The following is a 72,089-nucleotide window of genomic DNA, read 5'->3' as shown; positions in this document are numbered from 1 at the left end:
TCTCTAGGCCCCTCTGCCTGGTCCTCAGGCCACTTCTCAGGCCACTTAGCTGGCTCTGCTCTATGACTTATTTGAGCTAGCTAGAATGTGTGCTTGATCTGTGCCTTTTGCTTCTCTGAAAGGAGAGAAAGGCAGGTGCACCAACTCTAGCGGGCAACACGCGATGAGAATGACATCACATTTATGTGTGCGCAACATGCAATACCTTTGCCCTCAATCTTGGGGGCAACCCAGCAACTCTGAAGCAAGGTATGTGAGGGAAGTGTAAAAACTTATGGCTTTCCCATGGCTAGAATGTCACCTACTGTGCACAAAGGTGAAGGTCTCATCTGTTCCTCCAACCATATTTGCCTCTGGCCACACCCACCACTAGCACAGGCCCCTCCCCCAACGGATGCGCATGAGGGAACAAAAAGGAGTTCTGCAACCTTGTTTTAAATTATGAAGTTTGCACTACTTGAATATAAGAGGACGACTACTCACCTTCTTATATATTTCTAACGCTAGGAAAGTTGTTCTCCATTCCGCATCAACACCTATTGGATCCTATGAATAGCAATGACATGTACTTCTAAATAAAATGTTCAGTAGCAAATTAATCACCAGCAAATTCCTTTAACCAGCTGTTCAGCTACGTATGTGCAAACGCTTCCTCCTATGCCACTGACTGTCATCATAGGACTGGGGTTGTGCTACGAAAACAGCTGTTTTCCCCAAAGTGGTGGTGTGTGTGTGGTTTTTTTTTGTTTTTTTTTTAAAAAGCTGTCTTGGAAGCTATAGTTAGGAGCAGCTAGAGCAGTAGGAAGGGCAGCTTAATCTTTTCTCTTCCTGCCATTTTCTCCAATCAAAATTCCCTTTTCCACCTGCTTCTTTATCCACTGGGGAAGGATATGAAACCCCTCGATGATGGCAGGGGTGGTTGAAATTTGACAGAGAAACAACAGGAAGGGACAGGATTAAAAAGGCACCCTCCTGCAGCTCCACCAAATTGTAGACCTAAGGCTACTTTGCATTTTTAAAAACCTCCTAAATGCTCAGGAGAGAAAATTATGCAACTAAGTATTACAAGCAGGTTGAGCCTGATTTAGCCAAATTATTTATACTGCAGTCTTCTCTGCTCTGACAAAAGACCAAACAGGGAAGATAAATTGCTTCTTAAAGAAAGCAACTCCCATGCACTGCAGAAAAAAAAACCTTGCAATTAACCCATACCAGGTTTCCAACCTTTATTTGCCAAAATTACCCATCTCTCCTTATCTATTCTTACTTTGCACAGAAAATGTCACATTTTTTTGGCTTCACAGAAGGATTTCTTAATTTGAATTTTGTGGGTACCTGGAGTCTTTGCAGCTTCCTCTAACTGCAGATCTTTTACCTATATGTTGCTTCTCCTCTCACTACTTGAGTAATCCCGATCCAGTATCAGGAGAATCCAGTGATACACTATCCATAATGTACATGGGAATTTATATTTTGAGAAAACTTCTTCCCAGTGGTTAAAAAGTTCACTTTTTATGCTGGAGACAGGGACCCAGCTGCAGAAATACTAATGGGTATTTGAGCCCCCATGACCTTGGGCCACTACAACTCTGCCTGCTCTACTCTTTCAAATACAATCAATTAAGAACCTTCATTATCCGTCACTTAGTATATTACAATCCAGAACCCTGAACTCAATTTTTTCTATCTGCCTGTGTTAAATATTTGAATTTGATCCTTCTTCACCTCTGCAGCACCTCCCATGTGCACCTTTTCTCTTTGTCCCTTCGTCTCTCAAACGTCTGCTGGTGATAACCTTCTCTTCATCTGATTTGTTTAGATCAGCTCCTCTTTCAAACTTCCTTTCTCACTTGTCTGCTTCTGATTCCATTCCTTTCCTGTGATCTTCTTCCTGCCTTGCACCATTTTGGGTCACAGTAGCTCAGCAATGAAAAACACAGATTGTCATAGGTCGTTTTCAATTAAATAATTGTGTGAGCAGAATGGCCGCTCCCCGCATAAAATCGGGGGCAACCTTTGCGTGGACGCGCGTGGCCCCTGGATCTGGAGCAGCTCCATCAGCATAGGCTTGGCTTTGCCTTCCCTCAGGTGGGATACCTGGAGGTCTCTGTCTACCCCAGTCAGTTGTCCAATCCCACCTAGGGGAAGCGTTGCCAAGGAGATCAGGCCAGGTAGGGGAGGGATTACCTGCCCACACAATAGAGGGAGGATCTTACCTGGGAATCCTCACTTGGCTCCAGAGCTTCTCCCAGCCTACCCACCCCCAGTTAATGCCTTGTTTTGCAGGTTAACTTTTCATCACAGGTTATGCAGGTTAACTTTTCTTCACAGGTATGCGGGCGCTGCTACGTTAAGGTCACTGTCAAAGGGCCGGAAAGGAATTTCCCTGCATTGGCAGGTTTCGCCTTTCCCGTAGCAAAACGTCACAACTTTGGCGGTATCAGGTCTTGGGCGGAATCCTTTGTCCATCTTCCTCTGTGCAGCAGCGATACCAGGGTTCCCTGTTAAAGGGGTTTCTGAAGGGAGGCTTTGAGCATACGCCAAAAGGTCATCATTGCTCTCCCCTGCGGCGGCGGCGTAATGGGGGCAGCTATTTCTGCTTGAACATATGTTCTCCAGAGCCGGCCCATCCCCCACACAAACACTGGATAACCCTGATGCTCCCTAGGTCCCCGGCTGGGGACTGGAGAGGGAGAACGCCCAATGCCTGAGCCAAGGTCTACCCACATTTGAAATTTAATGAAGTTGTGGCTAATTTAATCCCATAGCACGTTGTCTGGAGTCGTTATTCCATATGGCGGGGGGGACCACTCGGGATCTGGGGATCCATTGCGTGGATCTGTCCACGCAATGACTTCCACTTGCACAATGAGATTTTCCCTTCCCAATCCTCTCCTTGCCATGTGCAACCTACACCATACCCAAATCTGCTCTGGAGGTTTGGAAGAACTCCCAGAACAGATTTAGAGGGTGCATAGGGTGAGAAGAAGGAGGGAAAGTCGAACTGTGCACATTCCACTTTTGCATTTATTTAGGTAGATAATGTTCTGTGACCACAACAGTTAGAGGAACTCAACCAATGGCAGCATGATGGTGCCCTGACTGCTAAGACCCATCTGTGATGATAGCCAGGCAGCTGAACAAAATGCTCTCTGAAGTATCATCACCACAAAATATTTTAGCATTAGCACATTGCAATATTTATCAAAGATTCTCTCTCTCATTCCAGAGCACTATGGCTGTAGCTGTAGCACTTAAAATATACTATGCTCATACTTAAAAGTATCCATTCCCGTTTATTAGATCCATTGGTGAGTTTAAAGGTTTATAACATATATAAAACAAAAGTAGTAACTATGCAGTGTTTTATGCAAGTAGCTGTTGAGTATGAGCTCCATAGTCATTCTGTGAATCATGATAATAGTATTAGAAAACATAAACCAAAGGCAACATTGTGAACAATATGGTGCCAACTATGGAAGCGGCTGCAGATCCTGTTTCAGATCTCGGTTAAGAGAGATACCTCATTCAGGTTGGTAGCAAAAGGAGCCACAAAACAGCTCCATCCATGGGAATTTCACCATGCTTTTCTCTCTCATAATTTCTTTTCTTATGATTTATGGAGAGTGGTCTGGGAAAATGCAAGATAAATCTTTGGCACAGCACTAATCTATTCTGACTGGCAGTTGGGTTCATAGAATCATAGAATCATAGAGTTGGAAGAGACCACAAGGGCCATCGAGTCCAACCCCCTGCCAAGCAGGAAACACCATCAGAGCACTCCTGACATATGGTTGTCAAGCCTCTGCTTAAAGACCTCCAAAGAAGGAGACTCCACCACACTCCTTGGCAGCAAATTCCACTGTCGAACAGCTCTTACTGTCAGGAAGTTCTTCCTAATGTTTAGGTGGAATCTTCTTTCTTGTAGTTTGGATCCATTGCTCCGTGTCCGCTTCTCTGGAGCAGCAGAAAACAACCTTTCTCCCTCCTCTATGTGACATCCTTTTATATATTTGAACATGGCTATCATATCACCCCTTAACCTCCTCTTCTCCAGGCTAAACATGCCCAGCTCCCTTAGCCGTTCCTCATAAGGCATCGTTTCCAGGCCTTTGACCATTTTGGTTGCCCTCCTCTGGACACGTTCCAGTTTGTCAATGTCCTTCTTGAACTGTGGTGCCCAGAACTGGACACAGTACTCCAGGTGAGGTCTGACCAGAGCAGAATACAGTGGCACTATTACTTCCCTTGATCTAGATGCTATACTCCTATTGATGAGGCCCAGAATTGCATTGGCTTTTTTAGCTGCCGCGTCACACTGTTGGCTCATGTCAAGTTTGTGGTCAACCAAGACTCCTAGATCCTTTTCACATGTACTGCTCTCAAGCCAGGTGTCACCCATCTTGTATTTGTGCCTCTCATTTTTTTTGCCCAAGTGGAATACTTTACATTTCTCCCTGTTAAAATTCATCTTGTTTGTTTTGGCCCAGTTCTCTAATCTGTCAAGGTCGTTTTGAAGTGTGATCCTGTCCTCTGGGGTGTTAGCCACCCCTCCCAGTTTGGTGTCATCTGCAAATTTGATCAGGATGCCCTTGAGTCCATCATCCAAGTCGTTGATAAAGATGTTGAATAAGACTGGGCCCAAGACAGAACCCTGTGGCACCCCACTAGTCACTCTTCTCCAGGATGAAGAGGAACCATTGATGAGCACCCTTTGGGTTTGGTCAGTCAGCCAGTTACAAATCCACTGAGTGGTAGCATAGTCAAGACCGCATTTTACCAGCTTCTTTACAAGAATATCATGGGGCACCTTGTCAAATGCCTTGCTGAAATCAAGGTAAGCTACATCCACTGCGTTCCCTTCATCTACCAGGCTTGTAATTCTGTCAAAAGACGAGATCAGGTTAGTCTGACATGACTTATTTTTCAGAAATCCATGCTGACTATTGGTGATCACAGCATTCCTTTCTAGGTGCTCACAGACTGTTTGCTTAATGATCTGCTCCAGAATCTTCCCTGGTATTGATGTCAGACTGACTGGGCGGTAATTATTTGGGTCCTCTCTTTTCCCCTTTTTGAAAATAGGGACAACATTTGCCCTCCTCCAGTCTGCCGGGACTTCGCCTGTTCTCCAGGAATTCTCAAAGATGACTGCCAGTGGTTCTGAGATCACATCTGCCAGTTCTTTTAATACTCTTGGATGCAGTTCATCTGGCCCTGGAGACTTGAATACATCTAAACTAGCCAAGTATTCTTGTACTATCTCCTTAGTTATTCTGGGCTGTGTTTCCTCTGCTGAATCATTTGCTCCAAATTCTTCAGGTCGGGCATTGTTTTCTTTATCGGAGAAGACTGAGGCAAAGAAGGCATTGAGGAGTTCAGCCCTTTCTGTGTCCCCTGTTTGCATTTCACCATCTTCTCCTCTGAGTGACCCCACTGTTTCTTTGTTCTTCCTTTTGCTACGAACATACCCATAAAAGCCTATTTTGTTGCTTTTAACCTCTCTAGCAAGCCTGAGTTCATTCTGTGCTTTAGCTTTTCTGACTTTGTGTCTACACGTGCTGGCTATTTGTTTGAATTCCTCTTTGGTGGTTTCCCCCCTTTTCCATTTTTTGTACACATCCTTTTTTATTCTTAACTCAGTTAAAAGTTCTTTAGCTAGCCACCCTGGCTTCTTTAGGCACCTTCCATGTTTCCGTCTCATTGGTATTGCCTGAAGTTGTGCTTTTACTATCTCCCTCTTAACAAACTCCCAGCCATTATGAACTCCCTTTCCTTTTAGTATTACTGTCTATGGGATCTCACCCAGCACTTCCCCAAGTTTTATGAAGTTGGCTTTCTTAAAGTCAAGAAATTGAGTCCTAGGATGCTTGGCTGCTCCTTTCCGTTGTATAGTAAACTTCAGAAGAGCATGATCACTCGCGCCTAATGATCCTTCCACTTCTATCCCACTAACCAGGTCATCAACATTGGTTAGGACCAGATCTAAAATGGCTGTTCCTCTTGTTGCTTCCCCCACTTTCTGGACAATGAAGTTGTCTGCAAGGCCAGTGAGGAATCTGTTTGACCTTATGCTCTTGGCTGAGTTTGACATCCAACAAATATCCAGGTAATTGAAGTCCCCCATTACTACTATCTCCCTTCCTTTTGCATGCTTGGCCACCTGTTCCAGGAAGGCATCATCTATGTCCTCCGTTTGGCTTGGGGATCTATAGTAAACTCCCACAATGAGGTCACTGTTATTCTTCTCTCCCTTAATTTTGACTCAAATGCTCTCACTTTGGCTTTGAGGTTCTAAATCTTGGATCTCTTCACAGGTATACACATCCCTGACATATAACGCCACTCCTCCTCCTTTCTTGTCTGGTCTGTTTCTCTGAAATAGATTGTATCCCTCCATTATTACATTCCAATCGTGGGACTTATCCCACCAGGTTTCAGTGATGCCTATTATGTCATATTTAGTTTGCTGTACCAAGAGCTCAAGCTCATCTTGTTTATTTCCCATGCTTTGCGCATTAGTGTACAGACATTGAAGTCCATTAATCATTCCCCCGTGTCTCTTATTTAAGGATTTTTTCCTCCCACCACTAGGTCTGTGTGCTGTTTGCTCCATTTGGTCTATGACATTTGGATGATCATCTTCATCAATTGATAGACTCCTACCTTCAGGAGCACTGTCTCCCTCCCCCACATTAGTCAGTTTAAAGCCCTCCTGATGAGGTTTCTGAGATTTTTGGCAAAAACATTCCTCCCAACCGTTGTGAGGTGCAGCCCATCGCTTGCCAGAAGTCCATCTTCAAGAAACTGCAGTCCGTGATCTAAGAATCCAAACCGTTCCTGTTTACACCATTTGTGAAGCCAGCTGTTCACTTCCACTATTTTTCCCTCTCTCCCTGGGCCACGTCGATCAACTGGGAGGACAGATGAGATGACAATTTGTGCATTTAATTGCTTCAATTTCCTGCCCAGAGCCTTGTAGTCTCTTTTGATCTTCTGGAGGCTATTGCTTGCAGTGTCATTGGTTCCCACATGAACCAAGAGGAAGGGGTATTTGTCAGTGGGTTTTATGATTCCTTGCAGTCGTTCAGTTACATCTTGGATCTTAGCCCCGGGGAGACAGCAGACTTCCCGAGACATCTTGTCAGGCCCACAGATCACTGCTTCTGTTCCCCTCAGTAGGGAATCCCCTATCACCACTACACGCCTCCTCTTAGGTTTGGTCGGGGTTCTTCCGTGAGCTGTCCATTCCAAGGTCGCCTTCACATTCCCTGAGGACTGACTTTGCTGCTCATCTTCATATACCTGATCGACTGTAATGAGGGAGAGATCCTCAAATGGAGTCTGCTCTTCGTCTTCCATGCTAGGGGAGAGGACCTCAAAGCGATTGTGTATTTCTAAACAATCAGAGCGAACCCTGGGCCTCCTACTTCTTTGAGTCACGTTTCTCCATATATCTGGCTCCTGTGTTGGGGAACTAGCCTCCTTCTCAGGGGAGTCCCCTGTCTCCTCCTTGGTGGAGACGGTGTGCTCTGTTGCTTCCAAGAAGAGCTCCAGCTCTCTAATTCTTTGGAGCGTAGCTACACGTTCCTCCAGTTGCTGGACTTTGTCTTCTAAGAGGGCAATCAACATGCAATTGCTGCAGGTAAAGCTGCCTGCAACCTTTGGCAAGATGGCAAACATTGCGCAGGAACCGCAGGTGACTGCAGCTGTTCCCTCCCCCCTCCATCTTGAGAACGTGTCGTTGGGGGTGGCTACAGCGATTCTCCATCATAAAAAGTGTGAAGACAGGACAAATAACTCCCCCCCAAAAAAACCCTAGGTCTCCCCCAAGAAACGTTTGAGACTAGCTCCCCTAAATCTAAAAGATGGATCAAACTGCGTGCGCCGCTAGGCCGCTGCCCTGCAAGCTCTGATAAGCTCCTCCCACAGCTAATCACCTGCCTCAACAGAAACCCTGCCCCCTCTGACCTTTGCACAGGGAGAGCAGCTAATCAGCCACAAAGAAACACACACACAAGAAAACCCTTTTTGCTCCTTCTTCAGCTGCTGCCCTGCAAGCTCTGACAGTGGTCTTTCACATCAGTTATTACCAAATCCTTTTTTTAAAAAAACACAACCCTGGGAACGCCATAGATTGAATCTGTGATGTTATAAAGGCAAAGCATGTGCTCTACCATTGATATGCTGTCCATCCTGGAACCACAGCTCAGCTTTGGATATAGCACCATTCAAATGCCTTTTTCTCTATTTCCTATTTGCCCCTTCTTTGGAGCTTCTATAATGTCATGCAACTACTTGGCTGCTTAATTTTGTAAGCAGATAGTCAGGCCAAGTGAGTTCAGAAGACATTTTACCTGCTAAATCTGCCGTGCAATTCAAGAATACAAATATGATGGGTAAAAGACCATCTAGAGAGCACTGCTTGCTTCTCTAGAAAACATACTTTGATGACTCATTAATATAGTGACTTAGATAATTACAGGTTCTGCTGAACTATGAAGATGGGCTTACAAGTGTGGTTCAAACCTCTTTTTAAAATAATAATCATAATATTGCTGAATATTTCCTTAAGATAAAACCCAAACACACCATTGCCACACTGCAGCCTGCCTTTCCTCCCAGTTTATAACATTAGTTATGCTAAATGTACTTGCCACCCCCATTTAACATGCTGAAAAAGTGAAAAATGTCATTTCTGGAAGGGGACTTCAAGCAGAGAGGCTTGAAAATGGGATCTGCATTCATCATCAGCTTAAAAGGAGAGAGATGAATGGATGGAGCACTTATACATAGTTCCTGAATAGGTGAGTTCACTCCATTTGTCTATTGTATCCATTTAGATTACAAATGATTCACTCTCTGCCAGGTTCAGATTTGCATTGCGTTATTATATACAGTCATAGAACCCATTGGCCACTCTTCAGGGATTTGGTTACGGGAGGAGGGATGGGTTGGGAGGAGGTTGGAATCAACTCCAGGCAAAGCAAAGGAGCCTTGTAAAATATACTGTGAAATCACTGCCTCTTTTTCAATAAGCCCAGGCGGCCGGCAGCATGAACCTAATAAAAAGTTAGAAGATCACAAATAAGCCATTAATTAATTTTTGCAAAATGTCAGAAGCCAGATGCTTCATTACAAATACTTCAAGTGTAATTTACCCATCTCACAGCAGCCACTCAAGGTTTCATCAGAATAGTGACATTTTATAGTCCAATGGCCTAAGGGTAGGACTTGCTCAGAAATACTCTTGCACAACCTCACTGAAATAAATATGAGGCAAGCAAGAGCTTTACTGTACATTTCTGCTGTACCCTTTCCTTAGAACTGATAGGTGTAGCTTAGTTTGTCATTCCCCCCCCCCCCCCGGAGGTATAATTTAGAGCCTCATTGCCCTGAGGCTTACCATTTCAGGGGCTGGTGTGTGGTTGTTACCGAGACCCAAAACTTGCTATAGCACTGACCCAATGCTTGCATCCAGGGAAGAGTCACCCATCCAAGGTGACTGCTAGAAACAGTGGTTCTAACCCATCCCCTTGGTAGCAGATTCATCCCACAGTGAGGTTAGCTTTAACTCAGTACAGTGGTACCTCGGGTTACATACACTTCAGGTTACATACGCTTCAGGTTACAGACTCTGCTAACCCAGAAATAGTACCTCGGGTTAAGAACTTTGCTTCAGGATGAGAACAGAAATCATGCTCTGGGGGTGCGGCGGCAGCAGGAGGCCCCATTAGCTAAAGTGGTGCTTCAGGTTAAGAACAGTTTCAGGTTAAGAACGGACCTCCGGAACGAATTACCGTATTTTTTGCACCATAGGGCGCACCTGACCATAGGGCGCACCTAGTTTTCAGAGGGGGAAATCAAGGGGAAAAAATATGATTCCCCCCCCCCCCCAGCTCTGGGAGCAGCGGACAGGCTGCAGGCAGCCTGTGCGATTCTCCCAGACCTTCGTCCTGCTTTTGCGGGAGGTGGGGGAATTCCCCCACCTCCCGCAGAATCTGCGCAACCCCTTTAAAGAGTGCACGGCTTCTCCTGGCTTTTCTGGGAGGTGGGGGAATTCCCTCACCTCCCGCAAAACCGACAGAAGCCGCGCAACCCCTTTAAAGAGTGTGCGGCTTTTCCTGGCTTTTCTGGGAGGTGGGGGAATTCCCTCACCTCTCTCAAAACCTGGCAGAAGCCGTGCACTCTTTAAAGGGTGCATGGCTCCTGTGGGCTTTTCTACGAGGTGGGAGAAGGGACTGATGCGGCCAGTCAGTCCCTTCTCCCTCCTGTGGAAAAGCCCACAAGAGCGCACGGAGCTTGTGTGCGGCTCTTGGGGGCTTTTCCCGCCTGCCTCCCCCCTGCATTCGCTCCATAGGACGCACACACATTTTCCCTTGCTTTTTAGGAGGGAAAAAGTGTGTCCTATGGTGCGAAAAATACGGTAAGTAATTAACCTGAGGTACCACTGTACTTAGGTGGAGTGGGCTTGAGTTCAATTTGCTCTTATACGCATTTCACTTTGAGTATTTTAGGTTGTTTTTATTATTTTATAACTGTTTTTATTTGTTTTTTTCCATGGGTTGCTTTGAGTTCTTCCTCTTTTTAAAGTGACACAACAATAAGTCAGTTTTCATTTACTGCATGCAGAGATGCACACAGATGTACCAGAGGAAGGGGGAGAGAAAGACAATACAGCACACAGGACTTAAACCCTTTCACGGTTTAGCAGTGGTGTGTGGCATGGGATGCCATGATAAACAAGAGAGGTACAGTGTTGTATTCCACAGTGTGCCCTCTGAGTGGCAATAGTGGTTGCAAAATATACCAGTACAGCAATGGCTCATGAATGAAAGGGTTCACTATGGATAACACATTGGTCTAGTACGGCATGGATGTATGGATTTCTTCCATCTGCCCGACCTATACATTTATTTTGTAAACAGTTCATTACAAAGGCCATTGTATTATGTCTCCAGTATTCTTTCTGAGCAAAGAAACTGACTCTGCAAAAGGGCGCCCTGAAACTTCCTACTGTTGGGACAGTGGGGAGAATAAAATATGTTCACCTGCCCTGAGAGCCATTGTTTGACAAAAAGGTCAAATCTGGAGAGAAATGGAGCATCTGCTTCTGTTAAACTGGTGCCAATAGACATTGCTAGTATTGCAGAATTATAGAATTTGTTCTTGAAAAGACACTGAAAATACCAAAACCATATCCATAGTGCAAGTAAAACACAATGACAATGAGAGCCTTTCTGGACTTACCACTTATAGCAGCAAAGCTGCTGGGATGGTTGTTTGTTTTTGGCATGCTGCCACATAACATCATCATTATTCAGCTAGTATTCTGAAATAATGTACTAGAAATGCATTTTCTTCTAGTTTTCTTTTGGTTTGGGAAATATCCAGAATGAAACCTAGATATTTTCATTTGAGAGGCATGTGAAAAGCATCATGTGGGGGGTGGGGGTGGGCATGTCTTGGGAGACATGTGTTTTGTGTCATTTCCCTCTGAATGGTGACAGATATCAGATTGCTAGCTCAATTCAGAGGAGAGATATGGCAGAATTGCACAGGGTCAAAATACTGCCCATGACCCTAATCTGTAGCTGAAGACAAATTTTCATCACACTAACCAGATTTGCCACAGCTCCTCTTCTAATGTCTTATACTCCCACAAGATCTGAATTCCAGAATACTAGGATAATAATAATAATAATAATAATAATAATAATAATAATAATAAATGTGGTACCTCGGGTTACAGGCGCTTCAGGTTACAGACACTTCAGGTTACAGACTCCGCTAACCCAGAAATAGTACCTTGGGTTAAGAACTTTGCTTCAGGATGAGAATAGAAATCGTGCAGTGGGAGGCCCCATTAGCTAAAGTGGTACCTCAGGTTAAGAACAGTTTTAGGTTAAGAACGAACCTCCAGAATGAATTAAGTTCTTAACCCGAGGTACCACTTTAATAAGCCACAAAATAGTTATCTCCCATGCTCACAACTGGCTGGAAGATCATAAGGGTACATAAGGGATATGACTACAGTCATAGATTTTTTTCACAATTCAGGCACAGCTGGCCATTAGTGTGGAAAGGGAAACCTCACATTCACTCTGTAATGACAGTGACATGTGACCAAAGGTGCTGACAATCAGCTATAAATTCACTCTTAACAATGTTAGATCAAACAGCAGCTATACTGCTTTAAGTGGAAAGTGTTGAAAGGCCCTAAGTTCCTTGAAGATTGAGAAATTAGGCATTCCTATTCAGCTGCGCATATTCAGGACACCACATTACACTGTGAGCATAATCACATCGTGACCCACAAATCTTCATTCAAAGAGGGGGAAATGGAAAGTATTCTAATGAAACAACTGAAGTGCAGGCTCTCAAACATTATTCTTATTGGTTTGGGGGTTGATTGTCTTTTTGAGAGGCAAGCAAATCCCATGCAGTCTTCTTGAGCTGTCTTGTATCAGTGGCACACTTACAGCTTGTGACAAGGCAGCGGGATAAAAAGCATGCATAAGATTTGCTTTACTCCTGAAGAAGACAATCAATATAAATCCTGGTCAGGTCCAAGACATTTTGCTGCCTGAGGCATAGGAACAAATGATTATCTATCCATACTAAAATCAAGGTGCAAAGTACCCAAGGCTAGTCCAGCTATTTTGGTACCTAAGGCAGAAAAATCCACAAGTGCTTCTCTCCCTTCTTGGCAGTAAATGTATGAGAATATTATATGAAATAAGCAACAATTTTTCATCTTTCCATGACAGCCAAGTCAGCTTCCTGGATTAGCCTAATTGTAGGGCCAGCCTTGATACTGGACATATCCAGATCCTCAAGTTTCCTAGGACCAATGTGAAGTGTTTCTTCTGTTGGAGTTTTGTGACTTATTACAGGCATTCTTGTATGAATTCCCTCTTCCTCACAACAGACTAGTACCATTTGTACAGCATCTTCCCTACCATTTGCTGATGCACTATTTGGTAAGGAAATGGCTTCATTCCCAACTAACTTGTTCCACTTCTAAGCATAATTAAATGGTGTTAAATGGCACACAATAAGCCCATCATCTGAATTATGCAGATTAACATTTTAAAAATGGGTCTGTAATATCATCAGACCAGTTCTGTTAACAACACTCCCTGAAGTCTGGTCATCTCTCATTCTTATGAAATATAACAGTGCAGTGACAGGTTCAGTATGTACTATAGCTAACCCTCTGACCCAGTTCTGGTCACAAAAATAACTCTGACGAAACCTTTGTGGGCATGTGTTAATTACGTCCGTCCATCCCCGCTTATTAACTCACCTGATGTGCACCTCTACAGCTGGAAATGAATGCAAAATACAGAAGGGGAAAAGATTATGGGTGACAAGGATGAAATTATTATTTTAAAAGCTAATCATTCATCACAATTTAGCTGAATACAACAGAACAGTTAAATGTCTCTCATCACGGTAATACTTGTTCCTGCCATTGTTCTAAATTGTGATTGACAGAGATATTTAGTTTTCGCTACCAAATGAATAAAGCTAATTATATCACAATGAATTAGAATTTCAGTTATTGCATTCCCTCCTCTTTTTGTTTCCAGATAAGAGGTCACAAATTTGATACTTTTCACTAGAATCCAAATAAATGAAGAATGCAAACATAGGAATTGATCCAAACTCAGTGCAAAATGTTATTTAGAATGCTCTGCAGTCATACTTTGAATTCACAGTTCAAGCCTATTTGTCTATGGAGAAGCAGGCCCCACTGAATTCAGTGGGGTTTACTACAAGATTGCAGTTTCAGAATATTATGTTAGCAGGTTGTTTGAAGCAAACAACGAAGGCATTTGCTTTTTTGTTTTATTGCTTTGATCTAATTTTCAGCTGGGGGAGGAGTGGGGAGGGGTACAGGGGGCCTGTGTGAGGTCATGTGGAATTGTTTCAAGAGGTCTAATAGAAAGTGATACATAAATGGAATCAAATAAATGTATAAAACTTTCCTTGAGTGCATCAGGCATCATTTTGTGATCAAGACATCCAGAGGAAGCAGGAATGAGGAAGATACCTTTTTGTCTCCTCTCAAGGGCCCCGAACCCTCAGGTCATATATCAGCCAGATGCGACTTCACCCAGAGCCAAAAGTGACTCTCCCCTCTTCGCTCTCTGATTTTCACTTCCTGTCCAGTAACCTGGATCATTTGCCAAAGACTTGTGAGATTAGTGCAAGGGCTGCATTAGTGGTGGCTGGCCCTAGGACTGGATTTAGGTTTGATGAAGCCTTCAGCTACTGAATGTAATGGGGCCCTTTATATGTCCAGCTGTCCTTTGTCAAAAACAAATTGTCACTGTTTTTTGTGTTGAATATATGCTATACGGTAATTTATGGACCTAATAGGTATCTAAAGCCATTTGCACATAACAAAATATGTATTTTATCAAAGTAATTGTTAAACTGAAATGCAATTAAGAAGAAATATATTAATAGTCAATTTATTTGGGGGGGGGCAAGAGAGTGGGGCCCTAAGCTAGTTTATATGTAAATCCAGCACTGGCTGGCCTTGTTAGGATATTTCCGTTCCACCTTAAAAAGGGAGCAGGTTGTTGTGTCACAGCCTGCATATTTCCTGTTCACAGGAAGTTTATGTTTTGTATATGCTTTCGTTTTCTCTCTGTGCCTGAGACATTGAAGCAGGCAGTCATGTTTTTTTCTTTGTTCTGACCAACGCTGAATAAACTTGTAAATATGCTCTCCTGAGTGCATCTTTCGCTGTGCGAACTCTCCTGATAGAGCGTGCACGAGCTCTGGAATGTGGAAAGCTATTTCCGAGGCTTCGTGTCGCTAATTGACTGATACTGTATCTACGGGAGATCGATGGATCATCCGGCATCGGCGTGGGGGCATGATGGACTTTGTCTCCCTGGCAGTATCCCAACAACAGGTTTTGGGCCCAGATTCACGGCACTTACAGGAGAGTAAGACTGCAAAAGACTGCTGTGAGGTATGTGTGGGAAAAAGCGAAAGTAAGGCTTTTCTATTGCCGCAGCACAGAGCCTTTGATGTCCGGCTGGCTTAATTGGCCTGGGAGCCGTGCCAGAGGCTTCGTGATTAATGAGCTGCCGAGATAAGGAGTTTTTGAAGGCAGAAGAGGCTCATGGCTCAAGTGAACAGCTGAGATGGATCTTTTACAATCCTCAGAAGCTGCTCCGTGTCCACCAAAGCTAAATGGCCACAACTATCAGACCTGGGCAAGGTACTGTGAGGGCCAGATGAGAAGGCTCGGAGTGTGGAATACCATTTCTGAGGACCCCCCAGCCCCTGTGACAGATGAATGGAAGGCACAGGATTCAAGAGCCATGGGGATAATTTTGCTCTCAGTAGCTCATGAAGAGTTAATCACCCTGGCTGGCAAGGCCAGTGCCCGTGAGATGTGGGATGGGCTTAAAGCCTGTCATCTACGACAAGAGGCTGGGTCTGTGTTGCTTTACTTCAGAAAGCTGCACAGGAAGCGTTTGGAGCCAGGGGAAGACCTTAGAGCCCACGTTTTACATTTGCAGCATCTCAGACAGGAATTGACTCAGAGAGGTTTCAATACGCCTGAGTCACTGTTTGCAATTCTTATCCTGGACTCCCTAGATGAAAGCTACCAAGCTACCATGCCGTGGCAAGTCAGCTGGCGACTCTACCTGCACAAGACCTCACTGCTACAAAGGTCTTGGCGACCTTGCAAAACAAATACGATAGAAGGAATGCAGCTGAGTCGGCTTGTGTGCTTCAGGGGGAGCAATGTGGGACAGCATTCCAGCCTCCAGGGGGAGCCAAAGCGTTGGCAGCTGTGAAGTGCTGGAACTGTGGGGAACTTTGCAGATGCTAGTTTTGGAAATGATACCACGGATGGTACAAGCACTTCTGGAGTATGCTACATGTACAACCACTGTCTGTTTGACTGGCTGTGCAAAAAGCAGACGACAGTAAGCCTAAGTTCCTGTGAAGCAGAACTCAATGCTCTGTCATTTTCACTCATGGATTGTGAATGGTTGATGCAACTGTTTAAGGACATCAGAGTTTCTGTGAAATGTCCTATACAAGTGTATCAAGACAATAGATCTTGTTTGGCTTTGCTGAACTCAGAGAGTTGCAAGCAAAGAACCAAGTACTTGCAGATTAAGCTACATCGTGCAAGAGAGTGTATTCAGAAAGGACTCATTCAGGTGTCCTACATGGCAGGAAATGAAATTCGTGCTGATCTGTTGTCTAAGGTTGTTAACAGAGAACAACTTAAGGTTTATGTACAGAGGTTGCAATTGGGTTGAACCACAGGTACTACAGATTACACGGAAAGGGGGAGGATGTTAGGATATTTCCGTTCCACCTTAAAAAGGGAGCAGGTTGTTGTGTCACAGCCTGCGTATTTCCTGTTCACAGGAAGTTTATGTTTTGTATATGCTTTCGTTTTTTCTCTGTGCCTGAGACATCGAAGCAGGCAGTCATGTTTTTTACTTTGTTCTGACCAACGCTGAATAAACTTGTAAATATGCTCTCCTGAGTGCATCTTTCGCTGTGCGAACTCTGCTGATAGAGCGTGCACGAGCTCTGGAATGTGGAAAGCTATTTCCGAGGCTTCGTGTCGCTAATTGACTGATACTGTATCTACGGGAGATCGATGGGTCGTCCAGCATCGGCGTGGGGGCATGATGGACTTTATCTCCCTGGCAGTATCCCAACAGGCCCATTTGGGTAAATGTGGAACTGCCCCACTAATCTCAGTTTGTCCTCAAACAGCCTCCCACCTGCCTAGATCCTTACAACATGTCTAGAGAGATGGTGCTGGTTATAAGCTTCTTCTTCCTTAGTCTCAGTGTATATCTCAGAGGGAGAAGGATGGGCAGAAACTATAATTAGTAGGCTCTGCTTATCATTAGCTCTAGCATCACCTACTGTTGGACTCCCTCACTTCTATCCTACCAGTTCCAAAGGGCACCAGCCTCCACTGGGCTGCATACGGCTCATGGCTTGCCCACTATTGGTACCAGGCATGCCATTCATGAAGAGAAAGGGGAAGGCCTCACAAAGTGCTGCAGAGTTTTATGAATTGTCACCAGCATAGCAGCACTACTGGCACTGGAGCCAGGATTCAGTTCCAGCTCCTGCATGATTGTGTCAGTTGCACTCTGGCTTTAGCAATGAGATACAACTGTGAGCTGTTCTTATGTGGTTGTTCAGTGGCTCATGGGATACATAAATGACAATGCCACATTTATGGACAACATGCTCAGTTCTGAATTGAAAGAAATTTTTAGACCAAGCACTTTAAAAATTACAAATACTATGGTAACCTTGGAAGCAGAAAGCACAGTTTATGATGGGTGAAATAATAGTAACTAAATGATGCTGCACAAGTGCTTTTTACTACCTTAATGAAAAGCGAAATAACTGGAGATCTGCAGTCCAAAGGCAAAAGGGGTAGTATCAAATGCATTTATGAGGGGTGTATAAAAATAGGAATCAGTTTCCTATTATACAAATACTAAGGTACAAGAGTAGATATATAGAGTGTTGTAGATATGGCTAGGATTAATTGAATACTGTAGATATGGATAGGATTCCTTCTTGTTGCTAAATTCCTACATGGAAAATGCATCCATTCACAAAGTAGTGTATGACTTGCGCATAACCATCACATGTGAAAATTGCAGATGTGGGTTTTCTCTGCATGTGCACACATTTGTGCTGGGAATCTTTATACAAGTCTGCTTAGAGAAGCATGCTTTAAGAAGGGATCTGAAGATGGAGAGGGAGGAAGCCTGAAGAACAGAGAGATAGAAAACAAAAAATATTGCACATGAGAGAAGGCCATGGATCTTGGAATGAGACAAGATGGTGAGGGTGCTCTTCTCTCGGGTCCTTCTTGTGGGCTTCTTATAGGCATCTAGCTAGTTAATGTGAGAACAGGATGCTGGACTAGATAAGCCTTTGGCCTAATCCAGAAGAGCTCCTCTTTTTTTAAAAAAAAAAAAAGTAGGAAGAGAAGGAAGAAGGATGTAAAACAGATATGAGGGGAAAGAAAAAGCCTGTTCAGCTAACACATCAGAAATAATGAACCCATTGTTACGCTCTCTGGCCTAGTGCTTGAATTGTTTTCCTATAGCCTTCAAAAGAGAATCTTCACCCTTACCAGCTTTTCCAGGTTCCCCTGTCTAATGAAGTGAGAGATACAAAGCTTTCCCAGTGGTGGTGTCCCACTTATGGAGTGGCCTCCCCAGTGTGATGTTGTGCTGTGGTTGTTGTGGAAGAAGGAGCATCTTTGCATATTTTTTGGCAGCATCAAAATCCCCACCTTCAGGGGGTTTTTTATTGGCAATATCTGTGAATATTTGTGTATTAATTTATGTCACACAATATTGTTGTTTCTCTCAAATGGCTTTGGATGTCATCAATGATGTCATTTTCTTGTTAAAGTGTATCAGTCTTGTAATATCATGATGTTACCCATTCACTATGTGATCCCTGATTGGCTGGGTTCACCCATATGCTTGAGATGGAAAGCATTGTCTTCACTCCTGATTGAGTTTGCCACCGTTATCATGCAGCCAGATCTGTTTGACTAAAAAGTGGCTGTTCATTACACAAATCCCTAACTGGCTAATCTTAATCACCCATGTGGTTAAGAGAGACAGAAGCTAGAAGAAGAAAAAGAAGAAAACATATTGTCAAAGCAGCAGCAGACAGGAGGAGCAATGACAAAAATACTGAAAAAAAAGATAATGTTCAAACAATTAAACAGATCTGGGAGGGAGGAAAGCACTATTTTGAGTCTGAAAATTGAAAGAGAATAGTATTTCACACAACTCTAATATATACACAAGAATAATAAAATCCAGCTATTTTCATTTCAAGGTAATGTGTTTTTCTTGACCAGCTCTAATGCTATATGAGGAATTCTATTTTTAAGAAGAAAAATGATGAAGGGGCTGAGCAATGACTGCAACATATGCAGAGAACTAAGCAAGGGAAATAAATAAGGAAATACCTAAAGGATAGAAGGAATCCTGAGCGCTAATATATTTCATGACAATTACTGAAATAACATGCCTGCAGAGCCTGGATTCTAACTTCAATCATGATTATTGCTATCCAAGTGACTGGTTCATTTCCCCTGCTGCAGGACAAAACCTGACTGAGCATCACAGAGGAGACAAAGCAAACTCTGTAACACAAAACATATTTTGATTCAAAAATCAGTCTGTGGAACATCATGGATGGATTTAAAGCCATAAAGCTTCTACATTTTATCTCTGTTGGTTTTTATTTTTTATCTTTATGCGATTTCCACCGATTCCTAACTCCACATAATAGAGAATACTAAATACTAAAAAATCTCTTTACCCCCACTTTACTCTCATATGAGCAGCAGGGATGCTGGAGCCCTTTGATCGTTGCTAATGCAAAATGTTCTGATCCACACTTCTTGACTAGTAGGTTGATAGTAACTACTACTAGCTATGATACAAAACTAGCTCCTTTAAAATAAAATAAAAATAACTTTACAGGCACTGAAGTGGACATTCTAGTTGATAGTATATATGGAGGCAATACTAGAACACTACATTTGAAGAATTTTGAGATGCTTCCCTGTGACTGAACATACATTTATATAAATTTTCTGCTCATGCCACTATATAGGCAATATGATTGGCTACTTCCAATGAAAAGAAACGAATTATTATTTTTGAAGCTGGAGGTGATATGGAGACATGGCAGTAAGCTTTCATTTTTATAGATGAAAATGATGGAATTGTTTTTCCAGATACCATCATATACTGGTGAATTTTGGTAGGATGCTTTCACTGGCCAAAGGTGGAAGGGACGTAATAAGAAATGAACACTTAAGAAATGATTTGCCACACATTTTATTAATGTATTGTTATATAAGAGAATAGGAAAGCTTCATTGTAAAATGACTGTGACAGAAATTTGAGAACATTTGAAGGCATAAATGCATGCTATTTCTTAGAGAACAGCTTTGACTAGACCAAACATAGACAAACTCTGCCCTCCAGATGTTTTGGGACTACAACTCCCACCATCCCTGACCATTGGTCCTGTTAGCTAGGGATGATGGGAGTTGTAGTCCTAAAACATCTGGCGGGCCGAGATTGCCTATGCCTGGCCTAGACCATAATCTTGAATTTGAAAATGAGAGTGGCCTTTGATTTTTTTTCAACACACAAGCCAGTTCATCTGCAACAGTGTAACCAGAAATTAATTGGTTAATAACTAGTGTTACTTTGCAATCTGTCCCAGTAATTCAGATCATAGCCCCTTTCTAATTGTTATTCCTTGTAGACAATAGTTGGAAAGGAAACATTATTGAGATATCATCACAGCAACTCAGAACGGCTTACACATGTACAAGCACAAAGGTTATAATCCACAAAGCCGCTTCTCAACATTGTACAGAGATCACACAAATATCTGTGAAAATCACTTATTTACTGCTGTGGATATGAATCCTTAATAGGCTGTAGGAGTGCAGACTTTCTCAGATTTGCAAGCAAAGGAAGTCAAATGCATATGTAATGTGCAATAATGACTGAGATCTGCATTATATCACTTTTTGAACCAGGAAGATGGTGCACAACACAGCACTTTAGGAAGCTGAATAGGCTAAGAAGAAATCATTTGAAACTTTGTTTATCAGAATAACTTCTCATCATTGAATGAAAACTTGTCTCTGGTTGACTGGCCCTGTGGAAAAGGTGCTGTTTACTTTCTGAAATAAGGCTCAACAAGTGCTGGTGGATAGTCAAAAAATAATTGATTGACCTCACTTGTTCTTTGGTGTGAACTACAAACCTCAGTAATGAAATCTGGGCCATAGAAGAACTCCTTATGGGTCCACAGCAGATTTGGCAACTCAGAGAAGACCCTTAAATCTTCATTTGATGCCCATCTCTGTGTCCCTTCTTTAAGGAGACTTGAAAGATCACAGAGAGGGCCTTTTCAGTTGCAGCTCTGTATTTATGGAATACTACACCCAGTAAGAGTCACCTAGTGCATTTACTGTCATCTTTTTGGCACCAAGTAATACTTGATGACATTGTGCTGCTAATTATGTTACCAAAGCTTTCCACTATTGTTATTGGTGGTGGCTTTGTGCATTTTTTTAATGAATTAGGTGTGTTTTTGTGTAAACGCGTTTTGTGAAAATGCATTTCATATCATAACGTGACTGATTTGTGTCACAAGTGACTAACAAGTTCAGTACATCCATCCATCAGCCAGTAATTAGTTCAACTTTCTGCAGAAGCCTCAGACAGGATGGATCACAATTTGCCTAGGCAAACATACACACACACATATTAAACCACCTTGCATATTCCATGCAAGCTCTGATGTTCACAGTAAAGTTTAACTGACAGGTCTCTCAAGGGAAACTGACTATTGGAACATCTCTGTCAAGTGCCAAAAGACATTTCCAGGTTTGGTGTGGAACAAAAATGATAAGCCAGCAGATGTTCAGTGGAAGGACAGTGGAAAGCAAAAATGAACTTTTGTAAGGGGTCATTTTGTGTGTGGTTAATGAACTTTCATAATTACACTTTACTTTTCATGGAGTTAGGGATGGATGAACCTATCCATTTCAGGTTCTCTCAAATTCTCATTTTTCTAGTTTTAAGCCCAGCTTGCTACATCTCTGCAACACGTTTTGATTCATTTCTAAATGTGATCATGAAAATTCATCAGTGTGCATTTATCCCAATACTTGCATGTTGCAAGCAATTTCCTTTAACACAATGGATTTTGGTATGTTATTGTCACTAATATATGCATCTCCATGCACACTTTCCCTAATATATGAATTTTTTTGTATATTTTTTGTTGGAGGACAGCATTGCAAAGTTCACGAAAACGTGAATTTTGAAGGATTCCTATGTTTTGGTCTGTGTCTTGTTTTGGTAAGTGCAATATAGCTAGTGAATTTCTCTCCCATCACTAGCTGAATCCTATAGTAAGCTCCTCCTCCACAGCCTTCAGTTCTTTCCAGGTTATGGGATGTGGAGAGGGAGTCAGTTCCATTTTGCTCCTACAGCATCTCACTATCACTCATCCTACCCTAATGAATGAATGACACAAAAGTGCTGGTTTTTTTAATCTTTCAGAGCAAAAGAAAATAATAATAATCTCATTTCAAATGCTCAAAGTAAATTAACATCCTGGCTCATAAGATACAGATACAAGATAGATTTTGCCTTATTATTACTGGAGTTGAATTATTCAGTGCTTCCCATTAGCAAAATGATAGCATGACAATTTTATATTTAGACTTCCTTGTACACTGCATCAGCAGCTTACCTCCAAGACATTTTTAAGTGCACCTGACAAGAAATATCCACACTGACTCAGAAAATTATACTTCAATTAGTGTCTTATTTGATATTCACAACATCCTTTTTCATTTTTAAAAAATGTGGGGTTTTTTTAAGCTTGCCCCTTTTCCTGCCCTTTCTCAGAAAAACAAAACAAATCTATTCTTCACTAGATTTGCTATTGTTCACTTCATAATTGGCCATGTAACATTAACTGTAATCAGCCAGTTTAGGGTGGTGACTTTTGCTTCATTTGCCTCATCATTAAATCAACATATTTCACCTGAGAAGCCCATTTGCCCAGATTAGTCACTGTTGTTTCTTTTAAAAGAAGAAATGTATTTTTTCTTAGGCTACCTGTGCAGTAATTCATAAACTGCCAGGCAAATCCTTCCCCACTTTGTTAAAAAGCTGTTGACTGCTTGAACTATTTTATTGCACTGGTTCCAAAATGAATCTTGCGGATCTGAAGCAATTTCTGACAGAGAAATCCACTTCTTCCAGAACTTTCATCTGGAATAAATATTTTAACTTTCATCATTTGTTAGGAACACAGACACAGAAAAGCAGCCATGTCTAATACAAAGAAAGAAGGAAGCAAAGCTATCCCTAGCTTGAATCTTTTAGGCTGCAATTCCATAAACAAAGGATGTGGAGTCATTTTCAGCCTGAGAGTTGCATTTCCAAGTTTGCAATTTTTGTGGGAGTGTCGCATGCCAGCTGAAGGCAGGACTAGAAGCAAAAGTGGGTAGAGCAATGGATGGACCACCTACTTTTTCACAGTAAGCTATATTCCAGGTATGCAATAATCAAATGTCTCTCCATGTAATTTCCCTGCCTGGAAACAGGATGGCAATTTTTCGAGAGGCCATTTTTGCACAGCCCTGCACTTACTTCTAATTGATAAAGCAATATGTATTCTAGGTTACCCTGGAAGTAAAGGTCAAATATTGCTATCATTTCCACCAGACTTCACCGATGAAGAAATATACAAAGAGCCTAACTCTATAGAAGCTCCTATTCAGTCTGCCTGGAAATGCATTAGAGCAGGCTTCCACAACCTTGGCCCTCTAGATGTTTTTGGCCTACAACTCCCATGATCCCTAGCTAGCAGGACCGGTGGTCAGGGATGCTGGGAATTGTAGTCTCAAAACATCTGGAGGGCTGAGGATGAGGAAGCCTGGTGTAGAGAGATGCTGATGCCGATACATGCCCTATCTCCAATGTCCCTGCATGTAAAGGTTCCTTTCAAACTTTCACACACTGCATGGAGCTTCTGTGCATATTCAACTGAATACAGTGGTACCTCGGGTTACATATGCTTCAGGTTACATACGCTTCAGGTTATGGACTCCGCTAACCCAGAAATAGTACCTCGGGTTAAGAACTTTGCTTCCGGATGAGAACAGAAATCCTGCTCCAGCGGCGCGGCAGCAGCAGGAGGCCCCATCAGCTAAAGTGATGCTTCAGGTTAAGAACGGACCTCCAGAACTAATTAAGTACTTAACCCGAGGTACCACTGTACACTTAAAAGTCCCCAAGTGTTTGGGAATCAAATGGTCCCCAACTGTGTAGAGACCATGTAGAGAAGCTCCATTCAGCATGAAGGTCTGAGAGAAGCTCCTGTGTACAGGTATGTTATGGATGGGACTTGTGTGCATGCCTCTGCTCCCTACCCATTTTAACCCTTGTGTAGCCAGGTGAATTCATTACAATTCTGGAAATAGGGCAAATAACAAACATCGGCAATTTTTTCTCTCATTTTAGTTGAAATTCTCTACCGTCCCTACTGTCTACTCTGAAGTATACATTGTACACCTTTAGGCGCCAGGAAAAAATGTTCCTTTTTAACCAAGCCTTTGACTGACCTAATCAATGTCCTATACCCTTTAAAATGTGGCTCTTTCGTGGGGTGTGTGTGTTATTGGATTGTTGTTTTTATTTTGTTTTTATATATTGTGATTTTTTGTGTGAACTGCCCTGAGACCTCCAGATATAGGGCAGTATATAAATTCAATACATGAAATGGAGTAGGCTCCATCTTGGCTTTGAGTCCTAGAGGACCTGCTCCCTGCCTTGCTGCCCTTTTCATCCTGGCCTTGGAATCCCGACTGACTCTAGTTCTGGACCCCTGCTCCTCTTGGCTGATAAAAACTAGCAGGGAGTGGGTGGCTGGCTGGTCCAGGGAAATGATTAATACCTCTTTGTGAGGGGGTGATCCCTGCCTACTTGAAGCAAACAGTGGTAAAACCACTCCTCAAGAAACCCTCCCTGTATTTGGGAAATCTAAGTAACTACCAGCCAGTTGCCAATCTCTCCTTCTGGGGCATGGTTATTGAGTGGGTGGTCATGGATCAGATCCAGGTGCTCTTGGAGTAAACTGTTTTTTCTAGATCAGGGTTTAGGCCCAGTATTGGCATAGAAATTGCTTTGGTCACCCTGTATGATGACCTCCCTTGGAAGGGAAACAGGGGAAATGTGTCCCTGTTCATTATCTTTGACTTCTTGGTAGCTTTTGATACCATCAACCATGCCATCCTTCTGGAGCAGTTGTCCGAGTGGGAGATGGTCACACCACTTTGTGGCAGTTCTGGTCCTACTTGGATGGTTGTTTCCAGAAGGTGATGCATGAGGAGTGCTCTTTGGCCCCAAAGTCTTCAATGTGGGGTTCCTTGGGGTTCAGTTTTATCCCTTATGTAGTTGTTTAACAACTACATGAAACCGCTGTGTTGGGTTATCTGGCATTTGGTAGTACATTGTTAGCAATATCCTTTACATCTTCAGGTATGGCAGTGGATGTGCTGGACCATTAGCTTGCCTCAGTAATGGGCTGGATGAGAGTCAACAAATTGCAGCTCAATCCAGATAAGACTGAGGCACTGTTGGTGTGTGGTTCCCTAGATCAAATTGAGGGGAGGTCCATTGGAGGATGTAGGAAGCCCCAAACACATATTTTTCAGATGTCTTTTTTATGATGAGGCACGTAGAGAAACCATTGACCCCCTGCTGGTGAGGCTTGCTGACCTCCCTGTAAAGCAAAATTTGATCTCCTGTTAGGCAAAGACCACAAGACGACCCGGATTGTCGCTAGATTCTGCGCACAGATCTGTAGGCGCAAACCATCCCCCGATTCAGTCAAGTTTGTTAAGAAAATTCCCAAACTCGGATCCACGGGCGACTGTGGGTCATTTCTCTAAGGTAGTCTATCTTAAAGTTTTTATGTGTTTATGTGCCTATCGCATTTTTAAACTTAAAATCCATTGTTGTATATTGTTTTAAATGTTTGTTTTGCTATTGGGATTGTAGTTCCATTTGTGTTTCACAAGCTGGTCTCTGACTGTAATAAATTTCATGTTCATGATGGGAGGTGGTCGCTCTTGATGGGGATACACTCCCTCTGAAGGAGTGGGTATGTAGCTTGGGGGTACTTCTGGAACCTTTGCTGTCTCTTCAGGCTCAGGTGGCCTCTGTGTCAAAGATTGCCTTCCATCAGCTTAGGCTGGTGCCCCAGCTGTGCTTCTAACTTCTGTTCTCTACCAATGCCCCAACATTTTTGAAAGGAAAATTTGGGGCACCCTCCCACCAACCCTATCATAGGGCTACAAGGCACTCTGCAAACTGCTATAGCAGCCTTTCCTAACTGGTGCTGTGCAGTTATCTTGTGCTCCAACTCCCATCAGCCCCTGGCCAACAGTCAGAAAATGTCCAAAACATCAGGATGACTCCAGGTTAGGGAAGGTTTTGTGGGCACTGTTCCCATGCTCAGATAGCACTTTGTGCACTGAATGCAATCTCTATTAAATTCCAGAAGCCCTTTTTCTCCTATAATAGACAGTATGCAATACGTTAACTTTATTTTGCACTGGCTCTAAAGAGATGGGTTTTAGAAATCCACTTAAGGCATTTATAACACACTCTAATTTTTGCCAGAGTTTCCCAACAACATGACATAATGTTTAAAGTGAGAGGTTCAATATCCTTGCACTAGTCCTTTCCAAACTTATGGTAAATCATATCTGTAAGATGGATGCATTTAAATTGCATTTAAATCAATATGCAATCACTCCCTGACCTTCTGATATGAATAGATATTCCAGTGCTACTGACTACGAGATATTTTAACTCACTTTATGTTTGTGTACATTGTATATTGTGGGGGATGTTTATTATCCACACACAGAGATTTGTGCATGGAATTTTAGAGTAGGAATATACAGTTTCTAAGAGCTTCATCTAAAGCACTTGAAACCTCTTTAGCTGGTTTTAATACACATGCAGGTTAATTGTACTCTTGTCACTTCCTTATACTCGCCCTGTGAGACATAGAAGAAGTGACATAGGGCTAGATGTCATAGCTAGTCTTAGACCTGAAGTCTTTGGATTGTAAGGCAGGGATTCAGTCTGTTCCACCCCAAGCTGAAGTCACTACAAAACAGAGTAAGCAATAGGTGTGTGGAACTGATCTGTGCTGGCGCTGAATAATTAGGTGAATTGGATGGATAAGTGTGGTTTTACCACTTTCTAAATTGAAAACTGAGACGAACAAAGTGATCCAAGTTAGATCAAGGCTGCTGCAAAGCCTCACGTTTATCTGTCACTCTTTTCCCTACTTTTCTGTACTCTATATTTCTATGTCTTTATGTTTCTCCACTTTAGGTCCATGGGCTTTGCAAGATATAAGGTTGTCTAAATGCTGCCTGTGGAGCACTAACAAGCCCTGGATTTTTTTAAAAAAGCAGCAGAGAGATTTATTTTTTTTTAAGAAAAGTTAAAAGCTTCATTTAACTTTTATATATATATCTCACTTCTTGGTTTGGGGAAGAAATCGCCCAGAGTTCTTTAGCATTCTGCAGGCAGCATTAGATTCATTTCACCAGATCATTACAAAACAAAGTTTAACAATATGAAAGTAAGACAAGCTAGCAGAACTAGAATTTAACTCGGATCCAAATAAACGAGAACATAAGCAAACTTAATATGCTGTATTTCCCTGGGGAATCTCAACATGCCTCTTTAAAAAGGAAACATCACTATTTAATATTTTAACAAATATTAAAATTAAACATTAAACAAAAGTAAAATGGAACAAATAATATAAAATGAATCCATGCCAATTTAAATAAAATTATGTACACCCCAAATTAATAAAGACTTCAAATTCTGATTCTCCCCCGCAAGACACAGCATTCTCTCTTAGAATTTTATTCTCTCATTGATTACTGCAGATAGAAAATGAAACACTAAGGACAGCATTAAGGGCAGGTAGCATTAAGGACAGCCTCACCTTGTGGTGCCTATTGGAGGATATGCTTTCCCTGCACAAACAAACACTGAGAAAACTAATCTGGCTGATGTGAAGCTGTTGGTGTTTAAAACAAATCTACAAGCAAGAAAATACATCACTCAGCCACTTCTGAGAGAGAGAGAGAGAGAGAGAGAGAGAGAGAGAGAGAGAAATATTGCCCTCTCCCAAATGATAGCATAGACATCCTTAAATTGGTATTCTAATTAATACTTGCAGTGTGATAAATAAAACATTTGTCTTGCTGATTAGTAATAGGGCCCACATAGGAGAGGATGGAAGTCCAGGAGATTCCTTAGAATCTTGTTTTTATTATTTGTGTTTGATATATCTCTGTAAAATGTTAAGTTGAATAATCAAATAAATAAATTTAATAAACAAAGAAAATTTGTCTTGATTCAAGCCATAAGCTTGAATTGAATTTTCAACATTTAAATGTTGACGATTTCCGCTGAAGTTCTTTTTTTTCAAGGATGGCAACTTTAAGATCAGTCAAAGAGAGTCCTGGGAGGCTGAGATGTTTTTATTGATCACAGTAAGGTAGTGGTTGGCATGACATTGGTTCTGGATCCATAAGCTTCTGATATGAAATCTGACAGCCTTTTCCAAAACGCCTGCTTGGGAATGCTATGGAAGTTGCCCAGTGTAGAAGGACCCAGCATGGTGCATGCCATGCAATAGGAATCTGGCTGGTGACCACAAGGTGAGGGAAAGCCCAAGGGCATAACCAGCCAGTCCATTGAAAGGGGGCTGCTGTCCTGTTCCTGCCTGAGACCTGCCCAGCCCTGAAAGATACAGAAATGTCCCACTAGATCTCCCAAGGAGGATTTCATCTGACTCCCCTCACCCGCTCAGCCATGGCCACATTCATGCCAGCCCGTAATCTGGCTCCCACCTGGTAAATTGGTTGTGTCATTATTATTATTATTATTATTATTATTATTATTATTATATAATAAACTTATATACCGTCCTTCATTCAAAGATCACAGGACAGTTTGCAGCACAAAAATTGGTCACAATATCAAAGCTTCCTGATTCAGGATTAACATGCAACAGCTTAGATGAAAGCAATATTGAATCCCACAAGCCTGCCAGAGTCTTCTCTGCTAGTGCCAGCCCTGCAACACTGAACCCAGATTTCACATTATGATTAATTTTGTGAACTTTGCCAGCTAGCTAACTCAGGATTACAGTGTAAAGCTATGATCCTCAGAACATGAGTAGCTCTATTGACTTTAAACAGTGCTATTTTGGAGTAAGTGGTTTATGGATTGTAGTTTAATAGTCTACCAATGAAAGAAGATAAAGCAGGCCATAAAGCGTGTTCTGAAATTCAGCAGGCACACGTAGAGATTGTCCCTTGTTTATTGGTTTTATTGCTTGTCTGACCTCTAATTTTGAAAGAGGGGCAGTCAGCAAATCCATGTTGGTTCACTTCAGCCGAAGATATCCCGGCCTTTTTAAAAGGGGAGGGTAGATGGTTTTCATTCCTCCCACCTCTTTCCTCTGTGGGACACTCCGCAGAAGAGCTGTAATGTTTCAGTGGTAGCCTGCTGATCTGTAATTAACTTTATATCTTTCCCCCTGTTTAATGTAATTGGAAAATATAAATTCACTTATAAGGAACCTGGACAATTTGCCTGATTGTCCTCACCTCTTTTTTCCAAAGGCCACTTTCCACAGAATGAACAGGTTCTGCTTGCTTTGCAAATTTTATCCGTAGTGTGAGGTGGAGCAGTTTGAATAAGAGCAATCACCTCACCAACCTTCCTAAGCTAAATATTAAGTTTAGGCACTTTACTCACATACTTTATTTTTAGCTAAGCACTTTTGCTCATCCACCGACTGGCTAAGGGAAGCAGTGAGAAAGTTTATAAAAGGCTAAAAGAGAAAAGTAGAGTACGTTCCACTACCACCACCCACTAGTTGCAAATATTTAACCACCTTAATATAAGGTGTTTTCCCTGAAGCTAGCGAGAATAGACACATCGTTAATATTAAGACATAGCTCTCATGTTTGCAGAAGGGATTTTTAGGATGAATATAGTGATGGTTGAATATATCTGTTTGTTTTTTAAGCTAACATTGGTCACGTTATGCAGTTGGTCTTTTGTTTTTTCATTCAAGCACAAAATTCCCATATGTCGGGTTGGTTGAGAGGCAGGGGCATATGAATGGGGGGCAGGGGGGAGGTTCACCCTGGGTGCCATCATGGAGGGGTTGACAAATTATCAAGGAACAATTACTGCCCTACTAAAAAAACTACATGTAAAAAAATGCCTGCTCCAAAGGTCTTATCTTACTACACTTGGGATTATATAGCTATATATGAAATTTCATGCATATCAGTTAATATCTTGACCCTCCTCCACTAAAATAGCTGTTTACTTGGCAGTTTTCCTATGTCTTAAAGGCTGAAATTTCAATTCAGTGGAGCAGCACCTGCACTTTGGAACTCCCCGCCTATTGCAACAAAGCATGTACCTTTGCTAGACTCTTTTCAGGCACCTGCTAAAAGCATTCTTCTTTAGGCAAGCTTACCTAGACACTTCGGAAGTTGAAGTAATTTTAATCTTAATATTTTAGCTTTTGTATGTTTTAAAGTAGGTTTGTTAATTTTTCTTGATTTTACTGCTGTGGTGTTTTTTGTTTTTTGTTTTGGTAAACCACTTTGCAGGTTTTTAAAAATAAACTTTATTAAATAAATAAACGATAAATATAAATAAAATAAGCCAAAACACAATCCATCCTGTAGATTTAAGTATTTGTCCGCAGTCGCCTACTTGTCACCAGAGGCCCAGAATCCACATTCCTTTGTAAGAAAATATGAAATAACGTAAAACTATTTTTGAAGGCAAAAAAACCCCAAAACCAATGTGGGTGGGGTAACAAGAAATTTTCCTCACCGGGTACCACCTGACCTTCCTGAGAGGCAGCATTCCCTTGCAGTTTGGGAAGTTTGTAATTTACCTCTAGGGCAGCTGGTCATCTGGCTGGAAGCTGGAGATTTATCTCTACCTCTGTTGCCATTACAGAGGCCGGACACAGGAATTGCTAGAAGTTGTGACTGGTGCATAGTAAAAAAATTAAGAGAAGCCTGATTCACGTGGGTGCTCTGCCCAAGAGATCTAGAACAAGGTGAGGAACCTGAAGGCCACATTCCAATCTGGACAACATTCCAAGGGCCACATGCCATGAGTGGGCAGGGCCAAAGGCAAAGCAGAACAGAGTGGTAAATGTGAATTTTACCTTTGCACAATAGGATAGTTTACTAGACACACTCTATCTTTTTAGGCAATCAAGAAGCATAATAAAAGTTCACACATACCACCTAGGCAAAATCATTCAAGGGGAGTGCAAAGTGTGGTCTATGAGTGGTGTGGTCTGGAAGAGGGGAGTGGGTGTCTGGTGGGAGGTGTGGTTCAGGATTGGTTTTAGCTGAAGAGAGTCCCAAGGGTGAGACAGAGTGGCCTAGAGGGTTGCATTTGAGCACAGAAACTTTTAACATAGTGGGAAATATAGCTGTGGGAAATATAGCATGTGGGAAATATAGCTGTGGGCCATTGGGCGAACTTGAATTGAACGTTTAACTGAACATGAAGCAGATGAGTTCATTTTGTAATGGCATGAATGTGAACTGGAATTAGTTCCTTTTGAAACAGGTTGAACTTGAACTACAGCCGCTTCATTTTAAAAAGGAATTTGTCAAGGTCTGCACACCATCAAAAGAAATTGCAGACAAGTGGGGAAAAGTGGATGGTCAGACTAAGACTCTACCCAGAGACATCTGCCATCCATGTTCAACCTGATATTTCTGGATTGGTAGTAGAGGGCTTCATCAAATTTATTATAACAAATGTTAGCAGTTACCAAAAATAGTTAGAAAAAGAAAAAGAAACCCCTCCTAAATATATTAAAAATGTTTTCTTCTTTCAACAGCAGGTGAACAGTCTACATTTAGCCATTAGACATACCTCTGGGCAGGTTTCCAGCAGTGAGAAAAGTATGAGGCTTAATACAGTTTTATAAAATTATGCAAATATGCACTGATATCACCAGTTAGCTCTCAGATGAGCATTACAAAGTTAGAGCAGTCCCTTGCACCCCACAGTGCTACTAAATTAACCAAAGTGCTTCTGAAGGGAATAGCAAATCATTTCCATAGAGTAATTAAATAGTAAACAAGGCATGGAAGCTTTTTTAGGAGAGATTAAGATGATATCAAAGCAGGAGGTTTAGGTCACCTCATAAACCCTTTTGATGTCTTCAAAAAGATGGGATTAACATTTATTTCAGATCCTTCGAGTGTAGAAGCAGAGTTTACACATGACCAAAAAAAAAAAAAAATCATATTAGATGTGCACTGTATTACTGTTGACTTCTTCTTCTTCTTCTTCTTCTTCTTCTTCTTCTTCTTCTTCTTCAGCTCACTACCATTGTATAAAATGATGGCAGTGTAAATTTGGGTACACCAAGTATCTAGAAATTGTTGAGTTCCACAAATATTTTATGCAGGACATTTGGGTGCGTAATTTCCAAAGGTAGGAAATGGGCGATCATAAAGCAAAATTATACTAAATGTCACTTTGCTCTACACTACAATGAGAATGGTTGGGGGAGGCTCCATGGTTAAAAATTACCCAATTCAGACCCTTCCAGTCTTACACCACTAGTGTAAAACTGTGGGAGCCCTGCATTTCTTGCATTTTTCTTCCTTTTTCATAGTTGTTCCGCTCCCCCAATATTTCCCCTTCCATTGGTCCTAAAGAGAAGGAAAATATTCAGGGCTAATGTGCTGTTTCCTCATTCTGGGGGTGAGTTGGAGCAAGGGAGACCAGCAGGATTCTGGATTTCTTGATCCTTCTCCAATGGATCTTACTGCCCACATGCCACTGGATTTCTCTGCTAATTATTCTCATGAGCACACTGCAAAACTGCAGGGGGGAAAGCACAAAAAGCAAGACATTGGAACCAGTTTTCAAAAGAAAAATTATTAATTTCATTTAATCATTAGCTCTCAACCATACAGCACATCCACTCTGTCTGTAGGGATATAGTGCTGTATCTATCTATACAGCCAGACTAGTAGCGCAGGGGTTTGGTGGAGTGGTATGCTGATGGACTGCTTTTAGGTTTTCACAACATCTTGAAAGATGCAGATAATATCTGACAGGATAGTTGGCCAAGCAAGGTGAGACCTCTTGGTTAACTAACCTGTTCAGAATTCACTTTGTTTGCAATACAAAAAGAGCATAGATATATCAATTCTGAAACAAGTGAACAGCCAGCATTTAGCCACCAGATATGATCATTATCCAGAGACCTGGGAAATAACATTGTTTGTTCAAAATCCCATTCTGATATAAATCACACCCCACTGATGCGATCAGGACTTTAATTGGGACCAATCCAATGGCAGCTCACGACATGTTGATATTTTTTAATCTTGTTGTTTTCCTCACAATATTGCTTGCACATCACTCAGAACACATATCTATAATCCAGACAGGTTTACCTCCTACTAGTAGACAGAGCTACCATGGTTGTAATGTGTACTATGTACATATATACTATGACTGTATACATATGTTATGGCTATATGCTAATTCCTGCATCTTGATTGGCTGACTTGCCCTTCATTAAAAGAGGAGGGGGTGAGCACCTATGAATTGCCAGGGCTAACACTAGTAAAAATGCTTTTAAAATTATAATTAGGTTCTTCTTGATAGCAGGATGAATGCCACTGTATCCACTAGCACCTCCTGTTGCACCAGCCAAAGGTTTAGGCCAACTGTCAGCAAGGCTTACCGGCTATGGGCGAGATCACTCCCACAGAGATCGTCTGTGGGCCAGGCTGGTGCAGCAACACACTGGAAATTGCATCTGCGCATGTCCGCGGTGCCATAAATCACTTCTGCGCATGCCCAGACGCCGAAAATTGCTTCTGCACAGGTGCAATTTTCAGCGTCTGGGCATGTGCAGAAGCGATTTCTGGTATCTGCACATGCGCAGACGCGATTTCCGGCACCACTCAGCAAGTCTCTGCGCCGCGCTACGCCGGTTTAGCAAAGCGCACGGGGGACTCGCTGAGCGGGTGGCTCAGTTCAGGGGCAGCTCGTGGGCCGGTAAAATGGTATTCATGGGTTGCATCCGGCCCATGGGCCGCACGTTGCCGCCCCCTGGTTTAGGCAAATATCCCCTCAAAAATCCACAACACATGAGAGACTGTTTGCTCTTTCTGCTCACTTCCTGTTTGCACTGGCCCAGCCTGTCCTACACTGAATACGCTCACTTTGATATGCTGAATTTTCATTGGATGCCACTGTTGGATGCCCATCCTATCATCTGTTCTGAACAAATAACTTATTCTCTGAGTGACTGTGCCTTCCCTGAATTCGTGGAGTGGACTTATGGGGAGATTTCCCTGCACCTTTTCAAGGCCTTCTCATTTTTCCTGCTCTTTTAGATGTGGCAGCTATCACACCAGGACCCCATAGCAGCCATTCTGTGACTAGTAGTGTTGCCATATTTCACAAAGTAAAAACCAGGATATCCCAAAAGTTGTTGAACTTTTTTTAGGAAGACCACAAAATTGCCAGTCCTATTGAACATTCTAACATTCTCAGAATTCAAAATGTGTTTGCTGGCCTCAAAATATTGACCACCCCAGTGCAGAACATTGCTTTTGTAGTTTTTCCTACATATTTAAAAATGGTCCACAAATGGTCTTGAGGAGGGCTGTGGCTGCAGGTTATGGGTTAGCTTTTCTGGCACTGGACTTTTTGTTCTCAAACTTGTAGGAGTCTAAGTGAGAGTTTATGTACCAGAGTTGACAGTGTAGCAAGGGAAATAATCATATTTCACCATCAACAAAATATTATATTGCATGAAGATCAACCTTAGCAATAACTAAGTCTGCTTACAAGAGCAACCATAGAGGCAGCAGCCTGAGGCACTGAAGCTTAGCTAAAGCTTTAAAGTGATTATGAGCTGCTTATCGTTACGGGTTTTTAATCCATCTATTCTCTGTTTTCAAAAGTGTATGCTCCTGGTGTCAGGGATAAATGGTGGCACTCTTGTGCCATGCAGAAAAATCACAGATGATTCATTATAATGAGTCCATAAGCAACTGTGGATATTTTATTTAGTCGTACAGTGAATGAACTCTTCTTAGTGCTGGAAGTAAAGGTTAGTGATGGCAGGTCCTTAACCATGGACCTGTTCAAAAAATTGTAATTTGCTGCATTTACTCCATAGTCCCCAAGGACAAAATAACAACCAGAGTTGCCAAATCTTTATTTTTCCTGAAAGGATGTCTGTGCCTTGAACAGGTGAAAAACAGGCAGAAGGCCAGCAGGTTAAGCTTTCCAAACCACTTTGTTTCTAGTAGAAGGGAAACTTCACTTGCTATATGCCATGAATTTACCTCATAACTCTTCATTCCAGGATAGAGCTTTTAAGAGCCTGTTAATGGGAGTGGAAGAGAGAACAAAATACCAAATTAAAGAAACTCTGCTCCTGGCACTGTAATCAGCAACTGAGAATATAAAGATGAAAAATCTAATGGAAGTTAACCACCATGTAGCTTCTCCCATTCTTGGTGTAGACTTACAGGCATATTCCTGTCAACGTTATTTCAGAATGTTATTTTCTTCCCTTAAAGCATGCCGTTTGCATGCGTGTAATTTCACTAATTCAGAGACTTATACAACAGAAGAATGCCTTCTTTCTTTTCCCGAATTTGAGAATAAAACATCTGCTTAATTCTGAAGAGCTGCACACGAGTGATTTTTTTTTATAAAAATGAACCAATGAAGTTCAATTCTACAAAAATCATCAAAAAGACCAAAATGTGTTATTTATTTAACAACAACATTTATATACTGCTTGCTTGGAATAAAATCTCTAAGCAATTTTAATATTAACATTATCAATTAAAAAGCTAAAAGCAAATAATTAAAAACATAGTAAAGATAACTAAAATACCTGTGGACTAAAAAGTGTTTTATCAACATCCATGTGCCCAGATGGGTTGTCTAAATGAAAATGTTAGAAGTAGATTTGAGCTAAAGGGTGTGTATGGGGGGCAGGTACTTACACTGAACTGATTTTTTTTTTTTAAATGATATTTATTCCAAATTTAAAGTTACAGAAAAAAGAAGAAGAAAAACCATACAAAATACAAAGAAAGTTTTAACCATAACAAAGCAAAAGATAAACGAATAAAGAGAACAATAAAATAGAGTAAAAAAGAAAACTTAACAAAAAATATAAAAATACATTAAGTTAAAATAAAACAAAAGCAGATTAAACCTTTACATAACCTTTTCCCTTTACTTATTTCCATGACCTCCTCTCTCCTCCTAATTTTGTATTCTTGTTCAAATCGTGTTTCCAGCAAATCCTTCTAACCTTATTTTCGTTTACTTATTTTAAAATTAAAATAATGTGATTAAACCTCCTCTAATTCATCGATTTCATCAACTCATTTTTGCTTAGTCCATTATATCATATCTACCAGAACGACCTAATATTCTTTTTCCAACCTCCTTCTAACATTCTTTTATATTGCAGTACTTTTGAAGATATATTTTGAAATTTTTCCTATCTTCTTCCATCGACCCTTCTCCCTGGTCTTGAATTCTGCCGGTCATCTCAGCCAGTTCCATATAGTCCATCACTTTCATCTGCCATTCTTCTCAGGTGGGCAATTCCTTACACTGAACTGATTTTAAAATGAATTGATTTTAGAATGTTGTGTTACTTTTATTGTTGTTAGCCACTCTGAGCCCAGCTTTGGCTGGGGAGGGCGGGATATAAATTATTATTATTATTATTATTATTATTATTATTACATTGTCTGCATAATCAAAATACACTTCCTTTTTCATTGATGCGATCCAGATAATGATCTGCACAGATCTTATTAGCTGAGTCCACTTTGGAATGGATTCCACCTATAGTCCAGATATTCAGTGATAATTGACAGTTCTCCATCCACCCAAGTATGTGAATTTCGAAAAGCTGAATTCTGATCAGTAACAAAAAAAATGTGATCTCACACATTCCTGAGCATTCTAATGCTCAGAGAAGTCTATCTCAATTTATTTCTTTATGACACGTTCCACATCCCTTCTTCACACATTTCTTGGTACACTAACTTGGAATTTATTTTTCAGGTTAAATGTAACTTGAAAAATTTGCAGACGAGCAGCAGATTCAGTTACATGGATGTGAGGAGGGAAAGTGTGATCAATTCTGTGTAGTACAGAGCAGTTTTCATCATGAGGTAGTGATGCTTGATTTGGTTTGGCTGTGTCTCTCTGAGAAGAATGATCTGTTCAGACTTTCTGCATTTCAGTGGACATACATTTGGATTAATCTAGTTACCCATATTTTCAAGAAATTGGTAGTATACTGAACTTGCGAAATATTACACGCAATTGCCATTTAAAGGGGTGCATGATAGCAGTTTTAGCTTCTAGTAAAATAATACACTGCTTCCTCTTTGGCTAAGTGTAGCGTGTTTGTGACAATGACATAATGAGGTCCCATATTCTCCTCTCGTTTACCTCCATAATAAACCTGCTTATTTTCTACATCAAAAGATCAGTCCTGTAATTGTCAGGCCTGCAAACTCAGCATGAGGCCTGAAAAGCAAGCTGTGCTTCTCAAACTTTATACATCAAGGGGGTAGAGGGAATCCTCAGTTAGGACTTGGACGTTCTGAGTTGAGGGTAAATGAACCAGAAGCAGCTCCATTATTATTTTTTAGAAAGTATTTGTAAAGAAAAAGAAAAAGTAAAGGTAAAAGTAAAGGACCCCTGACAGGTCTAGTCACAGACGACTCTGGGATTGCGGCACTCATCTCGCTTTACAGGCCAAGGGAGCTGGTGTTTGTCTGCAGACAGTTTTTCCAGGTCATGTGGCCAGCATGACTAAGCCGCTTCTGGCGCAACAGGACACCGAAACCAGAGCAGTGCACGGAAAACCATTTACCTTCCCACCAGAGCGGTACCTATTTATCTACTGGCACTTTTTGACGTGCTTTCAAACTGCTAGGTTGGTAGGAGCTGGGACCGAGCAACAGGAGCTCACCCCGTCGCGCAGATTCAAACGGCTGACCTTCTGATTGGCAAGCCCAAAAGGCTCAATGGTTTAGACCACAGCGCTACCCATGTCCCATGTAGAAAGTTCCATTTTCTTCCAGTGTTAACTGCTCTCTGGTTAAGTTTGGTGTGATATATTCTTCCATTGGTGGTAATATTTCTTTTATTTATACTGTAAAAAAAGTGCACACCTCACCAAGAAGATGGAGTTCATCCTGAATGTTTCTACTTGCTGCACCTCTCCATCAAACTGAACACTTTATAAGAGCTTATATATTCCACAGATATTCTTATTATTGGGTTCTTCTCACAATTTGGGCATCATAGCAGAGTAGGACACATGGAGAAGGACTTCTTAACAATGATCTCAACCCTGCTATTTTCAGCATTAAAGACAGATAGATACAATGCCCTCAAATGTTTAAGATCAAAATGGCAGTTATTGTTAGAAAGAGTCAACCTTGTAGGCAATAAACAAGATTTTGCCTTCAATATGTACTTGCTGTCAAGAGACATTAGGTTGGCACCTATAATTAAAAAGGCAGAAGAAAAATTTCTTTGCTGTCAGTGAAAAATGCATATTTTCCACAATTGGGAAATGAACACCGAGAACACTAATTGAAGTCCCTATCTTCTAGCAGACAGGTGTATTTACACAGCTCTAAGAGACCTTTTGCAAAAGTCCCAATTCAGGGATTGGAGAAAACATATGAGAACGTTCAATTTCACCTCCTAAAGCTGTTGGCTGGATATAATAAATAATATTTGCTCATTAGGCAGAGGAGGACTTTGCATTACTGTGTGATTTGATGCCAAGCTTCAGCATAACGAAAGAGTATGTGCTTTCTGTTTATAATATATTCTATGCAAGTTCTCTTAGAACAATTAGGTATGAACACATCATCAGCTGATAGCCAAGCTGTAGTTGCCTCTTTGAACTTCCTTCCAGGGCGGACAAGATAAACCAAAACCTCTATCTTTATTGCTCAAATCTAACTGGCTGCCAGTGCCACAGCAACAAGACCTATTTAACATGATCTGGAATACATGCCTGCCACAGTTTGCAACCACTGTAGTTTCCAAACCTTTTTCCAGGGCAGCCCCATGTAGAGAGCATTGCAGGCGTTTAACCTGAATGTAACCAAATTTCCCCCAGGCAAGCCCAACCTCTGCGTGCAAAGGCACTCATAGACACAACAGCTCCAGATCACAGACCATTTACTAAGAGTGCGCAAAAGTCCCCTAGCAACATTTTCTGGGAACATCCAGCATATGGGACTGGAAAGACGTTAAAGCAGGGTCTCCAAGATCCATACCAGCCAGACACCCCTGAAGATTATTACCAAGAGGTTCAGAAGCATTAGCAGGGATACACTCCTTCTGTCTAGCTCCTAGGACTAGGCATGCACCCAGGCAAACAAGTCTGTTTAGCCCTAAAACTCGACCTAAACAGACAAAGGAAATGATGAAAATAATCAGCCCAAAGCCCAAAGCTGAATTGTCCCTGCTTGCTCGAGCATAAAATACTTGGTAACTTTGACACTAGCTAACAGTTAACAAGGGTGGTGGGATCCAAATACAGTTTCCTCAGTTAGGGGCTAATAACCACTTTATTTTGAATTGACATACTAAAGGAGCTGTACGGTTTCCAGTGTTACTGACAGTCACAAATGTCTGCCTCCTCCCAGGCAAGAACCAAAGCCACTGTCTGCAGACAACAGTTCAAACTGTTGAACTGAAAGGAAACATTTGCTTAGGACTCCGTAAGAAAACTGCAGGATTCGTGCATATTTTATCACTTTCTCTTTTTTATATGATCTATGACAGAGATTCTAGGAATTGCTTTTATAACCTCATTCCAGTTTTGAGCATTAATCACCTGTGGAAAAATAATCTCCAAGGTACCCCTAGGTTTATTCCAGCTTCAGATGACATTTTTTTCCATGAAGAATATTAAACTTGAAAGACCCCCAAGGGAAAGTTCTGAAAAGGAGAAGGAAATCTAGCACACACACACACACACACACACACACACACACACACTTGCATGAACATTGATTTATTTGCACAATAGAACAAGACTGCTAAGAAATCCTCAACTCTAATATCCCCCCAAATGTTGGGGGGGGGACTGTTACACATTCATACATTCATGAAACATGGTTTACAACATGCTGATCCAGCCAATCAATATTCACTTGTGAATCAGTCAAGCAAGCAAACTATAATCAATATGCATATATTTTTCATCTTCATTCTCATAATATATATTATTATTTTCCTTCAAAACAATGTACCTGCCTATGTTTGAAATGTAGACATTTTTTAGACATCTTAAGCAAGCTGAAACTAAAGTAAAAAGGAAAGATCATATTACGTATTTTGATATTGGCATTAATTCATATCATATTCCAGATTATATGATTAAAACAAAAAGAAGTTGACTTGTATTAAAACTAGAGTGGATGCATTTAAAACAATATATTATTTTCTTATTATTTTAACGTAGAATATGTAACATTGTAACAGAGAAGGTATATTAACATTGAGCAGATAGCACATATCATTTATTGTGTGTTTGTGCAAGTTATTTTGCTGTTTTACACACACAATAGGCAAGAAGGCAATAAGGGTTGACTGAAAAGGCCTAGTGCATGAAAAGCATCATCTATGCAGGTAAGAGGCACTCCCTAAGTGAGTGAGGTAGCAAACCTATACACAAGAAGCAGGCATAAAACATTAAGCCAACATAAAATTACACCAGGTCCCAACCCCATTCAGAAGCAAGACTACAGCCAACTCAGCTGGCCCAATCCTGTCAGAGGGAAAACAAGCCTTTAAAATAGAGTTTGACTTCCATGATCCTCTTTGTCTGGTCACATGACTGAACTGCACAGAGTTAGACTCCAGGTTAACCCACCTGCTCACCATGCCCAGCACTAACCCCACCATTTCCCTGGAACGCTTGCTTTGGGAGATTTGAATCTGGCTGACTAAACTACACCAGCATATTTTGGGGTTAGCCAGGGTTGGGAACTTAATACCATCTGATGCCATTTTAGCCAGGGAAAACCTGCCATATCGAAAGCTGCTCATCTTGGCAGATCTTGCCACAGGATACCCCCCCCCCCCCGAGTTTGCTAAAAAAGAAACCAGAAGCTTTATTATTTGGTATGACAGGACAAGACTTACCAAAAGATCAGAAAAAAATATTCATGTATGCCACAACAACGGCCAGGATTTTGCTAGCCCAAAAATGGAAGGACAAGAAGATACCAACGAAATAAGAGTAGCAAGGAAAACTTATAGAATACGCTGAAATGGCGAAGCTTACAGGGAAACTTAAGGACAGAGACAATAGAGAGTTTAAAAAAGATTGGGAACCATTTATGAATTACTTGCAGAAATATTGTAAAAAAGTGGACTCACTAGCAGGGTTTGAGTAAACACTTACAAAAGAAAACAAGTGTAAGAGTTAAGGAGCAATAATTAGAAAATAATTAAAATGTATGATGGGATTTAAAAGATATGGTATAAAAATGATAAGAATAAGAGAATATGTAGTCAAAAGATTTTAAAATTAAGGTAAAATAAAATCAGCAGAAGAGGTAAATAATTAAACCCAGCCAGATGGGTGGGGTATAAATTATTATTATTATTATTAGAGAATCAGAAGAGGTTGTTGAGGGAATTCAATGGGGGAGGGGGGAGTTTTGGATTTATACATATTTTTCTTGTATTGATGATGATTATATGGAATATAAAAATGTAAAAACTAATAAAAATCAACTTTTTTTAAAAAAAAAAAAAGGATTGCCCCCCGAGTCTCTCCAAAATGAGAAATGACTGCTAAGTGATGGGGCACAAGCAGATTTTGTATTCACCTTGTGTTTGAGCCCTCCAGATGGGCATTTGGTATGTGGATGCCAGGGATAGCACGGGCAGCTTTAAATCCTGCCCCCCAGAGCAGACCTGAGGGAAGCCTGACTGCTCCATCAGGCCCTCCTCTGGGGAGTCCTGCCCTCAGAACCAACCTGCCATTGGCCAATTTGGCAGGCCGATGTGGAGTCAGATCTCAAGCTGGGTGTGCAAGCTGAAACTCTCATCCCAGCTGAAGTTAGCCCCAAGCGGCCCAGCTCTCCCACGTTGGTGGGGGGAGGGAGATTCTGAGCATCCCACAATGCTGCCGCAACCCAAAAGGGGGTAAGCAGACTTCTGCAACATGTCGTTGAGACAATAGGGCATTAGTGGAGAATTTGTACTGGACTGGCCACACATCACCAACTAAGTTATTAGTTGTTCTGTGAAGATTCCCAAACGTTATTGCACAGCCTGGAAACAAAGCAGTATAACAGCTCCAATATCATTGTGAGCACAAATAATCATAAATGCACAATAAAAAGGACATCCAGTTGAGGACCCCTATACTCTCTAATTTAAATGTAATTTATGCTCTCTAATTTAGCTGATATTCCTGCATTGCAGGCGATTGGGTCCCTTCCATCTCTAAGATTCTATGATTCTGTGAAATGTACTTGAAGATCAATGCCTGCAAAGTTTTAGCATTTCATGAATGATCTCTAAAGAGATGCTTAATTCTTGCCATGAGTCAGATCAGCCCTTCACGACACCTTCCTAAGACCAAAGGTATGAAACAAAAAAATGCTGTGGAAATGTGTCAAGAGGACCTCAATATTTGGTCCAAGGTTTGCAGTCATATTTTAAAAAATCAGTTAGGCTTGAGATCTCTATTTTCCAGTTAGCTGGCTATCAGTCACCATGAAATCAAAGCATGGAGTGTATTAGAAATGTAATGATCATAAAGGCAGGAAAATAGAAAGAAACCATTAAATCTTGGAAGGAACAGAATCCCCTTTAATGGTTTGGCTTTAGAAGGCAATACACAGTCAAGAGCAAAAGATGATGCTCGTGATCAAACATTTCCAATACTCCTTTTATTTCTACTTTTTATTTATATAAATGTATATTGTATATGGTTTGGGCGGGGATGCTCATTTCATGTATATAGTTAGTTCTTGGGTCAAGGGGAAATACCTGAAGAAGGAACTTTCTGTAGAGGGGAAGCAGGGAGGAAGTCCGAGGAGGAAATAAGACTATACTTAAATAAAATTGTTCCCATTTGAGTTTACCTGAAGTGACTGGAGTCTGTTTCTAAGAAAGGCGGCTCCTTCTGGGCAACACCAAATATTTTTTTCCTCTTAGGATACTGCTCGAATGCTAGAATGACTGGATTTCCCTTTAGCAGTTGTGGTTTTTTTTTTGCTCCACCACTTTATCCAGGAAAATGCTGAATCAGAACAGGTAAATAGGGTATCATGGGCAAAACACCAGGGCAAGAGAAAAAGCGCTTGGCTGCTTGGACACGGAGCTTTAACTCACACACCTGTGCCTAGAAATGCGGCACAAGTCTGGATAAGCCCAAGTACAATTTGTTGTGTTCTTACTTTCTATGAATCCTAACATAATCCTCCTCTGTAACTACTATCTTTGAATTTGAACAGGGTTTTCTGCTTGCTTCATCAGATTCTGAATACCCTTTTTTTACATTGCATGACGGTTCTCTGAGCCCACAGCTAAACATTTGATGATGGGGACAGTTGTTAAGTTAATGACCCTGCGTTATTTCATAGGGAGCAGTCTTCTAAGCCAAGCCAGTAAATGGGAGAGAGGCAGGTGAATGGTCCGAGGAAGGGGGACTCCCAACTGCACTTAACAAGAGCTCTCTAGTAAAAATCAAATTTGTGCAACAGATTCTGAACTATTGATTTAGCAGAGTCATCATTCCTATTAATGGCATAGTACAAGATTTCTTTCAGCACACACAGTGTGACTATCCTTGATTCTTTAAGCTCTGCTGGGATATACATATTTACCACAAACGTGATAGAATCCTAATAGTGTCTCGCCAGTTCTATATCTTGATTCTTGAATGAGAGTTCAGTCAAGGAGGCAAAATGATAGACAGAGCAAGAAAATGTTTCAGCTAAATCCAGACACCCAAGTGGTCTGAAGGCGAATAAATAAAGGATTTCTTGCTGTAAGACAGCCTTCATCAACCTGGTGTCTTCCTGATGTTTTGGACTCCAACTCCATTGGATCCCAACTGACATGGTTAATAGCCAGGAATTATGGGAGCCATGGGCGTAGCCAGGATTTTTTTAGGGGGCCAGGCCATTTGTTGGGGGGCCAGAACCTCAGTTAGCTCTGTATTTTTATTTTCATTTATTTAGGGGGGACAGCCCCTCCCTGCCCCACTCCTTGGCTACACCCATGATATAGTTCAGCAACAACTGGAGAGCTGGAGAGCAACAGATTGGGAAGCCTGCCATAGGATTTTGTTCCAGTAAGGGTCTGGAACCAACCGGGAATTTAAATGGGCTGTGGTGAACAGATTCCTCACATGGTGATCGTCACTACAACTAGTCATGTAAATCCACACTGACCTGGAGCTGCAGTATTTATTGTCCTTCAATACACCCTAGTTAATATATTAAGCCAGAGATTTTGATGGTCACAACCCCATTGACTTCATCGATGCTATATCAGCAGAAAAATGTAGCCTGCAATAACATGGTTCAGCTGCTCCTTATGCTTTGCAAGATGCTAAAAATGTCAAGCACGATTGCATTTCACATTCCATTTCCAGACGAGGCTTTTTGTCGTTTGCTGCTGCTCATTTCACATTGCTGGCTTGTCAAAAATTTAGTAGGTTTTAGCAAAGGCCCAACAAGGGGCTTCATAATTCTCATGAGTGATTCTTGAGTGATCTATGTATACTGCTAAGTTATGGTCAGGATCTATACAGAAAGACAAACTGAACACTTATATCAGTTTGATCTCTCCACCACTTCAGCTCAAGAGCATTGACAAAATGCCAGCTTCATCCCATGGCTAGCAGAAGGCTGAAGCTTCATCATACATGGTGAGAATTTGCTACATCTTGTTTTTCAGACGTAGCTGCGAAAGTCATTAAGCACCAGAGGACATGAGAAAGAAAAGGTCAGTCAGGATTTACAACAAGGCTAGGTAAGTAAGCAGCAAAAAGATTGGCTAATCTCTTTTATTTTGCCAATGGTTTTATCATTGTTACCCTTGCCTTGAACGAGAGCTTTTATGGTTCCATATTCTTTTATCATATTGTCATTTTTTCTTATGATCTATCTGTCAGGAGTATGTGTGGGAGGGATGGCTGAGAAAAACCCTAGACTGATTTTCCTCAGCTCTCATTCATCATATATGAAGCAATCTAGACCAAATTTGTTGGAATTCTCCAGGCAGTTATACTTCAGCCCTCTAGCAGGGTTTTGATGCTACACAGGGTGTAATATATTCCAAGGTCCCCACTGTGGAAAGATGTGTGGATCCAGAATTGGCCTCCACAGTCACTTACGGACTGTATTCATGGAAGACAATCTTACTTGGCTATGAGTGATTGCCAAAGAAGAAGATGCCAAGGTTCAAGACTATTTTCCAGGTGTTACCCAGGAACATGTGAGAACTAAAAGAAGAAGACGGCTGTGCTACATTAGTGAAGAACCCATGACAACATCAGTGTGAATGGAAGACTAACTGCAGCTCTGGCAGAAACTGAAATTGGAGAGAATGTGATCAAAGCTCGCCAACAGAAACTTAACAGCCAGCGTCAAAGCATCCCAGAAGGAATTAACAGTTGATCTTCTAGCTGCAGAGATCAAACCCAGTCAGCTGGAACTAAGCACTCTTTATAGCTGTGGAAAGAAACTGTAGACAAACAGGCCTATTTATTCCAAAGTGACTGATTTTGAATGTCAGGCGGTTCAGATATCCAAACTGAGATGCCTTAAAGTGTCCCAACAGGCAGAGAGTGCAAATCATCTCCACTATGAAAATCAGCTCTGTAAGATACCCACAAAGAGCACTAATCAGTTCAGATCTACACTACCAGGAAAACATTATAAATTACAAGGGGCTGGCAGATGTCATTGATCAAAAAGAAGCCCATGAAATCAAGCATGCAGAAGCTTTTACTGAAAGTTGGAAGGAAGAGCGAAAAGACATTACACTGGAGAGAGTTTGGGGCAAAAAGTTGAAGGCCAGTTCATAAAATGAATTTAAATAGGGAACTGCTGGGAATTCCCATTGGTGTTTTTACATTTAGCATTTATGTAAGTGGTGAGGAGATGCAATTGGATAGAAACATATATACCATGTCATCATGGGAAATGGGAAATGCTGGTGGATTTTTGAGTTGTTTCATTTCTCTGATTCCCTTGGGTACAGCAACACACCTTTTATATGTTGAACAGATTTCCTCGTTATATTTGATGCCATTACTTTATCTCATTAAGAGTGATAACAAGACAGCTGCATATAGGTATCAGTGCAGAAATCCAAGATTTTAAAGTGTGGATTGCTTACAAAAGAAAATAAATATTTGGAGGGGGAAAATAAAATACATTTTTAGAATGCTTTGAAGTGTCTAGAAACTCTTTGCTGTGGCAATAGTTGCTCAAGCACCAGAAGTTTCTGCTATGAATACTTGTTCTCCCATTACTTGGTCATGTGGAGCTCCTTAGCAATTTTGAAGGGTGTGTTCAGCATGTTCAGTGACACTGAGATTTGTTTAAAGTGTGTATTTTACATTTGCGAAGAAAGGGAATCTGAGTTCTTATCAGTATTCCTATAATGATAATTCAGAGAATTGTCAGCACACCTTTTCTAGCTGTAAAAATGTTCACTATGCATTGTCTGGGTTATAAAGCCCATTATTTGGTTTATACACCATTGCTTGTGGTCCAATTTTCCTGTTTTATCTTTTTTTTAAAGTAATTTATCCATGATGCCAATTGTAGTGGTAGTGTATGAAGAAGAGAACTGTAACAATCAATGATCTAAGCAGATAGAACCCATAGATGACTGTGTGTGTGTGTGTGTGTGTGTGTGTTTATTAAAATATTATCATCCTTACTTATTTTGCTGTTTTTCATGTTTTTCATGTTTTTATACCAAAACAATAATCACTGCAATAATTTGGCAGTGTCAGTCCCAATCCCCATAAAGAATACAAAAGGAACAAATAGAAGCAGATATTTATGCTCAGGTCTCCTACTATTTAGATTATTATTTTCTCTTCCAGTACCATTGTCCTCATATGGCAGATGTGAACCTGATAGCTAGGCTCCCACTGGATGAGAGGCTCAAACTCTGTTCTGATTTTCTGCAATAGATTTTATTGCTCAGGTCAGAACAGTACAAAAAAGAAGACAAGGGCCACCTGCACAACAGACTGACACTGGGAGAGGAAGAGAGACCGCTGTATAAATCTGCAATGTAGCCTTGTGCTACAATCTTCACATTGCATACACCAAACCAAAGGATGCTTGGCTGGGTAGTCTGTGATATTGTTCACCCCAAGATTTGACAGCAAAGAGCTAATATTGAAGAACATTTGTGCAAGAACCTACACATCAAATCCTCCTAACCACTGACCACACACCTTCAAAATCTCAAGAACTTTAAGGGGAAATGACACTCAGTTAATAATATAGCTGAGCTTTATGAGCTGCACATTCCAAAACATGAAAATTATAAATGATGGCAATATCTTTTAATAATACAGTTCAGTATTAGCATCTCAGTATCGCAAACACGATCAGGTCGAGAAATAGTGGCTTGCTGTATTGTAGTCCAATGTTAATATCTACATAGTTAAGATAGGAAGGGAAAGTACAACCATTGTATTATTATATCCTCGTTACAGATGGTGTCTGAAATTATTAGATAGTGGCTTACAGCAACTCTGTAATGAAAGTTTCCAATTGTTACACAATCTTTATTGGTCAAACATAGCATCACAGATAGAGAATATGAGTGCTATACAATACAAAAGAACATAAGACGAGCCTGTGGGACCAGGCCAATAGACCTTCTAGTCCAGCATCTTGTTCTCACAGGACCAACTAGATGCATGTGAGAAACCTGAAGGCAGGACCCGAGCACAGTAGCACTTCCCTGAGCTGTGATTTCCAGCAACTGGTATTCAGAAGCATCACTGCCTCTGAGCATGAAGGCAGAGCATAGCCATCATGGCTAGTAGCACAGTACAATATGTAAACAAGATGCTGGTGGACAATAAAACTATTGTATAGGTTGCACAGGTATTTCCAATGACCTTATTTGGCTACGTGACCACATGTCTAAATCATCACACAGCAGAGATGCCATCTTACGCCCAATAATGAAGGGGCCCAGTGTTGCTCAACACACAATGTGCGCCAGTGATGCCATGCATGCAATGCACGTCACGCACATTGTCAGGAGGAGGCTGAGCGCAGAGCCCAGCACTGCACAGCTTCAATGTCGGTGGCTTCTCCTTTTCTCACACTCAGGAGGAGCCAGACACTGATGCTGTGCCATGCTCAGCTCCTCATTTGGTTTCTTCCACCTCCTTGGCATTGTGGAGGCTCAGTCCCCTGCCAATAAATATTGAGACACCTCTTCCCCATGAGTTGGTGCCTATGTCACACAGTCGTATTAAAACTTAGGATAAGAAACAGAATAGCTCTGAATATCATTTGCTGTGTTATTGATTGCCTCTTTGTTTTGCTTGTGGGCAATTTTAGGATGCTGGACTTGACAGGCTAGATAGGCCTTTGGTTTAATCCAGCAGCGCTTGTCTTATATTTTTAATAGCTTAAATGTTAGAATAGATTTTGGAAATTCAAGAAAAAGAAATGTCCACCCTCCTTCAGAATGTTCTATACATTTTCTTTCCCCACCCACCCCAAGACTTTTCTGGAGTATCAGGTGTAGCCACAGCTGGGGTGGCATGTTCGATAGTGCACAATGATGCTTGAAGGAGGATATTACTCCTTCTCTTTTATTTTGCTGCCAGAGATTCCAGCAAGTAGCATCAATACTCGTTTGCCACGAGCTGGGTAGTCCAGTGGGGGGGGGGGGAATAAAATCACTAACCAGTTGAAAACAAGGGGAGGCCTGATTATTTTCATAACAGGCTCTAAGTGTCAACAGTGCATTGTGCAGTATGGCTTTGCTATTATAAATGACTTGTTTTGCAAGTTGTCTGCAAATAAATTATTTTCCGTTGGCATCCTTAAATCCCCAAAGTCCTGGTTTCTGCCTCTGCTGCCATTATCGTATTATCCAGCTGCAAAGACAGGTGAGAAAATGCTTCTAAAGCAGAATCTATTGCTTGTCTCAGCTGGTAATACCTTCTACTGCTGCAGACACTGAGTGCTTCCTTCCATTTCTGGCTATAACCTCCCTGGTCACTTGGAGACTTTAATCATGCCTTAAGCTCAGGATATTCAGATCTGCAGCACTGGCATTTCCTATCTGCAGGTGTTGCCACAGTAACCACTACCATTTATGCCTCACTTTGCATAAACACGTATCAGCACAACCTAATCTTGTCTGCTTATTGTTCTAAGAGGAGGTCAATTATCATACTTGACAATGGGTTTAGATTTGATGCAATGTATGCATGCAAGGCATATACATAGATGCACATGAATGTGTTCTCATAACCTAGCAAAAACAAAAGGTGCTGCAGAGCATTTGTTTAGAATAATGGAAGACATTCCAAACTGATTCATAAAGTGTGAATGTGGAAGGAATCAGCAATTCTCATGTCTGCGTTTAAACCCTAAAGCATTGGTAGTTGATGCCAAGGTTAGGGCAGTTCTTGCTGGCATCCATCTGTCTCAAGAGACAATGGAGGAGTGTGCCTTTGGGAGAGAAATCAAACTGTTGAAAGGTTGCAGACCCTGCTGTGGGTGTGGAGACCAATATGGGTGAGACATGTTTTGTTGCAGCTGGGGCAGATGAAGGTGCCTGGATGTGCCTCTGCAGATGCACCATGGTGTTTCTTCTTTCTGCACACCTCCCAATAGTCATTCTTCCTCTGGTCATTGCCGTGGTTCCATGATCTGACTGTCTGTCCCTAGGCACAATGATCATTCACAAATTTTATCAGGAACATCTCTGTCTCTCTATCTCTGTCTTGTGTTTGTGGTCCTTTTTTCCCAGCTCTATGCTGTGCTGTCCAAAAGTGCCCTGCTCCTTCAAAAGTCTTCTTTGTTTCTTCTTTCCAGCTCCATCTACTTGAAACTATCCCATCACCTATCTTAATGTATTCAAATTCTTCCAAAGAAGACCCACCACTTTTCCCATGGGGCCTTTTGTACAACCCCCTGGACCCCATGCTCTTCCATAACTCAGTTTGTAACTAAATATAAACACGGACAACTGGAACAACTGTATATCACTTCCTTGATTTCATCTACCACCACTTCCCATCTGCTGCTTCAGATCGTAGATTGTAAGCATATTGTGGCAGAGATCTTCCTGATGGTGATATATATTCTTTTTTACATACAGTATTCAAATATGATAGTAGTATAACACCCTATACTACTGCAAGACATGCACAGGCCTGGATTTTAATAGCCCAATGGCAGCGATGCATATACATTTAAGGACAATGTTCATGCAGAAGAAGCTAATTAACATCAAACACTAATTAGTCCCTCAGTATTTAGCATCAGCAGCTGTCTTAGATGCCATATGCTAATTAGCTTAGCATTAGTAACTTCAGAAATAATTGTCTCCATTGCTCTGTGTCATAGCACTCTTTCTAATTGTACTTTGGAGAGCATTGACTATAAATGGTAGCAAGCATTACATTGCATTGCTTGAGGTTTAATGAGCAATTTAACTGCAACTTAAATGCAATGGACAAAGAAATGCTGCCAAACTCAAAGACACTATATTTTAGAGTAACAGGATCTGGGAATTCAATATGGCAACATTGCAAAGGATCAGCTGTACAAACTGGGAACAGCTATGAAATAATAGCATTTATTCACCATTTTTGGAAGCATGAATGTTCATAATTCTATGTGCATCATAGCAAGAAGAGAAAATCTTCTTTTGGTTTGCTGTGATCAATGAGCATTGTTTGTTTATTTATTTGTGGCATTTCCAACTCATCTTTCTCAGGACAGGGACTGTTAAAATGACAACGAATATCAATAAAAATTTAAATCACACAGATACACATTTCCAAATAATCATTTAAATATTCAGCAACAAAGCACTACTAGTAAAGCAAGAGATAAACAATTGCCACTGATTGACTAATTGTCATCCCCTCCCAAAGTCCCCCAAGATGAAGAGGGCACTCAGTTGTTTTGCTTTGTTTAACTTTATCAATATAATAATTCCTTCTTGAAAATGTAATATTGGGCCTAGAGTTAAACCATCTCATTGCTTATAACTTTCTGAAATTCTAAGATGTGAATCAACATATGATGTTGCATTCTATCAAGTCATACTACTGATCAATCTACCACAGCCTTGCCCACTGACTGGTTACATCAGTCTTTCCCAACCCTACTTTGATATGCCAGGAACTAAACATGGGACTTTCTGCATACAAAGAATTTGCTCCACCAGTGCAACAGTCTTTCTTAAGCAACTTGCCTATAGAACTGTTGGTAGTTTCCCTGAAGAACTCAACTGATAATAGGTAAGTACTTAATTGCTTTACCCATCACCATTTCATTTTTCTCTGGTCCTTAATTAACTGGTGTCTGTTGGTTGGATGATGCATACTACAAACTGAGTAACAGATGGGGAAAGTGTGGAAGAGGGAACTGATATCTATCAGAGAAGGAAAATATGGGACAATAAAAGGACAGCGGAAGAGAACAAAGGAGAATTCAGCACAGCTGTCAAGAAATTGGCTCAGGAGAAGAAGTGAAAATTAGTACTGACAGTTTAGAACTATCAAACATAAAAATGATTTCTCAAAAGCTGTTACCACTAGAATGGTGGAATCAGACGGCGTCGGCTAGCCAGAATCCTACCCCATATAAATTTAAGTGAATTGTGCCATTGGAGGGTCCAATGGGACAAGATTAAAGATTTTGCAAATTGAATACTACATTAGATTTAAATAAATGTGTTGCTTATGTGCTGCTCAAGTAGAATTGGGTTGAAATTTCCAAAGTTTAAGACTTCTGGCATTAAATTTAGAAAGAAAGAAAGAAAGAAAGAAAGAAAGAAAGAAAGAAAGAAAGAAAGATTTCATTCAATAATTATCAAAAGCAATAGAAATTTTTGATGAAATTCTTATGGGTGGGGTGTGTGAAAGTTGCTGCAAATAGAATCCCAGATCTGGATTTTGTGTAGAGCAGACAATGAATTTGCTGTCCACTGCAAGAATGAAATAGTAGCATTTTCATAGTATAAATTTGTAACTTTAAATAGTTACAAATAGACATTACAATATATAAAGTAACACATTGCTCTTAAGCAAGCAAGAAGAAAGAAAGAAAGAAAGAAAGAAAGAAAGAAAGAAAGAAAGACAGGTTCACCCCTCCTTGGCCAATTGAGAACACCAACTCAAAACCCATGTTCATCCAAATTTTATAGAAATTTTACTCTCAATGCATTATTCCTTGGAATACCAATTGCTCTGGTATACCATAGTGCTCTTTTGCTCATGCCCAGCTTTCAGGCTGCCCACAGGCATCTGGTCTGTCTCTGTGAGAATAGGACGCTGGTGTAGATGGGCCATCACATCAGCTTGATCCAACCGACTTGCCTTTACGTTCTTCATGTGTCCTGAAAATGAGGCACACAAATAGAAGCCCTTTTGCAGAGCAAGAAGGTTTGTAAGAAGTTGGATGGCAGATTTTGGCACATGACTGTTACACAGGATTGTTAACAGTACAATCCTGCATGTGTCTGCTCAGACATAGCCCCCACTGAGTTGGATAATACTAACCCCCAGGCAAGTGCGTACAGGATTGCAGCTTTCAAAGGAAAAGTGGGTCATATACCCTGTGGGGGACTGGGTGAATTTGCTGCATATGTGCAGGTTTCTCTCTGTACTGGCACAGCCATAAATAGCTAGATATATAGAAAGGTGTATCAATACACAGTAACCAACAATGTTTACTAGCAGCTTTGTTTTGGAGCCATCTTGAAATAACCAAAGCTTCAACCATTGGTGCTTGGGGTCCAATGTGATGCTGCTTTAGACAGCCAGCTACTCTTTCTGTTGGATATAATGATTTCAAATGCCAAAGCTTGATAATGTAAAAGAAGAAGAAAAAGAACCCCTTACTGGGGGCAGGGGGGGAGTTTTATTTATTCAGACCTCAAGGCATTTTCTTCCAGTTGTTAAAACTTAACTGTGGACTAACAAGATGATTTATGCTTTTGGACTGTAGTTTATTCCTTAACAAAACTCTAATGCAATTGTTGTTGGAGAGAGGGGGGGCTGTTTTTAGTTCCCACAACAGGCCCTGGGGCTTTCTGATAAAGCTTTTAACTGTAAGCATTTTATCTTCACTCTTTATCAAGATTTCACAACAGGAGTTAATATATTATTTTTGTAGCAGATTTAGATGCATAATATATCTCCTGTTTTTATATTGAAGCAATTCCTTCTTTTCTCCACAGCCAGCTTGATTGTGCCTTCTTTCACATGTCACAATGATACATTTGTCTTGGTTCTTAAAACAGCAGTCCATTTCTCTTGGATTTGAACATATATATTTTTTTAAAAAAACGATGAGGAAATAATGCATGGCATCAATATCCATATTTTGACTATTTGCAATCCTTTAGGGGTTATCAAATTCTTCCATCACTCAATACATTTTTTTTCAACGTCCCTATTTTCCCAAACATTTCATGTGACAAAATATTCTGCATTTGCGCCTAAGAGAAGATATGGGAATGTTGGTCAAGATGGGGATTATGTGAGGGGCAAGGCAGGGTGAGAGGCTGGGGGAAGAGGGGGAAACTCCCAGATAAGAGCTGGGAACACTCACTTTTCTGTTTGTGGAAAAAGGATTAAGATTAAATTTTGATAGAGGACTTTGTAATATCCTTTTCTTCTTTTCATTCTTTTCTTCTTTATTCTCTCCCTTTTCTCATCTTTTTTTCTATTTTTCTTTTTTAAGATTAGTGTGATTTTTATGGAATTGTATGTGGAAAACTTTCAATAAAGTTGATTTTTAAGAAAAAAGACAGAAAGATGGGGGTTGCACCATAGAGCAACATTATTATTATTTTTACTCCCATTTCTGCCTAATGTTTAAACAGTGGGCAGCTGGCATAGGTGGCAGTAGTGGGGCAGGGAAGGACTGCCCATTTTGCCTCAAGCAGCAAAATAGGATGAGCCTGAGTAAAAAGGGTGGACTATGTCATGGCTCCCATTGTAGTCATCAAATGCAGCATCTAACGAGGCCATACTTATACACCCTTGTAATGCAAGCACTGAGTTCAACTGGAATTTGGGGAGTGTAGGATGATAAAAGAATGGAATGAGGGAAATCCACCCATCTATATTTCGGAGTTGTTTCCTGGCAACCATGCAAAGAAACATCAAAGAAGTTAGAAGTTCTCCTTATAGGCCAAAAATGCAGGGCCAGCTCTACCATTAGGCAGAGTGAGGATGGTTGGCTGCTTCAGGTAGCAGGTGCTAGGTAGCAGGAAACAACAGTGAGGGGAAACAACTGTTGTGCCACCAAAGCAAGCCTGCTGTCTTCATGTGCAATGGAATTGCCAGCACTGAAGGAAGATTCACTTGCCAGTCCCGTCAGCTTTTATACATGGGTTGGAGAGAACACACCATCTTGTAGTTTGCCTCAGACAGCAAAATCTATTGCACCAGCCCTGTGAAACCTGCTAACATAGGTAGGTGCATATGAGCAGAGAGAGTCGTAGCTCCAGTGGGCATTTTGGTAAGACTGATAAAGCTTCTTGCAAATTGGCTTCTAACTTGGATGTGCAAAAAAAATTAACACTATGGATGAATTGTCTTGTATTCTAAAGCACGGATAAATCTCGAAAAGTTTCCATCAATTGCATTATGACAGGCTTTTCATTTGGAGCAAGAAAGGAATAGCCAGGTAGCTAATACTGTCTATAATGCAGACAACAAACTGTAAGTGGGAGTTTATAAAGGAAATAAATGCAAAGCATGTTAAGATCCTGACAGTGGTGATCATTTCAATCACTCTCCTGGGAGAGGTTATAATTTATGTTCTTAATTAAAAACATCTCCTTTTGCTGCACTGAGTCCCAGGAGAAATGAAATGATGTTGTACTAAATAAATACTGTGCTCTGGCTGCTTAGTTTGCACACCTTATATTCATAACGACCTTCTATTTCCAACAAGATGAGTTTGGAACAAAGCCCTGTGAGTTCATCATCAGTACAGACGTCACACATCCATGGTCACAAACCTGTACTGTTCTCATTCTAGGCATTTACAGAATCCTGTTATTTTGGGGGCTGTGTGTATTTTTATTTTTTGCATTTAATTCTGTTGCCATCACATCCCTACTGCATCACCTGCTAATTATATAGACAACACTACTGGAAAATTCCAATTCACACTGTGTGCATTTCAAGACATGGAACAGTTATTACCTGTATTTTGTACATGAGCAAATGTATTTCATAATTTCGGAGCAGCCACTGAGATGACTCTTGTTTCAGAAAACCCAGTTAATATGTGAAAAGGGTACCTATCTGTTTTTCTACTACAATGCCCATTTGCATTGCTTTTAAAGGTTATGATATTGAGTCAAGTTTTGGAATGTGTAGAACATTCCATAGAAAGCATTTCATCTTAAATCCCCTTTTTGGGCAGCATCATGGACATGTTCATTGACTGTTCAATTATTTAGCCTGATTAGTGCTGGCCTCTGGTGTACTTCATTTACCAGTACTTATGGCTACTTGCTTCACATAGAGGCCCCACCCTAGATGTTTTGCGCATCCATTCTATTTTCACAGCCTCAATGTAATACAGTGGTAACTCGGGTTACATAAGCTTCAGGTTACATACGCTTCAGGTTACAGACTCTGCTAACCCAGAAATAGTGCTTCAGGTTAAGAACTTTGCTTCAGGATGAGAACAGAAATCGGGCTCCGGCGGCGTGGCAGCAGCAGGAGGCCCCATTAGCTAAAGTGGTGCTTCAGGTTAAGAATAGTTTCAGGTTAAGTACGGACCTCTGGAATGAATTAAGTACTTAACCTGAGGTGCCTACCCATGAGTTGGAACAAAGTGCAATTTCCTGAGTTCAAACATAACACAGAAACGTGGAAGTGAAAGCTTTCACTCTCCTTGTCTGGCATGCAAAGAAGAGAAGGGAGTGGAGAAACACAAACCCAAGGCTTACTATAGTTTGTTCCAAATCACCTAAATTATTATTCCAAGAGTTTGTGAATATATTAAACAAATCTTATTTTTGAGCTAAATAAAACTGAGTTGCACATTCTACTTGGTGTTACTTACAATATACAACATCAAATGAGTCGCTTGGGAATCCTTCGGCTCTGTTGTTAGCTCTACAGTGGTACCTCGGGTTAAGAACTTAATTCGTTCCAGAGGTCCGTTCTTAACCTGAAACTGTTCTTAACCTGAGGTACCACTTTAGCTAATGGGGCCTCCCTCTGCTGCCGCACTGCTGCTGCGAGATTTCTGTTCTCATCCTGAAGCAAAGTTCTTAACCCAAGGTACTATTTCTGGGTTAGCGGAGTCTGTAACCTGAAGCGTCTGTAACCTGAGGTACCACTGTACTTTATGTGAAACTTTTATATTTAAGTGTGTGTCTTCTTTTTTTAAAAAAGCACAGCCTGTTCGACAGGAAAGTATGAGATTATAAAATTGTAATTCCATCATCTGAGTGGTGAGCAGGAAGGCAGACTGTGGAAGTAAAATGCTTCCTTCTGGTTTTGTAATCAATCGACCTTTGAATTTCCTGGTCTGCAATTCTGGGCTTTTAAATGCAGATATTGTTGCCGTTGCCACTAACCTGATACTACTGTTTAGCAGGCACATCTTGAGAATATAGTTACAGGAGAAAGTATCCTCTAGCAAAGGCCAAGTGAATAGATCAGTGGGCCACATACATTAGCTAAAGCAGCAGGATTCCATTTTGCTGCTGCTGCTGGGACTGTAAATAAAAGCCCTTCAAAGGGGGAAATGTAAAAGTCCAAATTAATGGCTATACCGTGGCTGTGCTCATCCCCAGTCATTCTGCTCTACTCTTTCATTACGGCTCAGACTTACAGAAAGTCCCAGCGGCAGTGAATTGTGTGTGTACAAGCTAAACTACTAAATTCAGCCAAGCTAAGACTTTCCATATTAAAGGGCGGTGAATAAACGCACAGGAGATTTTGGTTCTCTTCCCAATTCCCCCACAGGTTCTTCACAGCGAATTTATAAGCTTGTAAAACTTATCAGTATCCTTGAGTCTCACCAAGGTGTGGAGATGTGTGGTGCTGGATTCTGTGGTGATGACTGCAATTTCAACACTAGTCCTGAGCCTTAAAATAAACCAGTGAGAAGCAACTGCAATTATTTATTTAAAGTATTATTATAGAAAACAGATTCAGAAGTGGATCTAATTAATAAGGGCCTGCCTGATAGCATTTTAACATTATGTGAGACAGAGCAAGGGGCAGGAACGTGATTTCCAGAATATGATGCCCACCAAGTATTTGCCTACCACCAGGGTAACCAAATATTTCTAGCTATGGGTAGGTTTTGGAGTTCTATATATTCGCCATATAGCTCCTCCTATCTTATTTATTCATAACAACTTCTTTATACTGACTTTTCTACCTGGTGAGGGTCCTAAACACAGTTTACAACATAACTCTATCTAATCTAATCTATCTATATTATATATTTAACCACCAGTTTAAGAAATGGTTGAGAAAGTTCCACAATGGTAGCACTGCCACTAAACAGGCCTTGCCCATATTGCATTCAGGTCCTCCTTATGGACTTCCCATAGGGATCTGTTTGGCCACCATGAGAACAGGATGCTGGTGTCGGGATGGACTGGGGAGGAATGGTGGGGGCTGCCCCCCCCTTCTCCTGAACCTTCCCAAGAACAGGAGGACAGTATAGATTTAGAACAGTGGTTTGCAGAACGGCATAGTTCAGAGGCTGCAGAGGGGAGAAGTTGGGAAATATTGGGAGATGATCAGCAGGAAGAAGAAACGCCATGGGAGAGACAGCTGACAGACTCAGTGCCTTTGGAAAGCATTCCTGAGCCCCCCTCTCCTAGGACTAGGCATGCATTGAGAGTAGTGGAACAGAGAGCTCAGAGGCAGAAAGCTCAGATTAGCCGCCACAGGGGTGACGTAGAATAGGAGAGACGTAGTGAGTTGGACTTTACTTGGAGTAATGCCATTATCCTAGTTAGACTGCATTCCTTTGTCTCTCTCTGTGCATAGTGAATAAATTACTTGGTAAGAACTGTTTTTTGTTTATCTGCTTCTTGGCTGCCACCGTGGGAGGGATCAGGTTCACTGAAGCCTGACAAATGGACTAGATGGGTCTTTGGTCTGGTCCAGCTTTTTAAAAAAATGCCTCTTTTTTCTCATGAGGTGACAGTTATCAAAATGGCCACTGCGACCTCACACAATTTCGGGCTACACTTTGGGGGTGCATGTTACCCAAAAACGTGTGTTTTGGGGTGCTGTGCAAGATTGGGGCAACGATCTTGGGCAGCACCCCAAAACACATACTTCTTGGCATACAGGAAGTGCACCACCTTCACTGGTTCTGATTTAAATGAGAGGTAGTGCTGGGTATCATCCATGTTTTCCTTCCAGAAACTGGAACTGCAAGTTCCAGAATCCTTAGCAGGAAACCTTCTTGGTAAGAAGGTATTGTGAGGCATCAGATTCCCACTGGAGATTCTGGCACTTGTACAAATAACAATCCCTGGCAGGAAAAGATGCTCCTGTCACTGCTGCATATAGCTTCCCTGCCCCCAGTATAAATTTCATAGCCTCGAGGAAGAGAAGTGCCTCAAGGCTTTGGGTGTATTCACTTGAAATGTGAACAATGCCCCAGCCCTTTTTAGGGTGATTGTTGAGATATTCATTCATTGAGTCTCACTGCATGATATTCAGCTAAGTTATATTCAGAATAGACTCTCTAAAATGAAAATGAACTTAGGTCCATTGATTTCAAGTGGTCTGTGCTATTCAGTTTATATGCTGGATATCACCCACTGACTTTAATCAGTCAGAATTGTAAAAAAAAAATCTTGAAATTTTGCCTGCCACAGTTTTGCTTCTTTTGTATAACATTTTATAGAAAACTGAATAAGATTCTATGATTCTAAGATAAAAAACGCTGTCTTTCAGTTTTCTGCTTTGATAAGAAAACAATGACACAAGAGGGATAACAGAGGCAGCCATTAGGGGAGTACATAAAAACAGGTTATTTACTCTTTACCTTAAGTGCCATTTCAGAAAGTTCTCTAGAGTGGCTATGATTTATCTCAGTGTGTGTTTAATTGGCACTGCCCTGTTTTACACTGTCATTAATGCATAAAATGTGAACAACAGAAATTAGTGCTATTGATTTACAGGTCCCCGTTCACTCATCACAGCTTTTGGTACTAAATAAATTTCTTCAAGAAACTTGCCTATGAATTTATTTTGTAATCAGTGGCATCCCCACGTAATCTTACATTCATGGGAGAAATCTGCTGTAGGATTGTTTGGCTGCTCTAAAAAATCTTGAATAAATCGCATGCTTGGTCAAGTCCCATTTGGAAATGGAGCAGAACCATCTATATGTTCCCTCTATCCTATAAATCCTGGTTCTTTCTTTCCCAAGACCTTTGCTTCTTGAGGTAAAGGACAAGATGATACCCATTTATCTCTCTTTTTTAAACCATTTTGATTATATAAAATTAAATTCAAATAGATACATAGATGGACAGTGTCCCCCTCCCCATTCCATGTGCAGAAACTTACTCCAGCACAGATTATGGCATGGCATCCTCCACTACACCAAGAAGGATTTACTATGAACCATAAACACCCTTGGGATATGGGAAGGACAGAATGATATCTCCTCCCTGTCTCTCCCAGCCCAGAAGGACTCAGTTCTGTTTTCCACAGCAAAGAAGACAATAACCTCCAAGTGTCCCAATTTTTCAGGGACAGTCCTGGAATTACGAAAGCCATCCTGGCTTCTGATTTGATCCCAGAATGTCCCTATTTTCCCTGCCAGTGCTGCTGCTGCTGAACTTGGGGACAAGGGTGAGCCAGCGCTTGTCCTGAGCTGCAGTGGCCTCTCCACGGCCCCTCCATGGCCGTTGCTGCCTGCCTCCTTCTTGGGCAGCTCATAGTACTGTTGGAGAGCAGGCAAGAAAGAGGAGATGCTGTCACCACCAAGGCCCAGCCCCACATGATACCCTGGCTCTGAAGGGTGGGCAGAGGACAAGCTGCCCTGGGGCGGGAAGATGGGGAGCAGTGTGGAGCACAAGGAGAAATGTCCCTATTTTCATTTTAGGAACGTTGGAGGGTATAGAAGACACCTGACAGCAAGACATGCCAACAATGAATCTTTGTCCAGTTTTTAAGAGCTTCTGACTGTGCAGAGTAGCTCTCAGGAGTGTACTGTAACATTAGAACAAGGAAAGAGGCTATGATATAGATCCGGGATGTCCAACAGGTCGATTGCGATCTACCGGTCGATCCCTGTGAGGTTTTGATCGATCGCTGGCCCCCTTCTGGCCCCGCCTCCTCGCCCTGCCCCACCCGCCATTGTTGGAGAATGGGAGACGAAATTTACAAACCGAGGGTTTTCCCCCCCAGCGATCCTTCGGTGAGTTGGTGTTTCTCTTTGACCCCCAAATAATGTAAAAATGTTGCACCCCCTCCCAAAGCTAAGCAACTTATGCCTCCTGAACCCCCTAAAAACCGGGCGTCCTACTCTCAAGTAGGTAGAGACACGTGCCTGACTGGCATGTTCTCTCCCTCCTGGTCAGACATTTGAGAACTTCAAAAGCTTTATTCTGCCCGAACATCACAGCAACTAATGCCTTGGAGACATCAGCACACTTAGGGATCCGCAGAGTATTTGCAGCTTGCGTAACAGAACCAATAGCACAGCATTTTGGCTAATCTACTTTATTTACATATAATACACTCGGAGCATTCTGACTTAGCTCCATCCCCTTTCTCATCAGACAGCGGAGAGAGAAAAGAACAAAGGACAATAGTCCCACTTCACAGAACACAGTAACACAAACATCCTGTGTCCGTCACTTCCCACTCTGTGGAATGAAAACATCATGTGACAACAATCCCATGACTTCAGACACGAGGAATGAATCTCCAACACTTTCCCCCTCCCCAAAAAAGCTCAAAAACTTTGACCTGAACCCCACTAAAACAGGGGTAGATCACTGCCAGTTTTTAATTCTGTAAGTAGATTGCAGTCTCTTGGAAGCTGGCCACCCCTGATATAGATAGTTATAGCTATACTAGGGCTATGTCCTTTCTCGCTTCAATTGCCAACCTTGACTATCCCCACCAAACACCAACTACCTCCCCAAACCCACCCCTTTCCCCTTACAACTTATCAAAGCCTTAGAACTTGCAAAACCACACCCTCTCCTTAAAGCTGTTGCTCCATGGTTGGCCTGAGCTGCCCACCTCTGTCTTAATTCCCCTCTTCTCCTCACCCTCCAATGCCACTGGCCCAGCAGCTCTCAGAGGTCTGTCATCACAACTGCCATTTAAAACAAACAAACAAGCAAAAAGAAGAAGAAGCCCAACCTGAGATAAGAGGCAAAATGTGCAGGAACTATCATTGCCACCACTATCAGAAACTAGTCTATCTACCTTCAGTGTTTTAATTTCCCCACTCTCCTAGAGAAATTCCTGGGGAATTTTTTGACAACCCAAGTGTTCGTCCTCAACCCAGTTTTCAACTACTGAATTTTTGCAAGCCTGGGGATAATTATTGTTGTCAGAGATTATAATACTTCCCATTAAAAAACAACATCAATGCAGCACAAATCTCAGGTGGGATTTTTCCATTTAGATATGGCTCTGCCTGAACACCTGTCACACACAAGATATGACAACACCTCCAGTCCCAAGTAAACAGACAGAAGTATCTTGTTCTGGGTATGTCAAGTGCCACAACAAAAGCAGACCTTCAATTATGAATGTAAGAGAGAAAACTAGGTGTACATGCAGTCAATTGGGGTTTATGAATTCCAGTTGTTACTGCTGGGAGTCAGGAAAAGCAATTCCTGTCAAAAATATGTATTTATCTAATTATTTAAAAGGCCTTAAGTTGTGCTTTATAGCAGACCCTGCTGAAGACAAGATAAGCAAATGACAGGCGTTTTGTGGTCATTATGTACCATATTGTAGAAAGCATGACAGGCCATAACTCTCACAAAACTCACATTGCATATTAATGCAGAATTCAGCAGAAGGAGCTGATGAAGTTAAATGTTTTGACAGGATGAATGTGGACTCAGCAAGAGGGAAAGAGGGCACAATTTTCAAAGCTTTCCTCTTCCCCCCAAGCAGCGAGAACATTAGATTATGGCACTGTTTGTTTCTTCTGACAGGGTTTTGAAGTTTGAGTGAAGCACTTTAAAAATGGAATCAGTATGCCAAAATGATTGTTGATGTCAAAAATTCTGGCATGTTCTGATAAAGCTATTTTTATCACTGTTTGGAAATAAAATGAATGGAAATAAATGCTGGGCCAGATGTTGAAGGCACTTTTGCTCATTTACAGTTCTTCCCCTTCCGCTCCAAATATCTTAAATTTTGCTCCTGCATATTTTAGAAGCAGCTGAGAATCATTAATTTGTTTCTTGAAAATATTTACATTCTGTTTTTCTGTCCTGATATGGATCCCACTAGGCAGCTAACAGGGACTGAGCTAAAACAGGGAATAATTTTATTTTCACATATATAAAAATTCACAAGACAAATGGCTTGGTTTACCTGAATGGACAACATTCGTATATTTCTGCCTTCTCTATAATGTCAGCAATTTAAAAGTCTGATTAGCTATTGTAATCATTTTTTAAATGATAAATATTACATTGGAGCAGCTATGTTTGCAAAAGAAACTGCAGAAAATCACAATAGAATGGGTTTTGAATTACAAAAAGGAGTGTGCACTGTAAGCAGAGGGAGATGCACATGAGCTCAGATTCCTGTTAGATTCATTCCTTTTAAAATTATAGTAAATTACTGTATGGGAAACTGTACTTGGTTGAATTACAAATGAACACTTTAAAATAGATGTTTCATCAGATCTAGTCCTGCTTAAGGACCATAGTGACATCTGTCAAGGATCTGTATGCACTGCTTTCCTGGTAGTTAAAGGGTAAATATTAAATCAGGAACTGGGGTGTTGTAGTCCTTCAGTTTTTTGGACTCCTACTACCATCAACCTAGTCAGTTTGGACAGTAGACAGGAATGATGGGAGTTGTAGTTCAACATCATCTAGAGAACCACAGATTCCTCCTCCCTGAATATAATGGTATATTGGTAGCAACTCCATTGTCTCTCAAGCAAACGGATGCCGACGACAACAACAATATAATTGAATTTGATGTTTGGACAGATCTTTTGGTTGCTTCGTGACCTTTGCCTCCCAAGTGGCTCTGTTAACTCTGGAAATAGTAAACAAGACCGTGCAAATACACCAAAGTGTGGCCAACAAAAGAATGCCCTGAGGAACAGTATGAGTAGAGCACAGAAGAGATGAAGCTAAGCTTCTATGGCAGCTTGCCTCTTGGGTGCTACTGACTGATATTATTCATATGGCAAGATTCAATCCTGCTGCAGAGCAAAACTATGCCACCCATGCCCCTAATCACAAGACTAGTCGACTCTGCATGCTCAAACTCTCCACCAATCCTCAGGCTTAGTTACATCATTCATTTTCCTCAATAAAGTTGTGGCATTTTAATCCCAATTCCTGTGTCCAAGTCCTCGTAACACATGCCATAAGCAGGTCTTTCCTATACAGTAGAGAAGGCAGCAAAGATTTCTATTAAGATACAGCTACATATAGTTACTATGTATACCCACTGTTTCCTTGATTTGCAGCAATAGAGTGTGGTTAATATAACAACAAAATCATATCATCCTGGAAATCTAGAAGCAAAAAATATAGCCTCGGGGGCTAATTCATCACAGTGGAACTCCATTGACTTCTCTGCAACCTTTGAATTACAACTGGGATGATTCTGGCAAGCATCTTGCATCTATACATTGACTTCTGTATAATTAAATCTGAGATAAATTGAACCTAAGGTCTCATAGCAAAAATATGAAAGGGTAAATGCTGGTCCAACATGTACCTCATACTAGCTCACTTACTAAAATGGTGTTAAATCAGAAAGTCCAGGTGGGAAATGCAGTACAGTGGTACCTCAGGTTGCATACGCTTCAGGTTACATACGCTTCAGGTTACAGACTCTGCTAACCCAGAAATACTACCTCGGATTAAGAACTTTGCTTCAGGATGAGAAATCGTGCTCCAGCGGCACGGCGGCAGCAGGAGGCCCCATTAGCTAAAGTGGTGCTTCAGGTTAAGACCAGTTTCAGGTTAAATATGGACCTCTGGAATGAATTAAGTACTTAACCCGAGGTACCACTGTATACTACATTGGGGTCAGTTTTGGCTAATTTGGTAGACACTTACTATTGTGATTTAGAACCTTTATACTTACCAACCAGCACTCAACTTTTATAAAATACTTATTTGAATTTAGATATGGTAAATATATTTCACAGTGGCATACTTAAATTTAAAAGCAAACAAAAAGGGCACATCACAATGTTTCAATATTTTGAAGGCAGACAAGAGAGCCTGCCGATATCTATCCAAGGTATTCTTACAATTCTGCATATAAGTCCAGAAAAATATTGGCTATGAACAGGCTAGAAAATACTGTGGCAATTAAAACCATTGTTTTGCTGAAATATGCCCTTCAGTTTCTCAAAAGGTTCTCTTTCTATGTGAAAAGGTTCCAATTTTTTGCCTCATTGTCAGGGAATGGCATCTTACCTGGTTCCAGAGTGGGCAGTGGTTGCGACCCATCACGGTCCCCCACCCAGCTGGCAAAAAACTTGTCACCTTGCAGCCGGCCATTGGGATCCTCCTCAGATGGCTGAAAGGAATTGCAGGATATGCAAAATTAATGAATGTTAGAGTGATGTTGGATTGAAATTAAGTGGCTTCTAGCTGTACAGGCTTTAAAGTTATAAATATATCAAGATTAAGGATTAGGATTAAAAAGGTTAAAAGAATGGAAAAATTGGTTTTTAATAGGTAAAAATTTAATGTTATATTATATTAAGATTAAGGATTGGGATTAAAAAGGAGGGAAAGGAATTGCTGGACTAACAAACTGAATTGGAATACAAAAGAGGGAGGTATGAGGAGGTCCGGGAAACAAGTAAATGTAAAAGTAGTGATGAAAAGAGGGAATTGTTTTTAACTGTTTTTCTTTTTTCTTTTTGTATTTTGCATTGTGTATTTTTCTTTTTATTCTTGAATTTTTCTTTTTTGTTGATGTGATTCTTTCTTTGTGAAACTTTAATAAATATCATTTAAAAAAAAAAAAAGGAATTGCAGGATAGTCCGCCAAACTCAGTTTTGGATCTGGCCAATCGAGGGGCAGAGTTTTGGCAGCAATAGTGCAATAGTCTTCACTCTGGTCCACTGTCAAAGAATAAAGGCCATCTATACTGTGGATCTGGTTGATATTTACACACATTAGTTCATTAGTTGACAATCCCTGCTAGGACTCTAGGCTTTGAACCAGGAATCTAGCCTAGTGAACTACCAGGGATTGTATGTGGTCAAGCCTCAGAACCTTCTTCACCAAAGGTCTAATTGCTTGACCTCTTTAGATCCTAACACAGTTCTGTTCTTCTGTGTAGTCAACAGAACAGCACTGTTGGGTGTGCTGCCCTTCAGAGGCCACTTTCTTAAGGGATCCTGATTGAGAAAATAAACTCTCCAGATCAACATATGGTCCCAACTTGGCTTTGCAAAATAGTATCTTGAGTCAATTAGTTAAATTAATTGATGAAAACCCCTTGAATTGATTAAAAAGTCATTCCGGATTAATTTGGAACCATTTAAAAAAACTTATTATTATTATTATTATTATTATTATTATTATTATTATTATCAATTGCTTATACCCAGCCCATCTGGCCAGGCCTCCCCAGCCACTCTGGGAGGCTTCCAACAGGATATTAAAAACACAATAAAAGATCAAACATTAAAACCTTCCCTTAAAGGTTTTTTTACATAAGTATTTACACACACACACACACACACACACACACCCCTTCCACAATTTGGGATGATTTAGAAGAGGAATTCCTTCCTTGCACAGGAGGAAAGCCTCCTCTAAGATAATGGCCACAACAACACATTCATGTATCAAAATAAATATTTTGCCCCTCCCACCCCTTTATACTTGATGGAAGATGGAATTGGACAATCGGGAGAGAAAAGGCATCGCTGGGCATGAATTGTGGGAAATATGCCTGGGAAAGGGAAAGCATCTGTGCAGTTGTAAACAGTGTTAAAAATGATAGCAGTATTAGTTTATAGTCACTGAGCCTCACTAAGCATTAAATTATTTATGGATATCTTCAATTCATGCATTAGTTATTGATTTGAAACCCCGCTGAGTTAAACATATAAAACTGATTTGCTGCTGTTGCCTATTTTCTATAGTCTCATCTCTCCCAAAGAATAATTTGCAGTAAATTGCATAAGCATACACAATTGTTATGAAATAGAGACGGAAAGTGTTAATAAGTAAAAAAGAATAAAATGAGAGAGATTGCACTACTCAGATGCCAGCTGTTTTTATTGGGTGATAAATAACATGATGGTATTTTCTGGCATTTGGTGATTCCGTCTGTCGTTATTACAGAAATGGCCGGGGGGGGGGGGGGCAAGCAAAAATGGAGTCTCATCAGAAACCCATTTGCTCCAGATTACTCTGATCAACATCAATAGAGATGCTCCAGAAGTAATGGGGTAGTGGATTGCTATCTAATTCTACTAGCCACAAGCTAACACAGCATCATTACGCGTGGGGGAAGGATCGCAGACCACTTCATATCGGATATGTGTGCTATATATAGATTGCATTGTTGGTCTGAAAGCAACTGCTGGTTTTAGGCATGGTGTTCTGAATATATTTACTTTAATGTAAATGGGAAAATCACATATGGAAACAGTGGCTCTTGTTTGAAGGCATGTATAGACAAAAAGAAGCCTTTTTAAATTTCAAGATATGGTGGCAGCAAATGGATAGGAATACTGCAACATTCCTATGGCATTTGGTAGCATCACAAAGGCAGAAATATCGGGTTGCACATGTTGTGAGAGTTTGCAGCAGGAGTGGTGTCTAGATGTTGTTGAACTACAACTCCCAACTATAGCACCCTTTATGTTCAGTGGTCTGGAATGACAGTGAATTGTAGTCTACCAGCATCTGGAGAGCTCCGCATTGGCTTACATATATATTTTCTCAGGCAGTTTCTCTTTTCATACATTTGAATTTTATTGCATATCTCCAAAGATATCGAAGTGATCCAGTATATACTTCTTGAAACAGAAATGTTTTTGTTTCACACAACGCAATTTTTGACCAAGCTGGTTGTACACACACTGATGCACAGTTGTGACTGACAGCTCACACAGGCGTAACATTTATTGTGTAAATTGGTCTACACAGGACCGCTGTGTTCTAGTGCAGGATTGACCATACCTCCATGAAAAGACTATTGGTGCTAAATGTTTCATCTGCTGAAAATAGGCAATATGAGCCTATTTACATTTAAGGCTGTGTCTCTTTGCAGTTTAGGAATATATGTATCAAGCAGTTCATTAGAATCCAACTATGTTTCCAGTGGTTATAATTGAAAGTACAGTCGTACCTTGGTTCTTGAACGCCTTGGTACTCATACGTTTTGGCTCCCGAATGCCACAAAATGCTCACAAAAAGTGAGTGTTCCAGTTTGCGAACGTTCTTTGGAACCTGAATGTTTGACGCAGCTTCTGCAGCTTCTGATTGGGTGCAGGAAGCTCCTGCAGCCAATCAGAAGCTGTGCCTTGGTTTTCAATGGACTTTACAGAATGGATTACATTTGAGAACCAAGGTACGACTGTATAGTGCAATTGGGGTCAGAGACAGTGACAAAATGTAGTCACAGAAAGAGTGAGAAGACATGGTCGCATCGATTTTTGGCTCTGGCCCCACCTTCCACTAGATTTAGCTCCACCCATTTCTGGCATGCAATCCCTGACAGATTGCTTCTGAGGGAATGTGACCTTTGGAAGAAAGGAAGGAATCCACCCCTGTTCTACATAAATATTTATGAAGAAATATTATGATTCGAACCTAATTTATTACAGCGAATGTTTTCACATTTCAAGGCAAGATAGTTGAACATTTAAAAACTGGGTTGTTGTTTTTTTGTGCTAAAACTAAAAAAACAACAACAGGAAGGTTTAACATGGCTGCTTAATATGCTGCATCTCCTTCCAGCTTCTTTCATAGATATGGGGAATTTAATGACTAATTTCGCAAAGTAGGCTAGCTGTTCAAGCATACAAAATCTGACATATTCTGCACTGGAGCACTTTCATTAGCATGTTAGTATCAGTGATGTATCATCTCATTCTTTCCACTTACTACAGTATTCTGCTTGGTGCCAAAGTAAAGCAGTTCTCTATCTGCTTTTAAAAGCGCCCAACCCTGATTCCAGCTTTGTTCAACACATATCAATGTCACAAAGAATAACAGACTATTTCGATGTGATTTGCAGAGGGAAACAAATCTCAAAAGCAACATAATACGCTACTCAATTGCAGTATCATCTTGGAAGGACAAGTCTTCCCTCAGTGCAAATGGATTGGTTTCATCCAGGTTGGACAACTGCAATGCACTCTTTGTGAAGCTGCTCTTAAAGACGGCCCAAACCTTCATTTGGCGCATAATGCTTCAACAACAGTGCTTGTAGGAGCTCAGTGCTCTGAACATATTGCACCCCTTCTGTGGCAGCTACAGTAGCTGCCTATTCACTCCCAGGCCCAAATTATTGATAGTTTTAGCCTTTAAAGCCTAAATCAGAGGTGAGAAACCTTTTTCAGCCATGGGCTCGTCCACCGTTCCTCAGACCATGTGGTGGGCTGAACTATATGGGGGGGGGGGGAATGAACAAATTCCAATGCCCCACAAATAACCCAGAGATGCATTTTAAATAAAACGATACATTCTACTCATGTAAAAACATGCTGATTCCCAGACTGTCCGCAGCCTGGGTTGAGAAGGCGATTGGGCCAGATCCAGCCCCCGGGCCTTAGGTTGCCTACCCCTGGCCTAAATGGTTTGGAACCAGACTCTCTGAAGGACTAACACCCAAATACACTCACCCAAGCCTTAAGATATGTATCAAAAGTTTTGATCTCTGTCCACAAATGCACCCTCATATATGTGCATTGAAAATTGTAATAAATATGCCTCTTGTTTCTATGGTTTCAGTCACTTGCATATTTGGTCTACCTCCTACCATCCCATAGTCAGAGAAGGACTCATAGAGCAACAAAGGAAATGGGAGAGATGGACAATAAGACCTTGAATGTACCAAGCCAAGATAATCCTGAATAAAGTGCATTTTGGAAAAAAGTACAAATGGAATATATATCAGACACAGGGGGGAAACAGTCATGTTGGCAATTAAAATCCCAATGATCAAATGCTGAAGAATTCTATAAAAAAGATGCAGAAACAAAAAGAATAAGAAAGATCAGTTCACATTGCTGTGAGAAAACAATTAGAAAGTTAATGCATCTTTCATAAAACGGCTTAGGATTTATGGGACTAACTACAAAGACTAGATTCCTCAATGTGTGAGACTAAGTTCAAAATGATTCTCTATGAATTGCCAGTTCTAGTATTCAGGGTCATTGATCATGCTCCAACTTCACTCACTTTCTTGGAGCTGCTGCCCCCAAGACCACAGCTATGGTATCTAAATGGTAATTTAAAATGAATTTGAAAAATGTTGCATGGTTTTAAATGCACAGTAAGCAAAAAATAGAGAATGAGCCTTGGGATCTCATTAAACTTAAGAATGATTCCCACAACCTTTTTTTCTTTCTGTGCTTTTCTTATCCTAATTTGAAACAGCATGTGGTGACTGGTTGTGTGAATATGTTCAGTGAAAACAAACCCAGAAGCCGGAACGGTAGCAGCTATGCACACAAAACTTCATCTATATACCCACACACAATATGGGAGTGAATAAAAAATTGTAAGTATCACCATTTGAGTTAAGTTTCTCTTTCACCCACAGATACAAAATACAGCCCAATTAATGTCTAGTCATATGGACAAGGTGATTTATAGCTTTGTGTTTTACAGTTGTAGACCACCCTGATATTTTATTAGATGGTGCTATAGAAATACTTTTATTGATGAAGTGTGTGTGTGTGTGTGTGTGTGTTTATCTATGATAAACTGGACCCTTTCAAAGTAATCTTTCTTTTTGATCAACTCTTTTCAGTATATCACCTAGCTAATGGCTGTGCACTTTACTCCATTAATCTCTTAAACACCATATGGGTAAATTATATGAATGGCTACCGCATATATGTTGCCATATGATTCTTTTCAGGCCAGGTATCTATTTTTATTGACTAGGAGATTTTGTGTCTCTGTTTTGTTGTAATTGTGTCCTTCCAGGCTAACACACCTTTTCCTTACCAAGTGTGTGAAAGATTTATTAAACAGGGAGGGAAACCTTTACACTTTTACAAACATGACAGTTTCTGTTACTCTTTAGAATAGTAACACACACACACACACAGAGAGAGAGAGAGAGAGAGAGAGAGAGAGAGAGAGGTGATTCTTTGAAGGCCATTCTTTATGTTGTAAAAATACACAAGAGCAGGCTTGTGGAAATGCCAAGATTTGCAAAAAAAGTTTAGGAAAAGAAATGGAAAGCAGGGGAAGAGCCCTTGGGGAGAAGGACTCCCTTAGAAGATTCCCCCCCCCCAAAAAAAACCTCTAATGAGGAGTAAGTATGCTTGATGGACAAGGGGTGCTACTGTCTTTTGAGGGAGGAGTAGGATCAGGGTAAGGGACACAGGTGGCGCTGTGGGTTAAACCACAGAGCCTAGGACTTGCTGATCAGAAGGTCGGCGGTTCGAATTCCCACGACGGGGTGAGCTCCCGTTGCTCGGTCCCTGCTCCTGCCAAACTAGCAGTTCAATAGCACATCAAAGTGCAAGTAGATAAATAGGTACTGCTCCAGAGGGAAGGTTTCCGTGCGCTGCTCTGGTTCGCCAGAAGCGGCTTAGTCATGCTGGCCACATGACCCGGAAGCTTTACCCCGGCTCCCTTGGCCAATAAAGCGAGATGAGCACCACAACCCCAGAGTCGGCCACGACTGGACCTAATGGTCAGGGGTCCCTTTACCTTTACCTTTAGAATCAGGGTAGAAAGGCAATGGAAGAGAGTGTCATGAAAAAGGACATGACCAGCTAGCTGAAGTCCTGAAGATAAGTTCTACATGTTGCTCCCTATTCCTTTGTAGGTCTCACTCGTATCATACAATAGTCTTTTTATGCACATGAAGTTCATATGCATAGAGTAATAATTTATTCAGATATATTAAATTTTTAGTCTCCCTTAGGCTTTTTGTCCCTCTTTCATTTTGGGAATTTTATGAGCAGTTCACCAAAAGCACTTGATATTGAGATATATATTTTTAGCAGAACAGCTTGGTTTTCAATGGGTTAGATAAATCAAAGGGTGAAATTTTAGCTCCTTCATTGCAAGTTACACAGACTTTCAGTTCATTTCACTGCCCACTGCCCAGACTGATTTCACCTTCTCTTTCTGCAGGTGGTCAAATGTGTAAGTTTAAAAAACTGTAAATGTACCAGTGCTTAGCTGTCACATTAATATTATGTAGAGCAAGCAGAAGAGGGCATTGAAAACCAGTGACTGAGACCAATTTTTAAACTTAAAACCAAGAAAATATTGGCTTGCCATTGTGCTATTTGCAGTTCATCCCATTATATTGAGGCAGGCATCCCGGCACCTAGCTGACAGGTACGATCCAGTAGGGGTGTGCAAAAGACTTGTATGAATCCAAAATAATGAGGCAGGGTGGAGCAAAATATCTGCAAGGCAGGCACTAGTCTAAGGAGGAACCCTGAAGTATTTCAAGGCCTCAGCAATCCAGACACCAACATAATTACAGAAAATGGTGAGGGTGTGGGGAGAAAGGGAGGTAACTTGAAAAATCAAAATTTATATCTGTAGCTTAAGAAAAACTCCAGAATGGGGAAGAGGGAAAGTATACCTTTGAAACTGACAGGTGCAGTTTGTAATCAGAGTAAATTATTTTGCCAGTG

General features: G+C 41.0%; 1 long non-coding RNA gene across 1 annotated transcript; it reads left to right on the top strand.

Annotated features, from left to right (window-relative positions):
* Positions 1 to 30,701: 30,701 nt before the first annotated feature.
* Positions 30,702 to 69,951, top strand: LOC308481710. The gene is made up of 3 exons (XR_013988836.1): positions 30,702 to 30,804; positions 44,748 to 44,822; positions 69,856 to 69,951. It is a non-coding gene; the product is annotated as an uncharacterized lncRNA (long non-coding RNA).
* Positions 69,952 to 72,089: the final 2,138 nt, after the last annotated feature.

This window comes from Podarcis pityusensis, assembly GCF_964106645.2.
Source record: "Podarcis pityusensis genome assembly, chromosome: 7".
NCBI classification, from domain to species: domain Eukaryota; kingdom Metazoa; phylum Chordata; class Lepidosauria; order Squamata; family Lacertidae; genus Podarcis; species Podarcis pityusensis.
Note: the sequence above shows the minus strand (reverse complement) of the source record. Positions and strands in the feature narration are given on the sequence as shown.